We start from the raw sequence: 60989 nt of genomic DNA, 5'->3' as shown, positions 1-60989 counted from the left end.
TTCTCTCCTCCTTGAATCTTTTTATACTCTTCTTCTTCTTCTTTAGTTGGATGTAAAAGTGCTTTGCATTGCTGCATAAAATAAACTTTCAATCTCAGCTTCCAGCCCCAAATGGACCACAAGTCCAGAAAGTCAAAATGTTATTTTCAACTTCTGCATTATGTCGTAGAATCAAAATCCTGTTGTTGTTTTTTTGTTTTTTTTGAGGATTTTCAGGTATTAATTGGCAAAAAAAAACAAAGAAACAAACAAAAAGAAGATATTGTGTAAGTAGTCAAGCTGAAACCCCTAAAGCATAACTGGACATAGACACCCAGAAACCTTCAGATAAAAGGAGTCATTCTAGAGACTAAACATGAAAGGCTTTCATCAGCAAACACTTTTGATTTTGATAAATACTCTGAGTGTCTTGACCTTTTTTTAAAGTCTGCTTATCCACCTGCTTCCAGCTCATAGAGTTTCCATCACAGCCGTTAAACTGACTTTGTGGTGTAAATTGATCAAAATATAATATTGATCAAGTCCTGTCTTAAAAGTATTTTCCATCCTGCAGTTAAACTAAAGTGACAGTAAGCTGTTCCCTCAAAGTAATATACAAGAACCTTATGAATAAATAAGGCTCTGTGACAGTAGGACCGTTGGGTCTTTAATATTAACTATGGATGGAAAACCATTCACAATTAACAGTCATTTTCTATAAACAAACGATGAACAATTCTGGTTCATGTGACATTCTGCTATTCTGATCAAAAACTGTGTGTAACAGAATAGTTTTTACATTCTCACTCGCACATGTCTACCCATCATCAGCTGGTTTCTCATTAGATAAGCAGGCAGACAGACGCAAACATTTGCATCTCTCGTGTTAGTAGGCTGTCGGACTGGTTTTCTTGCCTGCACAAACAATGCCACACCCTCGAAAATGCATTCTGTTACCTCCACAGACCAGGTGCAGGGAGCACATGAGTGGGGGGAGTCGAAGGGGAGAAGGAGGGAGGGCCATTATCCCCGAGAGGGTGGAGCAAAGGGGGAGGTGAAGAAAGCGGATGAAGCATTTGAAGCTCATATTGACATGCTGCTCTGCGGGCTCATATGAGCACAGGTAAGAACTAATGCCTCAGAACTTCATGGCAGACTTTTAAGAAGATCTAGAGGTATCTTTTTCTGTTAAATGACATTTGAATGATCATAAAGATGAAGGAAATGTGTTCAGGTTTGTTCCAGGCTGATTTAACAAAGTCAAAGACAGGTGGATTTGTTTGTGGTCAGAGTTTGCTAAAGATAAACATCTGCGGACGTTACTGAAAAGTTTAGTCATTGCTGCTGTCACTGCTACTGTTAGATGCATCATCATATCTTGCATGTTCCCACAGGCAGACAGCCGAACTTGTTTCTGAGCCTCTACATTTTGAAAAGCTGAAAACATCAAAACTGGTCCAAGGTTCATTAGCAGTGTACATAACAACATATTGATCCAGAACTATGGGGCAGAAACATTCAACAGAATGGGGAATTATAATGACATTCAAATGGCATTCCTGAGCTCCTTTACCCGGAGGCAAGACTGGCAAAACCAGTCTTTTGAAATGTTGGCCAATATGTGTTGTTATGTTGCAGCTATGGATGGTGTGTTGGAAGGAGCGGTGGTGTTGTGTGCATGTAAACTGGTCTGCAGCCTTCTCTTCCTGCCCTCACTGGTAGCGTCACACAGTCCTGTCAGCTTCTGCTGCTGTTGCCTCCTGATCTTCACTGACTTCCTGGTCGCAGGTGAGGACACAACCAGGTGCACTGCTCAACACAGGCCTCGAATCCATGGTCTTTTTAGGTTGTTTATTTATTCAACACTGACACAGCCCTTTCAGAAAAATCTCGATCTAGGATTTCTGATTTTACTACTAACGCTAGATAAATCCACCCTCATATCTTCATACTGTTCAAGAATAACTTAACACTCCCTGATATTTGGGGGTTTGCGGGCCGTCACTGGCATCAGCTCCCCTCTCTGCTGCAGCGATAAACAGGTGTACTCTGGCACCTTGTGGCATCACGGCTAGGTGTGGTTACATGTGAAAACAGAGTGTATTTCTGACAACACCCATACGCGCTGCTGGGTGCAGTCAGCGTTGAAACAGGCTAAAAGATTTCAAACAGCAACAAAACAGCGGGGGCCTTTCATCTAGAATAACCTTTTAAGCAAAAAAAAAAAAAAGAAAGGTATATTACAAATGTTTTCTGCATAAAATCAGATATAAAGATAAGAGGAGCGCTTCAATAAATGTTCTCACTTGCTGCCTCTGAAAAGGGTTTTAAATTGGATCCTGCAGAATGCTTTTAACAGTATTAAAGTGTATAGTGTTGAGAAATATTTGTATAAGTCACCATTGTGAGAGCTGACAACAGAGAATAAATAAATTAAATTGGATTAAGAGTGACAAAATGGCTGCAAACCAGCACAGCAACCACACATTTCCTCTCGCTTCTCATTTGTGAGGTGATGTTATAGTTAACCGATCAAACAATTAAACTGCTGAATGACTGAATCAATTCAAGGATGCCACTTTAAGTATTTTCATAACACTTTTTTGAATTTCCCCCACTGGGGGATGAATAAAGTATTTTTCTATTTCTATTCTATTCTGTTCTTTAGGCTCTCAGATTTAATTTAAGGATATTCCAGGAATTCCTGGAAGTGATAGAAAGTTTAGACTCGGTGTCTTTGTACTTTTTTCAGTTGGCACAGACTGAGCTGCACCTCAAGAAATTTAGGATGCAGTGTTCATGCTGATTGACCTATAATAAAGGGAGACGTTAGTGTTGTGGCAATACTTGTGAGCAGTCTGGAAGCAGGAAGATGAAAGTGAATAGAGGCACTTATTGAAGATAAAAGTGTTAGCAGGTAATAGCTTGATCAAAGGGAATTAAGGGTGCACACACACATTTGCACAGTGATGTCAATTTAATTCTGAAGCTCCTCTGACCCTGAAGTTAAAAATAAACACTCGTCCTGAATGTGCCTCTCTGTCCATATCACTCCCACTGATTAGTTTTTGAGACAGAGAGATGGGCACATCTTATCTTAATGTCCCTGACTGCCCAGGGCCAATGTCGCTGGGGCACGGCCAGCTTGACTCCTCACAGATAATGAACTCACTTACACTCAGTATGCCTTGACAGTTAGAATGACTATACTGATGTAACCCTTTAATTTGCCTCATCTCCCCAGTCAGACTCCTCTAACTGGTTCACTCTGTCTTGTGTTTCCACAGTTTTTCTGAGTTTACTATGGCTCATTGAATGCTGGCTGACTGAATTGAACCCACCAGGTGATGTCATTGCTCTGCGTTTCCTGCTCTTTCTCAGTCACACCTATGCAGCAGTGTTCCTCTTGACCACATTTCTGACTGGTGTGGAGACTCTGATCAGACTCCTGTGGCCTCACGCAGTCGCTGATCACAGGAAATCGAGTCGAGTGGTGGGCTCTGATGGACAGAGTTGTTATGTTGGGGAGGTAAATGTCGAAGAGGACGAGGACGTCAGCGGCTCAGATAACGGCACGAGCTGGCCTCAAGTTGTCGGCTTCCTCTGCTGCCTGTCGGTGTGGGTCTTCGTCGCACTCATCGTCAGGTGGCATTTGAAGATGGAGGAGGTGTGGACGGTTGTCTGTTTGCACACATCCGACTCTCTTGTCAGATGTCTGCCCAATCTGTTCACTCCCGTGCCCAGCGCCATGACTCCCTGGTGGGTCATGGTCTTCCTCTTCTTCCTCCTGCTCCTGCTGACCATCAGCACATGCCTGCAAAGGCAACACCAGGCCCCAGTGCAGACAGAGAGGATACATGAAGGGAAACATGGCAACTGTTGCTGGAAAGACTTTGTTCCGGTGTTGTCTGCACCCTCCAAGCCCATGCATACTGGGATGTCAGTGTCAGATCCACCACAGTGTGTTGACCCAGAGAAAACAGACTGCACCTGCACTGGCAACAGAGCATATTCCTGGAACGGTGTGCAGATGTCGGCCCATCACCATGGAGACATTGTCTTCATCTCCCGCGATTGTTTGTCTGAAAAGAGGGGAGGACAGGAGCGCAAGAGCACAAAGACAGGTATACCTTTGACATTTATCACAGAGGAGCACACGGACTTACAACGCAGGAACTGGTGTGGGTGGCAGTGGTGGGGTTTTCCAAGCCTGGAGGGGAAAGTAATGACAGGGTTATTGGGTGTGCTTCCCATTTTCATGCTGCCTTTCAACCTCAGCGTGAATATTCTTCTGATCAGGACTATAGACACTCTGCTGGAGTGTTGCATCAAATCTTTACTTTCAGCTGCAGCAGACACCAGAGACACATCAACCTCTCAAAGTGTAACAAAAGTTTAAAAAAACTAAACTCGCATGAAGAAAAAGTGGACACTGACTGGTGTCCTTTGCATCAGAATCATCATTAATATTACTTGTGTGCAGACAGCAGGTCTACCTTTTAAAAATATGGAGAGCAAACACACTGTGCAAGGCAGCTATTCACGTGCAAGGAATAATATTTGAAACCTGCTGAAAGGTGCTGAGGAAGCAGGTTGAGGCGTGCATGGAAGAGAGACACTAAACCTGAGAGGAACAGATGGCTGGAAGGCTTTCTTAAACTCTTCAGAGCTTTGGTTTCTTTAGACATTTGTCTTTGCACAATGAGTTACAAAACCTTCCAGATTAGAGACAGCTGATCCTGAGGCAAACAGTATTTTGAAAGTTGTGATATGAAGTCTGCATACCACAAAACTTGAATAAAGCTGTGTAAAGTGACTTGGTTTAGTTTTTTTCTTTGTAGTTACTTTTCTGCTCTTAAATTAATTGAATTCAAATGAGTGAACTGTTCCTATGGGCTGGAACTAACTGAGTACTTAAGATCAAGTATTTAAGATAGATATTTGTCCTGAAAATATTTGGGATTTGATAAATAAAGATACAATTGACCCTTTTAAACTTTTTTTGTACTGAAACTGATTACTGAACATGCTTTTAGGCACAGAGGGACCTTGTTTGTCAAAAGACCTTTATATAGTATTTATCCCAAAGAGACACAAAACAGCTGAATGGAAAAAAAAAAGAGAAGTGACCGAAAGAAACTGAAAGAGGAGAGAGCTGTAAAGAGGAATAAATTACGATGAAAAGATGGAAAACAACCAAGTTTTAATGCAAAACAAGTCAAACTAGAGAATACAAGCACAGACAGAGGCAGAAACGGCTAATTTGAGGCACAAAATACCCATGACATGAAAAATGAGCACAAAGAGACCAGACGCCAACAAGAAAAACAAAACAGGACTGTGTTCATTAAAAATGAAAACTGTGGACCATTTAAAAACAATTTCATCATTTTCTTTTGATCACCTTAAGAGCCTAAAGTAAAAAAAACAATTAGGCATATGCAAACTATGCATATGCAAACTAAAACCAGCACACTGTTGGTACATGTTACTGCAGCCAAGACTCAGCTTTGAAGATTAATCATCTTCCACCTGAAGGGTTCACAGTTTGTTCCCCCGGTGCATCTACATGTCGACATGTCACTGGGCGAGGCCCTGAACCCAAAGAGCTCCAATATATTCACTGATGTGTAATTGTAAGAAAAAACGTCACATATATGTCTTAAGAAGTGCTGTATGAGTGTTTGTAAAGAGCTTTGTGGAACCTAGACAAGGTTAAAAAGGTGCTATGAAGGAGTGGACCATTTAACATGTATTGGGAGATTTTTCAGTGTTGTGTTGATTTATGTCAACTTCATATTTTCTCTGAAGTTCAGCTGTTAACGTCTTAGATTGTCTCTGATTTATTTATTTATTTTTTTTAAGTTTTCAAAACCTGACATGTTTGTGTGTCTATAGTGTTGATGGTGTCCATGTTGGGTGTGTAAGCCCATTTCTGTGTCCCATTTCTTTACGTTGTTATGGCTAAGCTAACCGAGAAGTCTTCATGTGGTATGTTGGTATTTCATAGACAGACACGTCTTCGTCTGCTCCTCGTGACTAGTTGTAATTTGCAATGAATTCTGGGTAAAATCACTAGTCAAAGTACATCAGCTCCCTTCACCTTGACAGAGAACCCGTCTCTAGTTGGCTGTTTCTATTTTTACAGAGGAAAAAATGTAAAAGACACTCTTCTTTGTTATCAGAAACCCTGCAAATGATAAATCACGTTTCCCTACTTTTTGTCAACTGGTGTATCTGAATATTACCATGGTAACAAGTTGTTGTTCAGAGTTAGCATGGGGAATTTTCTCCGAAGGGGGCGGGGGGGGGACACCTTAGGTTAACCCAGGTGCAACACAATGCAGCTTGACGGTTCCACTTTTTGGTCTTGCAGAACTGACAAGTTTGGCAGACAAAACTTAACACCAGAGGGCACTCTGCTACAGCAAAGGTCCTGGGCTCTCAGTGGGTAAGTGGAGCGGTATCAGGGAACAATGGGAAGTGTTTGAAGCTTGAGTCACCTGCGATTCCAGCCACGGGCTTTTCGTCTTTCAAAGTGCAGAGACGTGTGCAGACAAATGCTTAAAAACTCCAGCACACTCTGAGTTTGACAAGATCTTTTTCGAAGGCCAAGTCTATGTGGGATTTTATTGCAGACGGAAGATTAATGAGAGCAGTCTGGTTGAGGATTTGATTTAAAACAAGGGCAAGATGACATCAAGAGGTGTAATTACTTTAAAAGTCAGTCTTGAAGGTGTTCAGATGTAGTCTTCTGTTGCTTTGAATTAATTTGTGGTTTTGTCTCCATCAATCTTTGGAAGCACAATGTATTAAATTATATAAACATCAGTCATGCTGGCACATAAACCTATTATGTTACCAGGATACGTATCAACTTAAAGGGGTTAAATCCATAAGCAATAATAAATGTACAGTTTTAGCTCAGAATCCCATCAGTAGTTTTTGTCACAGATAAAGGCAGTAATACTGGAAGTGGTGCTTCCTACACTGAAAGGGAAATCATTCTTTGATGGACATGGAGATGCAGTTGTGGGTGTGATGCATATGGATGAATGATCCTTGTGCAGTAGACACTGTTTTATATATTTTCATTTAGCTGATTCTGTACAAGTCCAGGCTATGAGTTTTCTCTTTATGTTTTTCCCTGTGACAATCATCTTCTTGACCTCTAGTCCTTAAAAAAAAAACACGTTTTATCTGAGCCCTTATATGTGCACCACTTTTTAACGCCAAGTGACAACCACAGTGCTCTGTAAGATCATGGTACTGAGCTCAGGTGCTCAGATATTTTTCATCTTTGGGTTGGGTACATTTATTTCTTTAAGAAGACACCCACAAGTGATTTAACTGCTCCACACTGGATGACTAATCCTGCATTTCACCTACACAGGACTTTTTTTTTCTGCTTTCAGTTTTTATATGCAACATTTTGCAAGTTGCTCAGTCAAAATTTTATCCCTTTAAGGGGAATCTCAAAGGCAGCGTGTGCTTTAACCAAAGGGAGAAGATCAAAGATGCAGCTCTCTCTGTATTCCCGACAGTTTAACATGTTTTTGAAAGTAGGTGTAATTTGATGTCCACATTATCATAAATATATTGTGCATTCTTGCAGAGATCAGATCTTGTTTTGGTGACTGAGATTTATTCTGCAATTTATTTTAAAGAAAGAAAGAGATAGTTTAGTCTTAAAAATGTCAGTCTACAGTGTTTTCAAGTCCAATGTAATGTTTTAGAATGCTTCTTTTTTTTGTCCCAAATCTTCAATAATTAACTCGCAATATTACCACTATAAAGGAAAGAAACCAGGCAATGTTTGTCATATGCGCTTGATAAATTACCCAAATGATTAATCAGTGAGATGATGTAAAACCCCCTGGTTGTTTTCAGTTTTACAGCATAATCACTAGCCTCTGGTCCTATCGAAACCTATGCAAACAATACATAATCCAAGAACATACAGTAATGTAGACGATGCATCTTTTCGTGCCATCAGGATTTTATAGTTGAAGTTCTTGTTCTCCAGAGTGTTGACAAAAGTGAGCCTTCCTTTCTACTTTATTCACCACTTGGTACAAGATTAGAAACCTCTCACTCCTGCCTCAGGAGGACCACAGCAAACGGGAATCAGATACAAGTGTCTCAAAGGAGAGCTCGGTGACTCTTTAATGGACACTTTCCCTTCAGGTATAGAATGTCTATTACGGGACAGACACCCCCTCCTTTGATAAAATCTCAGGAACGCGCTGAAAAACACTCAAACTCTCAGTATGAGGGGAGTGCCTTGAATAAATGGCACTCTACCTCAAACTGTGCAGTTTGCTGAGGAACAGATGTAATTATGATGCCACAAGACTCTGTTGCTTTGGAGTGTGAAATAATAAAGCAGCAGGCCACAGTTACACACACACACACACACACACACACACAACACTCTGTGGGTTTGTGATGCAGAGCATGACTCAACTTTCTGTCATGATGTTGAAATGTTCATATTTTCCTACATTTCGACAGGCATTCATTCAGATATGTCGCAGATGTCAAATGAACAGAACCTGTTGGGGTATGCGGCTCACCCGCAGCGAGCCTCAGACAAAGTAGGGAAGAGTAATGAAAACGATCGTGCAACTTTCCAAACTCCCAGCTGGATAGCATAGCAGAGCGGGGAGTTTGGCACATATCAACGAAAATATGTGGCGTGAAATGCTCTCTGAGGTGGAGTATTAACAAGTAGAGGCACAGCCTTCGTACATTTCAAATGGGACTCATCTGTGTCTCGTGTTTAATTTTAGTATCTCAGTTCCAGCTTATGTTCTAGTTTTGGCAGTAATGCAAGAGATTAGTTGCACTTTCTGACTAAAGACTTTTTCGATAAACCTGGAACACTACTACAACTGTTCATTTACAGAAGTAGTTTTCAGGTCCAACACAATGAAGGCGAACCCCTCTCAAAGGTTAATTTTTTGTCCTCTAAGACTGTGTTAGATATATATATATATATGATGTATGTTGGCCAGTTGTTCCACACTGAAATATCTCCACCACTACTGGATGAATCACCTAGAAACTGTATATTTCAATGGCATCAAATGGATAATTAATACAGAAAATACTAACTGCAAATCATCATCTTATTAGCTTGTGACCATGTCAGCTCACATTCACAGTATCCTGTCATCACAGAGAGTTAAGTCTTCTTTTTGTATCACCTGTACCACTTAATTCCAGTATTACCTTGGCCTCCAGTACTACTTTGAGGAACCTGGCAGTTCACCTTTCACCTGTATGAAATTGTCAAAATTAGGAACAGTGTGTCTCAGAGTGATACAGTGAAGCTGGGCAATGCATTTGTTATCTATTTGCTTTCTATGCTGGACTTCTGTGGTGAATACATGAAAAAAACAGTCAAACTGGACTTCTTTTCTTTGCTCTTGAGGACATTTCACCCCTCATTCAAAAGGCCTAAACAGCCCTCAGAATGGGCAGGTGGAGCAGTGACCTCAATGACTCTCAAAGTGCAAATGTCCTTTTACAGCTTTTACACCTAGAATTACCCAGCAGTCAAAGCTGAAGAAGCATTGCAGGAGAGAGGAGAAACATCTTGAAGTACGAATAGAAAGGAGTCCACTTGTACTTATATCCAGGCTTTAAAGATGACCGTGACCCGGATGACTGAGACTGTAATTCCTTTAAATTAAGATGTCCATGTTGTTCTATGAAACGCTTCAGGCCAATCCAAAATGTTCTGAAAGGGGACTAGCAGGAGGTATCAGATTCCTTCAGTTTCAGCCTTTGTTCCACTGGTCATCCCCAGAATAAAACAACAAAATGAAATAATTGTTCTGGTGAGCAAGCATTGTGGCATTGCTGTGTCGTAAAGAGCCCATAGAGCTCTGTTTATATGTGGTTTATTACATTTCTAAAAGCAGATTGGAGGCAGAGCCTTCAGTTATCAGGTCCCTCACTTGTAGAACCAGCTCCCAGTTTGGGTTCAGGACACCAACAATCTCTTGACTCTTTTTTAAAATCCTTAAACTTTCCCATTTGTGCTTATAGTTAATGCTGGCTCAAGGGCTCCTGAGCCTTCCCTTCATTATGCTGCTGAAGGCCGGGGCTGGAGAGGGACCTCCAAAGTACCTCCGTTCATCTACAATTCATTTGTATGCCATTATTTCATGTCATTAATCTGGGATGTTTCTCTCCTTATATCTTTCTGGAAGGATCTCCCTGCGAGACTGCAAGTTTCTGCCCAATCAACTGACAACCATTCGAGGCAGACAGCTGCAGTCCGACTCCGGTTTTTCTGCAGTTTCTCCCAGTTTGAAGGGAGGGCTTTTCGCTTTCTCTTCTCCCCAGTGTCACCAAGTGTTTGCTCGAAGAAAATAGTCGAGTTTCTTTCCATTTGAAATGCTCCGATATCACCTCCTGTCGTAAAATGATTAATCAAACTGAATTCAAGCAGGGAGCAATCGCCAAGAAAGAAAGAAAGCAAAAGAAACTTAAAAAAAAAACAAACAAAAGGAACAAAACTATTTCAATAGAGCGGATGTGATTTTAATCAGTTGTGACCCCCACACTAAAAACGAGGCGTTCATCTAACATAACTTACATTAAACTACACTGGTCTTTTTTTAAAAATCACTGTTCAATTCAGTGTTTCCACGATTATTAATTTGCTCTTGGCAGACTGTTGACAGAAATTTTATTGCCTAGTGTTTTGGTTTACATATTTATAGATTCATTATACCCACCCTGAGGCACGCAATCAGAATTCGTATTGTTAGAGGGAAAACATAGATTTAACCGTCTCCACTGAAAACCACTGCCCTACAGCACATGCACAACAGAGGAAAGGACACCGGCAGACTTTTGCAGTCGTTTATTGTACATCGAAACATTTCTCACAAACCTCCAGCAGCAAAATTACACTAGAGTGTTCACACAATGATGGCTGCACAGTGGCCATCATCACAAGACACAATCATCAATACAGTCATTAAAAGTGTCATAGTTATGATCATTATAATCATTTTACCATTAGCTTTACCACCGTCACCAGTAACCCGACACCACCTCACATTAATTCATCTTCTTAGTCTTAATGAAGCAGAACACACTGAGGTCTGCAACACAGCAAACTGGGGTCAAACTTGCCTCAACCCTGCATGAAGCAGCAGCTGCCATGCATCCACTTTGCAAGGATTCAAACGAATTTCAGACGAATCCAAGAGAAAACGGCCGAATACCCGCCCCCCCCAAAAAACTGTCTAAACCTTCTGTTATGACTATCGTCTAAAAATGTTTTTAATAAATCCACAAGCAGCCTCGTCCGGATGCATTTGTGGAATACATTAAGCCGAACCAGGTGTTGCTACATTATTCAGATAACTTGTGAGGAACTCACAGGTCCCTGCAGATCTGTGCAAGTTAAAACAGACATCAAGAATTGCTTGCAGATGTTCGAAATTTGACTCCAGTTTGCATCCTACTGCACATACTAGAATCACTTCCTTTGAAAGCAAGGGCACTGCCCCAGGCTTCTTTTATAAATGGACGACACAGACAGCAACACACACACAAATACAAAGATGTACAGTGGTTAAGAAGGGTTCCTATTATTGTTTGCTCATTTTGTGGCTTTCCCAGAGAGGATGAATCTGTTTAGCTCTACCTGAGCTCAAAGTATTGTGCAATTAACACTTTTTGGCCAATGAACGGGTATGCCTGAAGCACGAGATGGGCTTCATCATCCACAGCCAAAGCTGGATTTAATATTCCAGCTGAGCTAGGCTCCGCAAACAGACCCACCCAACCACATTCACACACACACACACACACACACACACACACACACACACTAACGTACATCTTACAGTACGCTGGACTTGGCTGAGGGATGAGAGGCTCTTACAGCAGATTTTTGCAGAACATGTGTGGGACTAATGATAAACAAGAGCACTTCAGGCATGTGGGGCGGAGACAGAAACACGACCGAGCCTAAGAGGAATTATCAGTGATTTCATCATTATGCAACACAGGCAACTGCACCGAGCATCCATCACTAATCGAGTTAATTACCTATTATCCCCGAAAACATTCAGCTCGATTCTTTTTAGCAGGTGACTAAAGTAACAGCTGAGGTGTGCAGCATTTTTAAGTTTGAGTGTTTTCACGTCACGTTTGCTTTTATAAATCAGATGTCTCACATCTGCTTTGACATCAGGATTTAATGCTCATTTGATGTTCTGAGAAAATTATGGAAAATGAGAAAAAAAAAAAAAAAGGGAACAAATTATACACGTGTAGTGTAAGCCTTTCTTCTTAGAGCAGAAACTTAAACATAAGCCAGCGTGATAAAACACACACTCCTTTTTACCTTTCATCCTTTATAAACCAACACTTGAGTCCTTATTCCGCCGATAGCAGCATTTTTCTGCAAACCTCTCCCTCTAAAACAGACCTAGCACTGAGCTCTGGATAAGGATGGACAGCATACAGTACGCACTACTTATTTCATTCATTTACAGTTTCAGATGAAATGTATTAAGGTACACAGACACAAAAACAACTGGAGCTTTCCTCACGACGATAAAGACGGCACAGAAACGTGTGAATGTGACCAGCGAGAGAAACTAAGATCGTGGTCTCAGAAAAGAGTAAAAAGGTTTATGCTTCTGGGCTCATCAAAGCCAGAATGTAAATATTAAATAATAACAATAATAATAATAATGTAAAGAAACTAAAACAAAAGACGCCAGCAGAATTGACGTTATTAGAGTGCTGACTCATCAAAAACCAAAACGAGTGCCAATCACATTCCACAAAGAAAGCTAAGCCAACTGTACAGCACAGCGAAGACAACCGATTGTTCTCCTCTGTCCACTTGTATGGACAGAAAGACGGGACGTCGAGTGTGGCCTCACCACGGTGTGCAAGGTGAGCCATAAGACGGTTACTTTAAAAGGGAGGTTTTCCTCCCTAAAGTGGTTCCAGTGCTGGTTCAGAGCCAGTGCGTAACCAAAAACCAGTACTTACTGTTCTGACAGCCAAAACTCCGGCTACAGCCTGACAAACGACCTCGTGCCGGTTGAAAGCAAAGAACCGCATACGTCAGGGTCTGCGGACCGGATAATAGAGACCAGCCAGAACAACTGAAACGATGTGAAAGCCATGTTTAAAACTCCAGAGCCAGCGTGGCATTTCAGCAGCTTAATTCAAGAAAGAATTCAAAAGTCATTTTGAGTCATTTGAAAGCAGAGTTTGCAACTACATTTATAACATTTTTGTGGCGTTTTAATCTCCTTAGTTTGGCCTTTATAGATCCCACTCGATACAGTGCGTATTAATCTTGTTTACGGCGCCTTCACAAGCGCTGGTCGGGGTTTGGAAAAGTCAGCGTTGCAAAGAGTGTTCACAAACACAGGACTTGTGATAGTAAGACATCGGGTTGCAGTGAAAGCGAGAAACTGATTGATGAAGATAAACTATACCCTGCATTGTGGTGCTCAACAGAAATTCAGAATACACTAAGAGGAAGGTTCCGAAATATATCGGAGGAGACGTTTTAAAGTGATGAAATAAGGTTGCTCTCTGACAAATTCAAACCAGTCCATAGCTGGTTCTGTATAGGACTGGCTCCAACACCAGCACCGAACCAGCACTGAACGAACCAACACTGAACCAGCACGGGAAGGTTTTGTGTCTTCTTTTTTTAAATCAAAGAGGCAGAATAAGGCTCACGCGCAGGTCATCATTTAGAGAAGGAAAAACGCACACATTTTGAGAGCAACATCAAGCACAAATCTTAACACCAATTTCAAGGAAACAAACATTTCAACCACCCTATTACACATTTTAAATACACATGTTCTGCGAATTCACCCGTGATAGATTCCATCAGGATAACTGTGACCACAGAGCTCTTAAAGACGGACCGTGTTGATACGCAGAGGCTGCACATTCTTGCCATTAGCGTGACTCTGGCCGGGACTGAAGTAGGGGAAGACCTTGGTGGGGAATTTCTCTCGGTAGGTGTAGAGCCAGGACATGTCGTCTGCGTTATAGAAGATCAGGAGGCCTTTAGGGTAGTCCAGGAACACCCCCACCTTCTCTAGCTTGCTCTTGACGTTGAGGCGGGTCCAGGGCTCGGTGCAGGCGCTGTACTGGTTCCCATCGTGCATAACGATGCAGTAAAAGCCGCGGCTGGGCTGGATCTGGATGCTACCTTTGCGACTGACTGTCTCGTGGGCCACGCCAATCATCCACTGCGTCTTCTCCGACACCATCACTTCCCAGTAATGGACGCCCGACGTGAAGCCCTCGGCGCCCAGAACAGACACCTCCACGTCAAAACGCCGAGGGGAGTCCTGCAGAGGTTGCGGATGCAGATTCCCGTAGGCCACAATGGTGCAGTCGTCCGAGAGGATCAGTCTTTGGTGGGCTGTGATGGGGTCGAGGATCAACGCTGCTGGCACTGAGGATAAGGAGGAGACAAAAGGAAGAGACGGTTTTAGCACAGAGAGTCAAGCGTTTACATCAGATTTAAGAGTGCAGAGAGAACAGCTGGTCTGGATGATCAGGTCTGCCATGGATACCATATACTGTAAAGCATGAGGAAAAATAAAAACAAAAACATTGATATGCTATGACTCAGCTAAGTGCAGCAGTGTCAGTCTCAGCACCTCATCGGTCTTTGTCATGCTCTTGCTGTGCGAATAGTTTTATGCTGAGGCAGCGAGTAAATAGATCTGGGCTGCTCAGTCATTTCACAAGAGAGGCGTCGATCTCTGAAACGCTCCCACTGATTTCGTCTGACATCTGATTAAACGGATGTGATCTGATCAGGACACACAAGCTTCAGAATATACTTTTTTTTGTCTTTTTGAGGAAACTTGAAGGAATCCACAAACTATTTATGTTCATAAGTGAAGTCCTGTAGTTTTTTAGTGCCTCTGGAGCTGTACTGCAGAGGGACCAAATTGCCCAGAAACCACTGGAGGTAAATAGAAAAATATAGTTTTATATTTTGGGTGAACCAACCATTTAAGATGAGGACATTACAGTATACTGCATATACACAACACTGCTGCCAGAGTTGGAAGAGGCAGTCAGAGCCATGCGCTGTGGTAAAGAACGACTGAAGGCTGGTTCCTCGATGGCACACCCAAGTGCTGAGCCACTCTTTCCAAAGAAGAATCAATCAACGGGGTGTACATCGCATGCGACTGCATACGCCGTCATGTGTTTTTCATAATCTGTTTTTATCTTCATGCATAAATAAGAGCCTTCACAGTCAAGTGCTCTCCTGAGTCCTACAGGGCAGCTCAGTTTCAGCAACATTAACCTAAACCAGGAGTGCAAACACACAGAGAAGCAGTAGTTACAGAGATATGGGGGAGGAGCAGCTTCAACTCGCAGGTTCCAGGTCTGTAGGAAGCCAGGTCTCTGGGCATTAATGCGCTTTTAGGGAGGATTTGAACCAATGCCTGCGGCAAGCATTCAGTTTTGGGAAAGCAGATCGGCTGGAACAATAGACGCTTGTTCCCTTTGCCCTTTTACACGGAGGAGATTCAATAAAGAGAGGAAAGCATTAATCTGGCTCCTCTATTCATATCAGCTGGGACAGATGGAGGTGAAATGTCTGGCAGTCTGCCCCTCGAAAGGACAACACCTTCTCCTGTCAATGACTCCAGTGTTTGTTACAATCGGGGTCATTAAAATTTCATACCTTGAGTGCCTATGTGTGTCGTAAAGAAAGACCCAGGGATGCACACATCAGAGCAGATCACAACTTTCTCATTTGACATGAGGCAGGTAAAAGTACATAAAAAGCAGCACAGCGTCTGCTAGTTATTCCCATTAAACCGTCAGTGACAGCGATGGTTTAGAGATGATGGGAGGAATGTCTTTGTTTGGGTCTCTGGCAACTGCTGCTGATGGATTGTAACCAATTGTTCCATTTGGCAGACTGTCAAGGGAAGCCAAGGAACTGCCCGCCCTCCTCTCAGCCATCAGCGGACTAAAATAGGATAATTGATTGAGGGAGTAAAAAGAGATGAACGAATAATAAAAAATAAAATAAAAATGTTATTTAAAAAAATGTCTTGTGAATGAATGATGACTACTGGATGTAAAGTTTCTCTGAAGTCCGATAATTATTTATAATCCAAGAGGAGAAAGAACATTCCAGCAATAGTAAGAACACAGGGTTATTTATCTCCACGCTCTTTGTTTGAGAGCCTAACATTAGGTTACCTAAGAAGGTAATTGCCTTTTCCTAATTCAACAATGTGAAAGACATTAACTTTAACTTAAGAAGTTGATGAGGTGCCCGTCCTCAGTGGATATCTACAAAGCCCTTGTTGAAATAACAAGACGAATGATGTCAGGTTTTTCTTCACTCTTTTAAACATCATTTGTGAAAGTACAACCCACACAAAGAAGATGAAACCACACAGAGATGATTGAGGGGTAGGGAATAGGAATCAAAACCTCACAAACATCTGGTTCCACGAGTGTACCAACCTCTAAAGAGTTACTTTGTTGAAGCACATTTTGATTTTAATCAAAGCACTCAGTCTTAAAGGGTAAGAGCTTTACTGACATTACAGTTGTACCCCACTGTTCTGCTCTAAAACTATCCTGATGGAGTCGAACTGAAAGAGCTCTTCTCCATCTCTGCTCAGATAACTCGGCAGCTTTTAAATTGGATTCTGGTCTGGGCTCAGGCCGAGTCACTCCAGGGTGTGCTGATCTTTTGACGAAGCCATTCCAATTCGTGGTTCGGATGCATTTGGATGATTGTTGTGCAGAGGCGCAAAAATCCCCTTTTTTTCTTTTTTCTTTCTTTTTCATCTCCAACTTCTAAGCAGACTGTTTTGCTCTCAACACTGACTCCCACTTTTTCTCCACCTTCACTAAATCCCTGATTTCAGGTGCAGCACTAATGGAAAGCTGCCCCAGAAACTGATGCTATCATTCCAGTGTTTAACAACGGGTATAACGTGGGATGCCTTTCGTGCCAAAAAGGTTTCTGAGAGACTGAAAGTGCCTTTCAGAAAAAGTTTGACGTGCTTTAATGTCCGTCCTTGTATTTCTGTGCTATGAGGAATTTTCATACAGAGAAAACAGGAGATTATTGTCTAATGTTGAAAGTAACTTGCACAGTACAAAGTCCTGCAGCTCCTTTCATTTTACCACAAGCCTTTTGGTACCTACATCACCAAAAGGATAACCAATACATTGTGGTTTTATCATCTTGGAAGACACAAGGCAGCTTGCTTAAAGCCGCTTTTGTTTTAGGTTAATTGAACAAATGTGGTGTGAGGCGTTAATCTGAGCTGCAGACATTTTGCTGCTATTATTCCTGATGAGCTGAGCCAACTAACTTCTACTTCTGGCCTCATATTTAAAAGGGAGGGCGCGTAAATGCTTTTGATCCATCATCTCACTCTGAGGAAGAAATAACTATTTACTCTAGATATGTCCCTCGATGCTTCTCGTTTGATTTCACCCAGAATTTTACCAGCATGCGAGTGTTGGAGTCATTGTCACACGTGTGCTCACATACCTGGTGAAATGTCCTGGAAGAGAGATTTCCATATAGTGTACTGTAAGGGCCCCATGTACTTGGAGGTCGGGAAGTCCTCGTATGTCAGATTAGTCTCATGTATCTTCCCTTTAATCCTGGGTGAGAAAAACAGGTCAATAACAGTCCAAAGCGAGCAGTTTTTTTTTTTTTTTTTTAACTGAATAACGATGCATCTTGTTCAGACAAGAATGTCGATTTCCTGAAATTAATCTGGTCTGTGCATTTGAAATGTGCCATTATTGACACCAAACAGATGACGGACTGCCGTTTAAATCTTACACCACACGGTGGCGAGGCGGCCGAGGGTCCAACGCCATTACAATATTCAATGTGAATCTTGACATAAATCAATCAGTGCATGTGGTCCCACGTTCAGGCAGGACAGTGGGCCGGTCGCTGCGATGAACGGCGTGTGCAGGACAGTGGGCCGGTCGCTGCGATGAACGGCGCGTGCAGGACAGCGGGCCGGTCGCTGCGATGAACGGCGTGTGCAGGACAGTGGGCCGGTCGCTGCGATGAACGGCGCGTGCAGGACAGTGGGCCGGTCGCTGCGATGAACGGCGCGTGCAGGACAGTGGGCCGGTCGCTGCGATGAACGGCGCGTGCAGCATTACAGAGATAGTATTTGACAAAGAAGAGAAGAATTTGTGCAGGCACTTGAAGAATATTTATCTTTTTTAACTGAGTATTGATCAGACGTGTGTGGCTGCATCCAAGTGAAAAAGAAGCTTTACTGCAATTCATTTTGTCCTTTTCAACTCCAGACAAAGTGAGAAAGATGTTGCTGGAGGCCATCGGCCTTCAGCTGTTACTTCGAGCTAATGACCACTTTGTAGAAACTCAGTCCAAAGAATTTAATTGAAAATTGCTCTTGTTGGTTATTTCTACTTTTGTCATGCTGATTTAACGCTCTGAATGGCCGTTTCAACATGAGTTTAATGGATTTTCTTTCAAAAATGAGTCAGAATGATGGCGGTGGAGAGAGCACCCGGTCGTCTCGTCCACATTTAGCCTAAAAATAAGTAAAACAGCCGATTGCTCATAAGATCAGCCGAAAGTGTTTTATTGTGACAGCTTCAGAAATGATTTAAGTAATTCCAACTGCCCATTATAGTGCGCTTTGACCTTCGAAAGTATTACATTTTTCACATTTTGTACCCAATTGTTAAACTTTGACAGAAAACCGTAGGAGGCTTACCTCAGAGAACATAATATTAATCTGCTTGCCTACCAAACTTTTCCCTTCACGTAAGAACAAGGATCACTGAAGCCTGAAGTATTTAATAAATAATCCCATTTAAGTTGATTCTTGAGCAGGTTTAGTCACTTCTCGTAGAAACGCCACATTTAGATTAAATATTCTTTACCAAACCTTTGTGACACAATAACATAACCCAATGCCTCCAAAAAAACAACAAAAAAAAACCAAAACAAATCTTATTCGTAGCCACACCTCATTTTGATTAAATCATTTTGGCAAACAATTTAGAGACAGATTTAATTACCTAATACCAAAACCCAACCTCATCAATCTGCTTCAGGATATTAAATAAAGGTGTTCAATTAAATCTTCCTCTGGGCCCCTCCCTGATTAAACATTACAGCTGGTTTATTTCAGGCCCAAAGCTCCATCTGTTCAGGGATTAGCTGATGTTGTTGCTCAAATCTGTACTTTCTCCCAAATGTCAGAAGCCTTTGCTCATTCTGAACACTGATTTAGCAGATTCTGAAGTACTATTAAACTCAACCCTTTCCTTTTTTTTTTTTTTTTTTTAAAGGACACTTATTCACATTTTGAGCCAACGCTCGGGGCAGACAACGCACCTCTCAGATGTGACTGCTACACCCTCCAGGAAGTCGTGACGGCCTGTCTCGTTGAGGCGCTCCTGCAGGATCTGGATCCCCTCCTTCACGTCGCGCAGCTGCTGGCTGTAACGCTGGATCTTGTGCTCGATGTCGGTCAGCTTGCGGGCCGTGTCCATCTCCAGCTCTTCCAGCATGCTCTTCTGACGCTCTCGCAGGAAGCGATGAAGACGCTCAAACGCATCCCCGATGGTTGCACGCAGGCTCTTGGCTGAGGACTGGAAAAAAAAAAAAGGACGCAAAAGACGACCTGCTTAAGAACAACGCGAACCTCTCCCATTCAAACCGCTTATAAGTGCCATTACAGGATTGTGATGTGGACTTATTGATTGTAGTTAAATGGGTTCGTTGAGTGTTTCAGTCACATTAGCTTAATTCCAATTAAACAAGGGTCAATAATTCAAGAGGTTTATCAGTACTCTAAACTGTTGTTATATTACATTAACAGCCATCTATTGATTCAGTGAGTACATATACTGATTTAAAGGCCCCATAGGAAAAATAACAGAATATTTTACACTAATGTGTTAATAAGAAAGAAAACACAAATAGAAATGCCTCCCACTATATCACATAAAACAGAAGGACCAGTAAACAAGCAGAAAAGCTGAAACCAATGAAAAGGGAACTGAGCAGTTGAAAAGGAGATGTAATGTAGCTAAAGAAGAAAACAGTAAAGCCGGACATCAAAGAGAATCAATCATCCGAGTGTTAGCAGTCGGAGAGAAGGAACAAAGAGGTGGGATGTGAAAAGTGCGTAATAACAGTGCAGAGAGGAGCAGAAGACTTTCGGTTTGAAGCTTCCGAGTGTGTCATTTGGATATTTCATTTATGCGGAAAACATAAAATGACAGAAAAAAGGAAAAAAAAAAAAGTTTTTGCATTTGTTCACAGGTTCAAAAGACATCCAAACGCCATCAAAGAGCAACTCGGAACGAGACAACATGAATGACGTCAGAATCACAGCGACGCAAAAGAGGATTCGAGATGAAACTGGTTTTATATGCAAGTTCAGTGAATATTTTGTCGCTTGGGAATTTCAAACACTCCTCTGAACTTTATAAAAAAAAGGAGCTGAATTTAGGAGCTGTGATCCTCGCTTTCATTCGTCTTGCCAAAAAATTCGATCAATCCCCTCCAAACGGCAGGCCTGTTCCTGCTGTTCATCACAGGCGAGACGGCTGTTCTCAATCTGCCTGTGGGAACCGGTTATGACGACCATTTCTCAGCAAGCATGAACACTCCGACGTTAAGGTGGGCTGCAACACAGCCCTCCTGTCTAGTTAAGAGTTGAAAACTGATGGTGTGGAATGGGAGGAGGAGGAGGAGGACTGCAGCAGACCAGCCATCAGTCACACTGACATGTTTGCCGTTTTGGCCCAGCAGGCTGTGAAGGCGCTGAGCGGGTGTCTGCAGCCCCTGGAGACAGCAGGCTGGCCACCTTTCATGGGAGCATGTCATTATCAAACCAATCCCTGGTGGGCATATGAAGACAGGACATCCCTCCTCCAGACACGTGGGCTAAAAACTCAGACTGGAGACGGCATTCGGTCCCAAAAGGAACCGAGCTCATCCTTAGTACAACAAGGACCGTTTTAACTCGGAACTCGGCTGATTTTACACATCAAAGTTTGTTAACAGATTTCTGAAAGAATTACCTCACATGTGCAAATCTGTGTATCTGATCGGGGGAATTTAACAAAGCAGAGAGAAAAAGCAGTTCGACATTTCATTGTCGGGTACCTAAATGCATCAAAGATCAATGCAGTCACAGCGTGGCCTTCTTCCAGGAAGAGCACTCTGTGCAAATGGATGGAAAACTAATGAGATCAGCTCATTTCCAATGAGCCGAGAGGCGTATATCTTGCAGTTAGAGTGAGTCAATGAAATGGACGGGCCCGTCTCTCTCTGCCAGAGCAGAGGTCGGACGTGAAGGTGAGTGATGCAGCAACATCAGGAAATGGGTCCAAAACCAATACACAGGTGTCACCGAAGAGAAAGATAAAGAGGGCTGCAATATCTTCAGCCAGTCGCACCAGGCTTCTGTGGATCTACAAGGGAAAGTAAAGATGCGAGTGTCTGTGCTTGAGTGTGGGTGAGAGGAGTTGAAAGACTGACATAATGAGCAGATGCTCACGGTTCACCGATTAAAACAAGGTGTCAAGATTAAAGAGGCGCTCGATAAACCAATTGCATGTGTTAGAACTGAACTGATGATCCAAAACGGTTTGGAAGGATGATAGAAAAATCAGAGACAGTAAACAGACCTGCCCTTTCTTTCTGCTCATTGATGAATTTCTCTATGTAAAGCTTGTTCAGAGTGTTTTACTGACCTCATTTGGGTGCTTATAATGCAGGAGAGTATTTCTAGCTTCATAAATATCAGCATAGTCGGCACTGGTATTTGCTGTCTTATAATGAATAATTAGCTAAAGCAAAATGGATCTTATCCCCGTTAATGTCTTCCTTCTGATTAACCTTTTAGTCTATAAAGTGCCAGGAAATAAAGACTAATGATAGACAAATTTTCCTCAAGCTTAAATGTCTAAAATGCGTTATTTCTAAACAAATGAACCTAACAGATAACGATATTTTTATTTGATCAATTGTTCAAATCATCTTTTCCTAAGACAAAGTAGTTTTGGTTTTCAAAGCTTTAGGTCAATAGAAACTCAAGTGAATGATTTGCTTCTAAACCTCGGATGTGCTGGAAAATAGTTGTTGAAATCCGGTATTAGACTGCTGAATTATAGAGTTAAACGGTCATCATTTCTCAGGCTGACCGGGCATCATGGCTCAATGACAAAGTAAAGCTCTGCAAAGAAAAAAAAACAAACACCCCAACTTGTTCAGGTCATAAATACTGAGGTGCATAAACATCATCTGCATGTTCATCCAACTAGTTCACTGCAGCGCCGTCTTCGCTCCAATTCTTGTTCCAAGTAAGCCAGAATATGCAGAATAATTGTCAGTGGAAATTGTCTTGCATGCTTATTTATCATTGCCAGTAACTTAGTTCATAGCTGTGAAGTGACAAGAATATTTTTCCATTTAATTGGTTTCATCTGTTTGCCCGGTGTGGGCGCTGTTGATGGCTACCTTCTGTGGACACACCCGCTACCATATCAGAGCAGAGCACAATGCTCGTTTTCCCACAATTCACAGCCCGTTCAAATTCGGCCAGAAGGTCTACAACAGATACCAAAAGTACAAACCCAGAACACATGCACAGATTTACACAGACTTGAGATATTTGCCGATTTTCTCACACCAATGGATCACCTTGGGCCTCTGTCTGGTCTTTTTTATGACTTCTGATGCTGTCTTTTGCACCAAAAGTTACAATTAAAGGGGAAGAAAAAAAAAAGCTGCTTAAATCCTTTCTTATTGCTGTTCGTCGTGTTTACTCTAATTGATCTCAGGGGTATAGAGCACATCTACGCACAGAAATGGAGTTGCATTCTGAAACTACTTCCATAGTACTTCTGCAGTAACTAAGTCTATCAGCTACAATAACACAAAGTGATATCAATTTTGACAGAAAGCAGAAGGTGGAGCTGCCAGCTGTCTTGCACAAAAGGTAAATTTGATCCATTTTCTTTCTTAGTTTGCAATTTGTTGCCGTCAGTTTCAGAGCCTCCGTGTGATGCGTTTCTGTGAAGAAAATGTGGGAAGTGCTCACTGTCGTAGCTCAGAGGCAGCACCCTCATTGAAAATCAGTGCGTCGGTGTTGTGTTACCATCAAAGCTGATCTGAGCCGATAAAAGCCGGCGACTGCAGCACTGTCATTTGACGTGGGGCTGAACGTTCAATAGACGCTGAAGGGGGGGCACTTAAAGCGGGATGTCTTTGTGAGGTTTATATGAAGGGAATAGGACTCAAATCATGAAGCTCTATAGAAAACACTTAGAATACAATTTAAAAAAAAACATCTTTAAAATAACAGCAGTTCTTTTGGATGTCTTCCCCGACTCTCTCTGCCCCCTTTCCCGTCTACCAACTGTTTAAAGGCCACTGGTAACCAAAAGAAAAAAAACAACAAAAACATTGAAAATAAATTTGAAAAAAACTATTTCAAACATTTCAACTGTAGAGCAGATTGTTATGTTGTGGCTTAACAATTGTTTCTCATGAACAAAAGAGCACTTCAGACTATATATTTTGACTGTTGACAGACTATATGGATAATTGCAGCGATCTGTGGCTGCAGCTCCGGGGAAAATGGCTGCTGCTGCTCCAGCTCTGTGTGAGAGCTGACGTTTTACAGGAGAAGTGTTACAGTACCTTGGTCTCAGTGAGCTGTCTCTGCAGGAGCTGCAGTGCCTCGGTGTGTCCCCTCTCACTGTCCTGCAGGGTGGCCAGCTGCTCCTTCATCTCCCTCTGCAGCACAAGCAAGAAACCACACATCAGTGACTGGTGATTGGACTCAAATATGACACCGTAGAGGAGCCGAATTCAGTTCTAAAAATTTATCTGGAGCTCTTTTGTTCCATTTAAAAAAAGACTCAGATTTTGCTTTGCACTGGTAATCTCTCAAAACTGAAATGAAGCTAACACGGTGGGCAGAAAAGCATTTCGTCCCCAACTCTAGCTCCTACTTTGTTTATCTAAAATTGTATTATGTATGTAACAGCTCCGTTTGATCGGGTATGAGGCAGCAAAGATTTAGGCCTTGGCTACAAAACAAACACGCCAGACGGAGAGAGAAAGATATCAAAGAGATAAAAATGAAATCTCTGGAGATTTGGGGCTCTGTCAGAGAAAAGTGGGTCTCATCCCCAGTCAGAAACATGGCGGCAGAACTTGCACTGATCACCACCCTCCAGGCCCCCCTGAGGCAGGAGGGGAGGGAGGACGTGAAATCACTGGGATGGCTGCTGTCACAGATGGTGCAGAGTCTTAAACAAGTCCCATGTGACGGACACCGGTGTTTTTATTTTTTATCTTTATGCTTTTAAGATGTTCAGCAGATACATTCTGCATCTGTAAAAAAAAAATCACTTAAAAACTCTGACCTACGAGTCGAGGTGGAAGGCAGTCCAAAAACACTCCCAAAATTCCTTATGCTTCATAAGAGTAGAACTCGAGTCACATTCCTGCTCTTCACAGAAAATAAGCAATCACTCCCATCTGTGTTGGGTAAGTATTAAGCTCTGTTACCAAAATAATAATAAAAAAAACAATAAAATAAGATTCCCATCCTTGGAAAAAAAACAAAATCTGACCCCACCTTTCTCAAACTGATGTGATTTCCATTTTAAAGCCAATCCAAGCCTGTATTAGTACTGTAAAAGTGTCAAAAACATTTATTTTCCACCATAAACCTTATTTATTATGATATAAAACCTATAACACTATATGTGGGCAAATAAAGGCTTATCTAAGGAAATAATTGGATGCAGGTCGCATACTTTAAACCTCTTGTTAAGCCTTTCTGCTGTCTAATGTATTTGCTCAAGAAGCGTTAGTTGTGTCACATCAAGCGTCACCTGAAAAAACAAAACAAAAACCAAACATTAATTTGCCATGCAATCTTCAAGGGGAGCGCAGTTAAGGTACCGGTGGAATGAGATGCAGAGGAAAAACCTGTCGCTGATCATTTAGCTGCAAAATGTGGAGTAAATGAGGGCTTTTGGGACTGAAGCAGAGTTCTTCTCAAGGACAGAAAAAGAAAACAAATGTTGGTGCAGAGGGGGAGCGTGACTCTCCATGTTAATGACAGGAGTGCGGCAAGCTCGGTGGGCTCGCCGCCTCATCGCTGTGCATTTGTCTGCAGTATGTCAAAGGTCGCTCCCACACAATGAGATAGACCGAGACCGACAGAGAAAACATGCTCCTTCCCTCCTCGGCTCCTCACAGACCGAATGACCAGGGAAGGGCAGCGGTAACCGGTGCTGCCGTCACACCATTAGATGCCCGGACCCACAATCGCTCACACAAACCTCGCAGCATCTGCAGAAGGATCCTGGGGGTTGAGCATCATTCTGAACAGCGGTTGCCACTAAAATCATATTCACCATGGAAGACGTGTACCTAAAACTGGATTTAAGCAGGTATATATCCAACAGTGGTGGAATCGCCGTCACACACAGCCCTAAAACGCCTCCATAATTACATAAGCCTCTAAAATCTTCCTGGAAGCATCCTTCACAAAGGGATTTTCTGTGGTGACATTTCTAACAAACAGCTAGATAGCCACAGCTTTAGTGTCCATTACAACACACGGATAACAACCCGGACCTTAAAATACATAATGTGGTACCAACAGAAAAAGTGATGACAAGAAAACCTTTATCATCTGACAACATGAAAACGCAGAAGAAATACAGGTGAGCGGATGCTGGTATAAGCAGAACCTCTGACAGCCAAGTCTGCGGCGGTGGTGGTGTTTTTATGTTGTGTGTAGATGCCTCTCCCTCCTGTCATTCCAATTTGACCAACACAACTCTGACATGACATTTCCCGAGGACGTCAAACTGCGGGAAATGGGGGTCACGGCTGAAGGATTATAAATCTAAAACTCATTTCATCTTGCTGTCAATTCCTTCGTCCTCTTGCTCTCCTGCCATGTGAGCTTCTCTTAGGTAGATGAACAAGTTAATAGAGAAAAATATAAAAATATTCTGGTACACGTTACATAAAAACTACAGGCAACTTAGAAAATCCTCAGTCGTTACAGCTGTGAGTGTGATTGCATTCAGCAGTTTGTTCAGAATTGAAGGTTTTATTGACAGTCTCATTAAAGAGGCAAATAAAGCTAAATGCAGTGTCCCAGCATGAATAATAAAAGCTCTCAGGATGGAGAACATCCTCTCACTCTCACGCACATATGATTTCTTCATTCACATGCACTAATGGGGAAAAAAAAGAAGAAAATCTTACAATTCATCTTCAAAATGTGGAGCTACCCAGGCTTCTAATTACAGAGGGATCTTTTTCATCTCCTTAGGTAATGAGTGCAAGCCAAGGCAGAGGTCACAATAACGTCTCCAACCTTCACCGAGATGAAGGTGTAATTCTGCCAGGTCGGGGGCAGGGTGGGTAAAAAGGACATCAGCCAATAGCTTAGCACTGAACACACAGCAGCCAGTAACCTTTATGGACTGTTGCAATTCATCACGAGCCCAGTTTAAAGTGATTCGACCCGAGATGGGATAGAAATTCACAGTGACAACAATATGGTTGTGTTCAAGGCAATTGATACTGAAAATTCTCGTGTATTATGTTGCAGTGTAGATAGACTTGATGGTTATAAGATATAAGAATATAATAGGAGGTGCAGACAATAATACTTCATGTTTGCTGCATGAGACAAAAAGAAGAAATTAGCCAAATATAAGAGGAAAAGCCGCAGACTCCTGGCATAAAATTCAGCTGAAAGTACCCATTGGCCAATGAATCAGAAAGAGAAAGACACAAAATGGCAAAGACAGGAAAACAGACTAATTCCCTTCGACTACATAAAGTGTTGCCCACGACCGTGGTTTTTAATTGGGACACGACAGCCAGTGAAAACACAGACAGCACTCAGTGTCGCTTGTCTTATCAACAGGGTGCCTTGATGACATAATAACAAGTGACTTGTTCATGCATGTTCCTGTCAGCACAGTTCAAGGATCTTTCAACGCCAAGCTGAGTGCAGCCCGAAGACACAGGCTGCAGTCAAGGATGGAACGGCAGACGGCTCCAGATAAACAGCTACTTGTGATGTCACAACCACAGAAGCACTCACTGCGACATAAGCTGTGTGTTCTGATGCAGGATTTTTTAAAAAACAACAGTTTTGTCACTGCTGACGCACCGCGAGCTGGCCTGTGGAGCAGACCAGCGACCTATGGGAATACGCACCGTCACTATGATTAACTGTGGGCCGAGGCATTCAAAGGCAGACAGAGAGAGGTTTCGTTCGTGTGGTGAGGTAGCTTCTCTGCATTTTAAAAAAAAAAAACCCACAACAACTTGCGACAAAAAGCAGGACAGCTAAAATGCTGTGTCAGGCTGCAAACTCTGCGTTCTCAAAGTGAGCTCAAGTCGTGCCTTATATTCCACAGCCTCCAGTCTCTCTGGGGGGACTATTGTGTCCCTTCAGCCTCAGCCTCAGCCAGCAGAGCAGGCAGAGAGGCCGGAACAAGCCTGGCTCAGAGGACTGGAAGACAGAGACGCACTAATCAGCTCAAACATCTGTCCCGTACAGTGCGCCGTTCCATTTAACTTTGAATTCTGTACCGAGAGAACTGCAGTGAGTGGACATTTGGTGGATTCTGGAGAGAGAAGCGCTTAAAAAAAAAAAAAAAGAGGCTTGTTAGAGAGATGTGGGCGTATTGGTGACTGTGCAAGAGCACCTGAAGTTTTGGACACAATAGCACAATTTCATTTGCCAGCCCTGTGTGCACTGACACCATCTGCAGTGGAAAGCCAAGCAGAGACGGGTCGACCAATTCCGAGGAAAAATGGCTATAGTTAAGTTAAGCATCCCTATTGGGTTCTTCTATCACAGCTTTTGTGTGAGAGTGGCGCCCCTGCAGCCTCTGAGAAAGACCGATCCAAAACATTTCAGAAGAGGAACAAGCAATGAGGAAACCCCAACACTGGGCTGGATGGCCAGTCCTGTCATTTAGTCACAGTTGTTTGAAGAGCAGCGTCCTGTAGCCATCCAGCTAAAAATACACCATGTTTTCAGATACAAAATGTTCTAAAAATCCACCGTAAACTATTTTTGAACAAACCAAGTCTCCATTTAACTGCACAGTTTATTGAATAGTAGATTTCTGGTTTGTCTTGTTTAAGATGGTCAAATTATCTCCATATTTATTACATTCCACCATTTCGGGGGATGAACATTTGCTAACAGACAAGACATTATCCCAGCTGATTACTGACATTTAGACAAGTTTTTATAGGTGTCTGATGTGTTATTAATAAATATGCAAAACAGCCATTAACTAAACAAATATACACCGATTGGCATAAGTATGCAGCTGATGGTTGTGAAATAAACTCTTAAATGTATTTTCCCAGAAGGAAAGAATCAAATTATGTACAAAAAGGTCAAGATTAGAGGACCTGTTGACATCTGCTGGGATCTTGAGCCGGATCACAAATGACCCTCTCATCTACAACTTTAACATCGTCTGTAGCATTTGGGAAAAGCAGCGGGTTTAGTGGAAGTGCTAATGCCGGCGGCCTTCACCAGTCCTCCGAATATAGGGCACGTCATGTAAATGATGAATGCTCAGAGGCTACTGTTCCACTTCCTGCAGCGAGAAAGAGCACACGGCGTGCAAATGTATCCCCCGCAAACATGAGCAGCTAAGGAGAAACAACAAATCAGTCCTACTATATTTATCCTTCAAGTGAAAAAGATTCATGATATCTGAAATGCCGGCAAAGGCCCACAGAGTCTGCACACAGTAAGCTGAGGCAGGTGTGCGGCTGCAGCAAAGTAGGTGCATGTCTGAGGGGTTTAACAAAGAAAAAGATCTTAGAGCCATCAATGTTAAGTTTGATTATCTACACAGAGCATGACATGCCATTTAAGAGCAGCAACAAGAGGACTGCCGTTGGCACTAGAGTGGAAACCTGAGAGGCGTTGACCGATAAGAGGGAGTCTGTTGTTTGTATGAAGTCACTCAGTCAAAGCCTCCTCCTTTCAGCCTCCTATAACTCGTCTCATCCTGCCCGCCGAGCAGGAATACCTTCCACCCAGGCATTCAAATAAGAAGTCCAAGATGTTCCCATTTTTCACCTAAAGTAGAAAAATTTGACAGGCAAGCAGCTAGTTTAAATTCTTATAAGCTTTAATATGAAAATTTCGGAATCATTTTCACAGCAGTAACCGGTTTTAACCCCTCTGCTAAGAGCCATCAATCCACCCTGTCGAGAGTGAGATGCCCATCGTGGAGGAGAAGGCGATACATCATCTCTACGGGGAATTGAAGAAATAAAAAAAAATTAATCAATAAATAAACCGTTTCCTTTAGGCTACAGCGGCTCCAAATTAAACCAAGCTTCTCACAACAGTTGCCGAGTTCTACAATCATTTGAGAACGAGATAAAGAACTCTTATTTGATTGTGAGGAGTTTCTCAGTTTTTCCTATTTACACATTTTCTGAGAGAAGTAAATCAAAAAGGAAACTGAAATTCCACGTCCTGCTTAAGAGAAAAGATCACATTCACATTTAAACTGGTATTTGTAATTTAAACTAACCCAGATATCTAAAAATAGAGGAAAGAGTTGGAGACTTATGGACATGAACAGAACCATACGCTGAAAACTGGAAGCAACACTTTGGATGATCTCTAGAAGGGCCGGTCTCTTCCAAAGATGAGCAGGTTTGGACCGAATGCTGCCCTTAAATTGTCCAAGGACCTGGATGCGAGTATTCATGATCTGGTGCCTCCATGCATCTGAATGGCCGCTCGTCCCAGGGTGAGCGATCACAAGACCACAAACAACACGTCTGAGAAATGTCGTTTCCACTATCATTATTATCTCTGCCCCACTGCGGAGCCACTTCAGACTTATTTAGCTGCCTTTGAGGGCGGTCTAATGAATATGTGGAACAATCTAAATTGTGGAACGCTCTTAGTTGTGTTGGTGTCGTTGTTGGTCAAAGCTTCTTAGGATTAGTCCAACCTCAAATAGTCAGAGAGTAGTCCATATAAAACCATGTAGTGCTTGTCGAGGCCACAAATCACCGTGTGTAAAACCACGATGTGGTTGCATGACAGTGCGTGCCAAATGGCAGGATAACAGATCCGTTTGCCTCCACTTCATCTTAGCGGCAGCTGGAAGCTGCTCTGCTGTATCTGCTGTGTACGCCCTGAGCAGGCAACAACAGCTCTATCTGACCAAATAAAGTGTGCGTCCCTTTCCATTTCGCTCCGTTCCCTGACATCAGATAAATATTTGGGATGTGTGCCTCTTTTGTCAAGTCAAAGCTGCAGTAGTGCAGTCGTATGAATTACAACTACAGCCTCAGAGTCGTGTCTGAAAGTTAGTACGGTTAATCCACTGATGATTTCTAACCAACTCTCTACATACCGGAGCATGGATCATCTTATTAAAATACCAACTTTAAGCATGTCGTGAATACTTGCCTTATTTGCACCATAAATTATTAGTTTTAACCCTTTTCCTTAAAAGTGAGTGCTGCACGAGTGAATGTGTGGATGGGTAATTGTATTGTAAAGTGTTTTAAAGAACGCACATATGGCTATAATGCACCAGTTATTGACCAGCACATCAGCGAATGACATTTTTCATTAAAATAAGGCCAGACTGGGCAAAAAATTCCAACCTTTTTTGTTTAATCTTTGAAAAAGCCCTAGAATAAAGACTCGGACTGATTAAAACCTTTTAAAAAGGCTTACTTTAAGTAGGTAAAGTGGAAAGCTGCCAACATTCACTATGATGCTTCCAAGCCAAGCTGGTTTATTTTGAAAAAAATGCTGCCCGTGTGAAAAACTTTTGCCCACACTTGCAGTTTCATGCGACGTTCACAGAAAATCCCCGTCTGCATGTTAACAGTTAGGAAGCAGCAAAGCAGCTGAATAATTTCTTCCTCTTCCCGTTTCAGGCAGCAGACAAGAGGTGGAACACACAGAGCCAAGTTATTCACCGTTTAGACTCTTCCAGCTCTCAGCAATCGTCTGCACCATTTCTCTGGGGTTGTGGTTTGACAGCAAGGCAGAGATTTGGAGCAAATCCTTAAGAGTCCTTCATGACAGCAACCACATGACGGAATGGTCTAGCTTGACATTCAAAACTCAGCCGTCTCCAGTTTCTGTGCAACGTGACCTTCCATCTGATCAGTTTTACAAGTGATTTACTCAAATCTTAGTGTTTGAGCTCTGGATTTTGGATGCAATTGTGAATAAAGAACAAAATAAAAAGGGAAAGGGTTTATTGGATTAGGATATTCTTACTCGACTTTTCCCGATTTAACCCTTTCCACAGCCCTCTGAACTCAACTCGGCTCATTTCTTTCCCCACGATAGTTACCGCACGTCACTGTGGACAGCAGCGTGCGGTAAATACCTAAAGTGCAAACAGCTGCTGGAGCAGGAAACTGCTGTTAATGTGCAGACTATGAATGGGGAACCAGGGTGAGGACAGAAAACACAGCTGGCTGCTTCTAAAGATGAGAAGACTGAACCCAACTGCACGCATTAGCGCAAATATATGCACAATTTAAGCATTCACAACTGTAGCCCCACTTTGAATAGACTATTTATCTGATGACGAGTTAAAGTCGCTGAATGTGGTTTAAATAATCGCAGTATACAAGCCAACCCAGGGTAGCTGGTTAGAAATTTCACTGAATGCTTTTTTAAAATCAATAAAAAAAATAAAAATAAAAAACTGTTTTGTCATAATCCTGATAATCACAGAAATGTATAGTCATCCTACAACTAGACTGATCACGTAAGAGCTGCAGATCAGCCCTGCTCCTCCCCACCAAGACGGTGACGATAGCCGCGGGTTTGTGGGTAAACAGAAGTACTGCTCGACTATCTCATTATGACAGTACAGGTAAACATTTACAGGATCTGTTACTCTTCTCCCCAGCGACCAGCGAGTTCAGGGAGGGGTTCGGATCTGCGGCTCAGTGACTGGGAGCTTCAACCGAGGACTATCAACAGCGAGTCTAATTAAATCATCTTCAGAAAATCACGGACACAGGGCATTACAAGAGATTACAGCCCCATCCTGCCCAGCCCAGACCCCCTGAGAACAATGGGCCCGTAATCGCTCTTAATTCCCCAGCTAATCAACCCAGGGCTCAGAGTCTCATGGCTGCATCGAGAGGCAAAAGCAGCTCACATCCACAAAAATATCAAAGTTGAGAGACAAAAATTCAAAGCAGGTGTATAAACAATTACTCTTCCACAATCATTGACCACTCATAGATTTTCTCTGCCAAAGCCATCCTTTTCAAACTATCATTTCATTATATTCGCCACCATTCAGAGCCCATTATACCTCCTAATGGTATATGCATCTTTCAGCTCTAATGTATTCTTTCATAGGAGGGTCGCTGGTGTGGCGCCTGCTCTCCCTCCTGATCTGCCTCACACCAAGGAGACCTTAGGGCTCAGCATAAGCCTCACTTAAAGCCACAAAACTTAAAAGACAGCACTTCTTTCATTCACCAAGATGATCAGTAAATCTCCTCCCTTCACTGATCCCTCCTCTCACTTCTGGCCTGCTCGGCCAGCTCCGCCACAAACAGCCCTGCTGGGATGTGAAAGGTTTAAGGTTTAACTCGCTGAAGGGCACATGTACGACTATTGCTACCATACAACGGGCATAATGCACCGAATTACCATCCCTCTTCAGCAGTTGACTTTACATTATGTCAAATGCACAGCTTTGTCAAGCACAGCAGCATCTGTAAGGAAGATGCGAGCTGTCCGTTGGCATTTGTGCCATGACAGCAGACACGGTCCTGATCATTTTTGTTTTATCACCGCTGTTCCTCCCCCCTCACAAACAACGACATGCGGCAAAATTGACATCACAATCGCCCCCAGCTTCAGCATCTGCTCGGATGGACCCAAAGCTGTTCGATGACTAAAAGGTGGGGATGGTGCTCCCGTATTTTCATTTCACTAGAAAACACACGATAATCTACTTTTGCGTGCAGAATGGGCACATGAACTTTTCTAATGCGCAACAGATGCACGGACATCTGCTTCACTTAAGTAATCATCTAAACTAGACTAAATGCTCTGCGTGATGGACGCCGCATCAGCTTACTTTTCCCCTCTCGGTGTATCTGTTTATCGGCTAATCTACCAACAGCATGGGCTGAAGTAAACATGCAGCCTGGCTCTGTCCTGCCTCGAGCATCCATGTTATCACTAATAGAAGGAGCCATCGTCTCTTACTGGAAGAGAATTTTTTTTGCCAGGATTCCTCTAATGGAACGTGACAGATCCGTCTTCCCCAACGGTTCCCACTTCTGCATAAAAGGAGCCTCTCTGCCACACCACCATGACAAACAGCCCAGCTGGAAAAACTCATTTGTTTGGGGTGGGTGGATATTAACAGGGTGGGGGTGGGGGGCTGGGAACGAGCTTAATCAAAAGAGCTGGTCTCCAAAACAAATTTGTGGCACTAAATAAACCACTTTGTATTTTAGAAAGATGAAGCTTACCAAGAGAGAGAGAGAGAGAGAGAGAGAGACAGACTGCACAGGAAAGAACAAAAAATAAATAAATAATAAAAAGGAATGGATGGAGCTGCAAGAAAGAAAGAAAGAAAAGCAGACTGAGGAGAGCCACAGGGGAGATGGCAGCCGTGGGTGCCCTTGAAACTGCCTGACTCATTACTGCAGCAGCACGGCCATGCGTGGTGATGGCAGGCTGAAAGAGAGCTCTCGGTCAGGCGCTGACAGCCGGAGAGTGAAAGACGGCGTGTTTTGAAACCACCAGAGGAACACCTCAAAGACTGGCATACTCAGTCTCATATTTCAACAAACCGCCACCCGCCTGCATTAACAGCGAGACAGACGAAGAAAATGCTAATACGTCTTTATGGTAAACCTCCTGTTTGCAGCCCGATAAAAGAAGAATAAGGAGACTCCAGACTTGTGTTAATGGCGAACAGCACACAGGTGCATCTGGACACTGAGTGACAGGTATGTGTGAGTGACTCAATACCACTGAAATCAATCATTTCCTCTGTGGCGAGGACTAAAAAAAACAAAAAAAAAAACAGCCAGCATTGCTGCACAACTGTCTGCCCTCATTGTCTGAGCACCTTTAATAACTGTAGTCTCTGGGAAAAAAAAAAAAAAAAAAGTTAAGTCCCCAAACACGCATGGACAACCAGGGTCTGCAGCCCATTTCTCCTCTTATCTGGTCTTACGCCACTGAGAAGTGGAGCGGAAACACATCCCTCGGGCGAGTTGGCAGCAGGAAGAATCTGTCTAGCCCCGCAACACGGTGGTTGCACACAGCCCACTGACTGTGCCCATCATCACAATTAAAGCACAGTGGCTGCTGTGGCTTCCATTTTGTCCTCCGCAGGAATTCGCTGCCAACTTAAGGCCACAACGGCGTGGTAATAAGTGCACAGCTTCCTCCAACCCCAATTAGTGAAACAGCAATCCAGCAAACCTCCATTTAACTTGGCGCCAGAGGTCCCACTGTGGCATGACTTGGGAAGGGAACGGTTTTGTCACCTTTAACCCTGTTGCCTAAAATAAAAAAGGCATTTTCCACAGAATTTAAAGCTTGCACTTTACAGGGTGAAGGCATGGGGCTACGTATGACGCATGTTGGGTAGTATAACCCTGATGAGAAGAATGCAAGTGTGACCAGAAGGTCAAAGTTAGAAGTTTAGTTTGTATACAAACTGATTGTGATTCAGTTCAGGAAGATTGAAAAACTTAGTGTTGAGAGTGCTTTCTGCTTTTCTCCAATAAATTTACATTCTGTTCCATGCCATCCAATATGATTGCCAGAATAAAGCCCATCCTAATCAGAATACATTAGCTCTCTGCGAATTATCTGCTCCCTGAAGCAAACAAGAGTCGCAGACAAATCCTCATTGTAATGTCCTTCATGTCCAAGCGAGCAATTACGTGCAGGGGGGCCGTTTGCCAGATGTGTGCGCATCAGGTGTTGGACGCGTTTGTGTGCAACTGCCTTGGCCGCAGAAGGGCTTATGGGGGCAAAAGGATGCAAATCAGCAAGAGGTAAAGCTCTCAACATGGCGGCAAGACTCAGGGCCTGAGGTCAACAGAGTGAGATGCCAGGCTAAGGGGATTACATCCCGACACACACCAACCAAAGGCATGTGTGACACCAGACAGCCAAAACAATGTCGGAGTTGATTGCATAACGTAAAAGAAGGCTGACTTATATGAAACCTTTGGGAAGCACAATATATAATGTATACAAATCCTTATTCAAGTGGTGTGCAGATCCATTTTGTGCAGAAGTCTACAAAGGCAACGTTTTTATGTTTCCATCATCGTAGGGTTGCTCCAGCTGTTTGAGTGTCTACTGTGGAAAGTCTAATTCAGTTTAGTAAACCTTGCAGCAGTGAAACATTACTTTGTTTATGAAGTTAACTTTGACAACGATGCCTTGGGAACTGGGAAGCTGCTTCGACGTTACAGACAAAAAGACTTCACGACTACAGCATTTCCCTCCGCTGGCTAATCGTCGTTCACACCTTAAAGAACTATTCCTGAAATCCAAATAACTCGGCACAAAGAGGCCAAGCTTTGGCTCTTAGTCACAGGAAACTTTCCAACCCTGCAAAAACTCCTTTTAGTTCATTTTAAATAGACAACCATGCTGACACGGCAATCAGCTCCATGTGCCCCTCTGGCCACACTGTTGCTGCACTTTCACACATCCTTGCCATATCGTTTTGGCATTTTCTTTAAGCACCGTCGAGCCTCATGCTAAGTGACGTTTGAGCCTGCAAGGCACGGCTCTCGCACATTTGCTTCCTTCTGACACACAGCTCGAGTCTGCTCACTGGCAAATAAATGAAAGGAAAGTCTTAAGTTGCCTAATATCACTCAGTATGGTTTTTTTTTTTAACAATGAATGCAGAGAATAAAGTTGAGCCGCTGTGCGCATATTTATCATAAAGTTTACTTTATGTTCTGTAACAAACATGTCAGGAAAATTATTTCAATACCGCCGATGCTCGTTTGTCTGGTCTCTGGACGGAGACATTATGCAATGAGGCGTCTCAAAGGGCGGGCATGCCAAGCTCATCAAGGGTCACGGTTGTTTCCGATGGGGCCTCGGCGCTCATACTTTCTCTCTCCCAGTATTGTGAATCTGGCCGGGGCTCCTGCCAGAATACAAAATGCCAGATCGACGCATTGAAAAGAAATCCAAGCAGAGGGACAAACTGGTGGCCAAGAAGAGAGAGACATCTTGTGCTGGGCCTAATTACTTCTGCTCCCAAGATTACACAGTTTTGACCTTTCTCAAGCTTCCCCTACAGAGCCTGATTGGACACTGAAGAGGAATGCATTGATGTTCGCAGCCCTGTCAATTATATCTAATGCAGACTGCAGCTCCCTCCTACCCATTAACCATCCAACTATGTTTACATGTCATCATGTAATTGAATTAACTATGCTTGTTACTTGCCAATAGCATATTTATATTCTTTTTGTCACTCCTTACAGACACCTCACTGGTGCACATAAGTTATAATCCAATTAAAACAATGACATGTGTTCTGTTTATAAGGAAGTCTGATTACAGGGCATACAGGGATAAAAGGAGTATGAATGAAAGCATCTGTAGCACCAGAGGGAGCAAAACAGTGAACTTAGCAGACCTCTGCAGCTCGGCAACTTTAAGTCGACATTAGCTACTTTAAACAAACAATACAAGTCTTTAATTAAAGGGTTAGAGTTTGGACAGTAGGGAAATAAATCATCTTTCTCTTCTCCAAATGACCAAATAGCAGCTAGACTCCTTCATGCCTTCCGTAAATTTCAGAAGCTCCTCTTGGGGAATGCTTGGTAGACCGCTAAATGACATGTCTGGAATTCAGCACCCCCGTCTCTCCATCAGATAGTTTAGAATTCAGTCTCGGCCTGCTCGCCAATTCGGTGCAGCAGCGCAGAATGAGCTCCTCTGAGTCAAAGATACATTTTCAGACGGGTCAAGGAGGCCAGCGCCACGAACAGTCAAAGGTTGCAGCGATCTCACAAATCCTCTCCTGTGCAAAGTCTGCCCTTGTTGCGCAGACTGAAACTCTCGTGGCTGTAATCAATTGACACGGCAGAGATTCAGGTATGTCGATTTGTGTCACATTGGTGCGCCATAAACCCTTTGAACCCCATCAGAAGCTTTCCTGTGAGCTGATATCTACATTGGTAACAGCGGGCACCAAAACAGGGATAGACTCTATAACATTAGGCTAGAATGTGTTGCTATGCCTACTGGAGCAATGAAGGAACAGGATTAGGAGCTTTGTTTCACAGTTATTGGATTTTGGCTCTGTGGGAATGGAATTATTCAAACAGTGAGCGAAAAGCTAACGCTCAGCAAACATGACTCCGTGTACACACACGTATGACACATTTCAGCTTTGTGGAGAAGTTAATATCGTCACAGCCTCCAATTACTGTCAAGAATCCCTCATCTCAAATTAAATTATTCATTGAAGGATTGAGTCCCCCCCCTTGGTTTCAACACACACTTTGAATCAGCTGGTACATTCAGACTGAACACAGAATCAACATCTTTGAACTAAAACAAACCAGATTTCCAGTCATTTTAAGTAGTTTGGAGCCAAGTTGAAAGCAGGGATGACAGAAAATGTGAGACCTGAACCGAGGACGCTGCTTCCCCTCTATCTCAGTACATCGTCGCCATCACAAGCCGAACTTTTGGTTTTTTAAATAACTGAGATTTCAGATTTAGTTTTAGAGGGAAACCTGGGAAAAACCAGTAAAATGATGTAAGCATAGGCATGGAACAAGTCCAAAAATTAAAACATAATATAGCAAACACACACACAGATATACCTGAGGTTAAGTTTCTAAAATTGAAAATGATTTCACCTCAGAAAACCTTTTCCTTCCGTTTTCTTTTGCAGGTAAATTTAAGCAACGTGAGCTGCATAATGAATCATCTCTTTACTCGGCTCAGGTTTCCCCACAGACTCCAGTTCACTGACCTCGGATCAAAACAAGAGTTTCAAACTGGAATCTAATTATGATCCAAGTTTAGTTGACTCATAAAGGCAGCTCGGAAGAGCAAATTCGGTACGTCTCATTTCTCAGAATCCACTATACTTCTGAGCTTTCATGAGCAAAGCACAAAATCCCCAAACTGCTACAGAAGGAGCTGCACACTGGTAGCAAAAGTCTTAATGCTGAACAGCCTGGGCAGATCCCCTGGGGTGACTGGGTGCAACTACTTGAATGCAATGAAAAGTGCTGATGATTTCTGACTAAATGTCAGCCTCATCTTCCCTAATGAGCCATCAAGAGTGCGTGCGCTAAAACTGACCTGAATCTCCTCATATGCCTCGTCAATAGTCGTCACTTGGTGCTGCTCGTGCAGCGCCGGCTCGTCGCAGAAGAAGCACACCAGGTTTTTGTCGGTGAGGCAGAAGAGCTTGACCTTCTCGTGGTCCTTGCAGGGATAGGAGCTCCTCTGAGCGTTTAGGATGGCGTCAAGCGGGAAGGCCGAGTAGCGCTCCACAATGTTGGACAACTTGAGACTCGGCGAAAGGAGAGGATCTGCGAAGGTCCTCCGGCACTCGGGGCAGTCCCGGGCTCCGTGAGGCTCCTGTCTGCTCCAGTGCTCCGTGATGCACTTTCTGCAGAAGTAGTGCTCGCAGCCAAAGCTCACAGGGTCCTGGTAAATGCTGAGGCAGATGGAACAGAGGAGCTCGTCCTTCAGACAACAAGCCATTTGCAAAAGCAGAGACTGAGAGGCATCTAAGAGGACGACGTTCTGGAGCCGAGTACAATTGGTTTAATCTGCAAGAGCGTGGTTCAATGCCACGTGGGGGGGGGGGCGCCTTGGGGTGGATGTTGTCGTCGCTGTTGGAGAAACAGAAAATAAGTTCCAATAAGATGCATTTCAACTGAGACTAACACTAGCTTTTCAGCTAAAGAAATCAGTGAGAGCAGCAGATTCTTTCAGTGACACATTAACTAAATAGACTTTAATGAGGACCCATTTAATATTTAATCTTCCTCATAAAAGCTTCCCGTAGGCCGTCTCACTTCTCACTGCCAACAGCGCTTGAGAATGGGCTGGAAAGTAGAGCTACAGCAATTATTGGATCAGGAAAGATTTAGTAACAATACTGATAATGACTCTTTACATTTTCTGCAGGAATCCTCAAAAAAAAAAAAAATGTTCCAGCTTCTCAAGTCTGAATTTGTGTGTATGTGACACACACCAAAGCAAATTGATTAATAATCAATCAACAGTCCAAACAGTCAGAATCTTGATATATGGTAAACTTGGGCAGTAATCTGACTCGTAAAGGTATTCTATTGAGAAATCAACAAGCAGTCAAAAACTGAATCTTAAACTCACGTTCAAACATTAACCTTGAACGATCTAGCAAACTAAATATAGTTACAATTTACTTTCACTTTGTTAACTTCCTCTTTACCAAGGGCAACACCTGAACATTATGAAGCTCTGATGGAAATGCTTCTCCTCTCCTCCAAATCCTCTTCTTAACTTAGTGTCGAGGATTTAGTTTAAATATCTAAAGCCAAATGTCTGCCCCAACCAGAGAGCCAACAGGCAAACACCTGCGGCAGTATTCTCCGCGGTTGTCGACCTCCCTGCCCGGTGTGAAAAAGCTTCCTTTTAAACTCCCTTATCGAAGGGGTTTTAACAGCCCGGACCGAGCTTTTTAACTCTCATCATCGACCACTAAACACCGAGTCAACACATCGAGCTTTGATTAGCATTTATTCTAATTAACTGGCTTGATCTACCTTGCTTGCTAGCCGGATTTGTAAACAGAACCAACAAGCCCAACGACAACTATAGCAGGAGGATGAATGGGGGGGTAGAGACACAAAAGATGAATAACAATAATTAAATTAACTGCCTTTCAAAAACTTACATATTCCTGTTTTGCATGTTTGCTGTAAACGATTCTGAGCGTGACCTTTCTTAAAACCAGAGGTGGAAAAAAAATGGACAAAAAAAAGCCTCAACTTACCAGTTTCACCTCAGCGACATCAGCGGCTCCGACGCAAGTGTCCTTTCAGGAAGAAGAGCAACATACAGCGGCAACAGACGCAACCAACTCAGCTGAAAGATGGGGGTGTAGAGGGGAGGGAGACAGGTCAAACATAGATAAACAACTTTAATCGTTGAGTTAAATACAAGCAGAAATAGGAAATAAAATGTATCTAATTAGAAAAATGTACATTATCTGCTGAGTCGATGAGATCCGTTAAAAGTGTAAGTTTAAATATAAAATGTCTCACCCCTCCAATAATGGAGTGTTTCAAACTTCCTCCCTCCTTGTTCTCCCGCTGTTTAGCAGTTTATCTTGATTAGATCAGGAAAATACTCCGATAGACACTAAACTCGTGTTGTAAGTAGATGGACTTGTAAGTGTGTTTGGGAGCCACCACCAAAAAGTGACTGTCACTTCTCACTGAATACGTTTTCAGTTGGCGAAAGAGCGTGCTTTTGTTTGTTTGTTTGTTTTTTGTCAACGGTTGCAGTTCCTGTAGTCAACCAGCAGGTGGCAGAAAGTCCTCACAATACAGAGTCTAGCAAGCACAGGCGATGTGGTGGAGAAAATTCACCACTCACCTAAGATCATAGATGTTGGTTGGAACACACTTTATAATGCACATTCTTCGTAGAATTTTAAAAAAAAACTAATAAGTGATAGAAGAAATTTGCTTTCAACGATCAAAGCTCTGCTTTCATCTATTCCAGAGCATGGGTGATATGACATAAGCATTTTACATATGTACTATGGCAGGGGATTTCAGTGTCAAGTGGGTCTTCCCAGGACACTCCTGAAACATTTTCAGGTTAGGACCAGTAAACGGAGGTGAGAAAACAGTACATTGTTTATATTCAAAAGAATAATGAAGTGGTTGAAGAGCTCAGATACGTAAATTCCAGGGGATTTTGATAGATTTCCCCAAAGTCAGAAACAAATAAATACCTTAGTTCAGACCCTTTATGTGTTAAGTGTAATCTGAATATGTCAAACAGTCAATATGTGATTATATTTGATCCCTTGCTTGTATGAGATGAAATAATTGAAATGATGATCCTTTGAAAACTCTAGCTCTATGAGATTTAGGTCTATGGAATAAGACTTTTCTTTTTTGAGACCACTACACAGCTCACACATGATGCTTTGAGAAGTCTTAACAAAGAAACACAGCCATAATAGCTTCACACAAAATGTTTTAAATGTTTTATCATTTTTCATTGTTCATATTATTGTTCACATTTTTATAAATTCTATTACTCTTATCACCCGACATCAGTGAGGGAAATGATATTCACATATTTATGTACAGCTTACCGTATATACATATAAACACAAAAATAACGGCTAATGTCTTTGAATGGAAACAGAACAAAGGATCTAGCCTGTTTTAATTTGTTTAAACTTACCATACCTACAGTACAAGTGCAGTTTTTTTTCCAGATGGTAAAAGTTCATTCACTGTTGTATCATCATAAAAAAGAATACTTATAAGTCCTTTCATCAGAGTCTTAATGTGCTATCACTAACACTCTCCTGCACTGACATCTGGGACTGTTTGCCCGCCTCTTGCTGTGGGGTGCTGAAGGACTCCTCTTCTGCTCCAAAGGGATATTCTGGTTGTCTAAAGTCTGTGGGCGTGAAAGACGGGGTTCCACAAGACCCATTTCCTATGTGCAAAGTGATATTGACGTTGACGTGGGGGCTATTAGTCACAGGGCTGATGATCTGTGGGCTGGTGGGCTGAGAGGAGGACTGTGCTGGGATGCTGGAAGGTACAGAGACAGGCTCTACGTTGGACAGTAAAGTCCTGGGCTCTGACAGAACAGAGGTCTGACGGTCAAGACCTGAAGTGGATTGTAAAGAGCTGCTGGACATGTCGCTGCTGTAACCATCTCCTCTGGTTAAAGTTTCAGACTGGCTACTGCACTGACTCTGGTCACTGTTCACCTCCACTTTCTCAAGCAGACAGACTTGCTCTGGTGTGGTAGCAGTGGATGAAGTCATCTGAGAGTCCTTTGAATAGTTTTTGTCAATCTGCAGATGGAAGCAATTAAGCTTAATATTAACTGTTTCATATCATTAAATGCAGTCCAATACAACTGTTATGAGATTAGGTAAAACACAAGAAAATATTAGGTAAAAATGACACAATAAAGTCTACCTTTCCTGTATGGTACCTGTGATGTTTAGCTTATGATGATAGTGCCGTGTGTCATGCAAACTTAGTTATTAGCTTTAGCACCGAGGTTGTTATATTCAGTTGTTTATGAAACTTACAGTACTAAAAGAAAGTTAGAACTTTAGAACTTTCTGTACTTTTTTTTGTTTGTACCCCCCAAACAAACAACTGTAAATGTATCAAAGAGAAAAAATTGAATCAACACATTTACATATGTATTTGGACTCTTTTCTTAGTTCTTTACTTTACTGGCAGCAGCAGCAACCTTAGGTCATCTTGTGAATTAGCATAAGTGCTCAAATAAAAGGCAAAGTGACTTATTTTCTTGGTTCCTGGAGGTGTTTCACCTGCCATCTTTAGTTCTCGTTGAATGGTTCCAGTTCCAGATTTTAACCTTTAACCTTCTAATCTTTATTGGAAAATTATCCTAAAAAATTGGTACAACCTTTCTTTGGAAGTTCATTTCATTCCTTGTCAAAGCCCCTTTCCATGGAGATCATCAACAGCAATCTCCAGGTCTTTCCAGATATGCTCTACTGTTTTCTTGTGGGTATTCTTAAACACATTATATTGTCGACACATGAAGCTTCCCCCCAGCTTAAGATCCTGAATGCTCTGGAAAAGCTTTTCACTCAGGATTGCTCTATATTTTCCTTCTGTTTCTTTGGCTACGCTACTGTGAATACTGACTGCTGGAGTGATGCACTCATGGTTCCTTTTCTATAGGGTTCTGGTCAATTACATGTCTAACAGAAACTGATTTCTGAGTTGGGGAGCCAGAGCTATGATATTTCCATATATCTAACATTTGAGAATAATAGGGCCTATTGTAAATGTAACTGCAGTTTGGGGATTTTGTGCTTTGCTCATGAAAGCTTGGAAGTATTGTGGATTCTGAGAAATGAGACATTCTGAATTTGCTCTTCCTAGCTGCCTTTATGAGTTAAATGTAACTCTTCTTGTATTTGTGCCCTGATCTGTGTCTTTACCTCATGGCTTGGTTTATACACTTAGATGCATGATCAGTTTTTAAAATGTATATAGACAGGCGTGTGCCTTCTTAATAATGTACAATGATCTTAATCATGCACAGGTGGACTCCTGTCAAATGGTAGAGCCATCTTAAGAACTTCTGACAGATGCAAGATACACGCAGCTCAACTGTAAAGTGTCTGAATATTTATGTAAATTAGATATTTTGGTCTTTTATCTTTTATACATTTACAAAACACCTGTTTTTCTTTGTAATAGGGGAGAACTGTATGTAGGTTGATGAGAAAAAACTGATGACTTTAATGATTCTGACGAACAACAAAACGTGTAAATGACTGGTATATTTTCTGTTTTGATCAGTAACATAGCTGGATATGAAAAATTCTGACAACCTCCCTGGAAACTGAGCACTTTACAGTTAGTAAAGATTGACTTTTTGGTAGAGAGCTTGTTTTGAATGGCAATAGATTGCAATCAGGTGTCACAAAGATGAAAAGACAATACTTACTGTGTCACCACTCTCACAGTTTCCATTTGCATCTACTTTAGTATGTATGATTAAGGAATCTAGGAAAACAGGAAAAAGTGAAAATCAGTAAATAATAAAGTAAATAATAAAAGTAATGGCAAGTGACGTAAGGAAATTGTGGAAGTAAGAGTATGTGATAAGGAGGCTGACAAAAATGGTCATTCAATTCTGTTTTTAAATTTGAAGTATAATGTAGATAGAAGCATAGTTTTTAACTCGTTACCTTTCTTCAAGACTCGCTTATAAAGGAAAACCAGGAAAACAATGATGAAAAGGAAAAGGAGTCCAATGACACCAGCAATGACTGCAACTAACAGAGAGGTAAACACAGACACAACTCAGATAAGACATGGAAAACATACTGTTCAAAATACCGGTTATACTTAACTGTTTGATTGTGCAAATCTTACCCAGTACAGTGTCTTGTTGAGAGGTTGTTGTTGACCTTGTTGTTGAGAGGGTGGCTACTTCCCCTGAAACAGATCTGAAAGACGGGGTGGAGTCTTTCACTTCATTTGGTGTTGTCGAGTCTGTGCTTGCTCCAACTGTAGTAACAGTGGTGCTCGCAGTTGACGTTATAATAAGCATGGGGCCCACAGTTGGAGTTGTAAACGCAGGCTCAGTTTGCTCTTCACATATGGTGTCTTTGAAAGCATCACCTTCTGTGATAACAGCTCTCCCGTTACAGCTGGAGAGAGAAAATAAGAAAAGAAAGAAGTCAAATATCTGCGTGCCGAACAGTAGCATACGAACGTGACTCTCCTTCACTCACTTTGTATGAGGTTTACACCGATCCTTGTGGGAGTTGATGCTGGAAAATGCCCCATTTGGGCACTTTTCACACTTAACATTTGATGATCGTGTGCCTGATGACAGTAAGACAATGCATTACAAACATGATTAAAACAATATAAAGTGTTCAAAAGCACTGTGAGACTGACAGTCTATTTTTCTTTCTTTTTTTTAAAAACTCACATATCTTTAAAATGATCATTTGATTCTATTCTATTTGCAATAATTGTACAGGACCCTCCAGGAAACAAATATTATTTTCTATTTCTTCATTTTAAAGCAAAATGTATAATAATCACATATAAGATAAATATTCAAACTGTTCTTCAGTTTCAGAATTAAAGTATTTACCTGGCGCAGATACTCCAAAACCAGCTTTGCACACTGTGTACGAAGTACAGTCTGTGCAGTACGGGTCATCAAATCCCATCTGACAGTACATCCCAGGCTGGCAAACACACTTGGAATTTTTGGTAGTCGTGCAATTCTGGCCAAACTGAAGGCCTTTTTCTGGTTAAGTACAAAAAAGTCTGTTTTACTCACACATACACTCATTTGTTGCAAAGCAAAACAAACCAATGAATGGATAGATCTGAAATAAGAACATTGATTTAGTGTATATACTGACTTTGTTTGCATTTGGAGCAGGAGAAACAGTTTTTAGCGTAGTTCCAGTTTTCCATGTACATGTCAAGTCCGCAGTTTTCACACACACTGTCCGTGTTTTTAGAGCACTCTGTTATCAATCGAGACCCTGTATTAACAAAGACAATGCAGTAAAATGAATGAAATCACACAGAAACTTAAAAAAAAATGTAACAACTTTAACTTTTTACAGAAGCACGTGGTCATTGTAACACCATATACAAGCGATTATTCATTCTTTATTCATTGTGATGCAAAGTGGTCCTAAATTGATATGGTTTTTCTATAGAAATCGATGATACATATAATTTATTTGTCTTTTTTTAAAAACCTTTGCTTGGGCGCAGTGAGAGGAAGATTCAGTACAAATATTCTGTAGCTAAAAGGCAGTTCAGGAAGCGCTGGCTTGCTGCGCTAACATAATCAGTAGAGAGGTAGGATGTAAAACAGTGATGTGCACAATGACAGGGAGAGATAAGGTCAGCAAGAACAAGAGCCTGCCGGAAAAGTGGCGCTGCAAAACTGCATTCCTGCTCTTTACTGCCCAAATGACTTGGCGCAGGAGGTGTTTTTCAAAGCTTCAGTTTTTCCTTTCCTCTCTAATGTCTAATTGAAGAATAACTAGATAAAAAAGAAATCCTTTCAGTGAAACACCTGAGGATTGTAGGGGGGCTATTTTCTGTGGTTGATATACAGTATACAGATATACAATGCTGCAGCAGTTCTGCTCAAAGCTGCAAGTGTAAACTTGCCCAGCTAATCAACTTATCTACAGTTGAAATCAATGCATTCCTTCCAAGATCAAAGAGCGCACACATGTTAGAAAAACGTTTAACTTCTGGGTTACAGGATATGTCATATTGAACAGAAAGCCCCGGAACATGAACATATCCATATCCTCTGCTTGATATTTCTGCACCGTGTACAGCTGAACTTGGACGCTCTTATATCTTTTTCCACAATAATGGACTGGCGACCTGTCCAGGGTGTACCCCGCCTTTCGCCCAATGACTGCTGGGATAGGCTCCAGCCGGATTGGCGGTATAGAAAATGGATGGATACATTTCCTGCATCTACATCTTAAACAAAATCGGTTCAGAACCCTAGGAGTTTCTTTCCTTGCGGGAGCAGTGAAAACATAAAATCAAACAAGTTTTACTTGACCAGAAGTGGAAGCGTTACGGCATCAGTGTGTTTGTTATATTTCAACGCTCCCTGCGGATGGAGCCTCCTTTATTACAGTGGCTATGCTCTAAACCGGTGGAACCTCCAGTTGGTTCTCTAAGCGATACAAAGTTTTAAAGAACCCTGAACACAACCAACTTAAGAACCAGAGCAATTTTGTTGGAAAAGAGAACCAGCATCCAAAGTAACTTTAACTAATATAGTGTTACACTTGCCAAACATAAACAGGTTTTATCCCAAAAGGCTTTTCCATTTAAAGTAAATTGACAACATGCTACAAAACAGGGGTGCTTCCTCTTCCAAATCTCTTACATGCCTCTTCAGGGTGCTGACTTTGTATACGATATAGACTCTTTTATATTAATATGTCGTCAACTCATACATATTAGCATTTAAATTCTTTAATTCCCCTTTTACAGGATTCTTGTTACCAGGAATCAAAAAGGGAGTCAGGAGCAGAGCTTTCAACCGGATCAGGGAAAAACTAAACGAATGAACGAGCTAGTTAAATAGCCGATATAATTAGCCTGTGTTAGTAAATCACATGAGCATAACATATAGTATATAGTACCTTACTATGGGTTTTATTTTATTACCAGTTACAACACTTAGTCATGAACTACAATGACTCATGGGTGGCAAAACAAATTCATGATGAAAATAATGTCGCTTCTGCAGATATAAGATTCTTAACTTCAGCAGCAAAACCGAGAAAAAGCTAAATAAAAATCCAACATGGCTAAATTTTCAGACTTTTCAGAATACATTTTAAACTTGTCATTAGTGAATAGTGGAGACAACTCATCTGTTTGCTTCGCTTTGTTTGTGGTCTTGAACAAAGGAAACAACTTATGGATTTCTCTAGCTACTGTAGGTGCTTTTTTATATTCTCTCACACCCCCATGTTCAAACTTTCACCCCTGTGTTTCAGGCCCGTGTCATCAAGCAGCTTTTTATGCTGATGCCACCTTCAGTGTTACATGTGTCAAAGCATTGTTATGGAAGCTCGGTGTTATAATGCAAAACTTGAAAATAACAGTAATTATTTACAGGATTGCACTTACCAGGGGGGCACTTACTACAGCACAGGTTGGAACCATCTGGAACGTACTCTGTCGTTGTGTTATGACATTTCCCTTCTGAGTTAGCCACATAAGGTAAAGAGTAAACCTGAGAAGGGAAAGAGGATGAGCAAAAAGATCAGTAAAGGTAGTAATATGAAAATCATCATTTTAGTCATTAGATAATGAGGGGAACACACAAGGTGGACAGTAGGAAGTTTTGTTATTCTAAGTAAAAGCTTAAAGTAATACCAAACAGCAAGCACCTGCACCCACCTTTTCCGTTCCACATAAATTGTCTGCCTTAGCTGCTGACTGTGTCAAACCAGCAGCTCATTGTTCAGAATTAATAGCTACATTCACCTCCACAGTGCACCTCTGTGGACCTCCCCAAATTCTTAGAACATCGGGTGTTGCACACATGCACAATTGCTTCAAGTCAAACTTAAACTCAGCACTGCTGTGGTTAACAGAATCGTGACAGAGTAACCGTTCACGCACCTGACTTAAAGCTACCTCACCATTTCACTCTCCAATGACAAGCAAAAGCCAGAAAATGCTGACTGCAGCAGTGCATTTCTCGTCTTACAGGAAACAGAGGCGGCACTTAAAATCCCTCTGTTCCAGAGTAACAGACTCTACCCGGGTCTGTGAATGCGCACTGTATTGAGCAATGATTAAAAAAAAAAGATTTGTGATGCTCCAAGTCATTAATTACAGATGTTTTTTTCTCTCTTCGCTGCTCTCCAAAATTAACTCAAGATTCAGTGAGACTTAAGAAAGTATACATATTTGGTGCTTCTTTTAAACTGGGAGTCACTGTGAAACTCAGTGAGATGCCAAGTAACCGAAACTCATGTAGACAGCCAGACTGTAAATTTCCAAAGAAAAGTATGTAACACTGAGGACTACACTTAGACTGATATAGAGGGGCTTTTGTGAGACATGAAAGCAAGATGTTCAAAAGATAAATGTGACTGCATTTTTAACTACGACATAACAACTTTTGATTTTGACAGCAGCCTACACCATGTCTGTGTAACTGTTCAGACTCTCGAATGAGTTCAAATGACAGCTTCTTAAACAAACACTTGGTTGCTCATGCGTTGAATCCAGACTGGCTGATATCCTATCTGTCCACAGCCCCAGATAGACAAACACACACACACGAAACAACAAACAGGACAAAGCCTACCTTTGTAGTTTGAACAATCACCAGAACGAGTAGTATAAGTATGTCCTCCATGCTTATTTTGAGCAAATTGTAGAGCAGAGGATACAGCAACCAGCATGTGTGCTGTATTGCTCACTCTGTGAAGGCGGGTCAGCTCTCGAAGCAGGAAGGAAGCGAGAAGGCAAACAGTAACCCACATTCACAGATCTGATGTGAATAACATTGGTGAGGGAAAGCAGAGTTTAGAAACTGATGCTCTTCTTCTACACATTTTTGTCTGTTATCATGTATGTACAGCGTGAACATACTGTGAATTCATCTTTCTTTGATCCACAACTGATAACAGGAAAACTGCAGTGTGTGGGAAAAGTATTATCTAGTTTGTCTGTTTCACAGTGATAAATCAAGTGATTGATAATAATTTGACTGCGATGAACAAGAAAAACTGTTGTTGGAGTAAAAACAGACCTCTGAAAAGGTGAAAATCTAAATCTGCGTGCATGAGACTCTAAAGAAAAACTAAAGGCAAGAAATCATTTCAAACCAAAGTACAGCGACATCAAGTCACCCATAATCAATTAACATCAAAAGATCTGAGGCCGTAAGAAAAACACAACACATGGAAACGACTGGAGTCTTTGTGCTGCTATTGCAGTCTCTTTTCATGGATGAGCTGGTGGGAAATATGCAGTGCAAACTTTGAAGAAAAACAGTACTAAAACAGGAAGTGGACTTGTTTAGAATTTCTCTTCTTGTTAATTCTCAGCAGTGGAGACACACTTGTGATAAAGCCGGAGTTGCTGTGCAGAATCAACTGTCGTCTATCAGTATCGACTGTTTCATAGTCAAGATATCCTCCTGAAGAACTGACGTTTGCTGATTGACTTCTATGCTGTGGAAGACTTTTTCTCCAAGTGTGGTTACAACATACAACATTAAAACCCGAAACACAGGTTGAACTGTCTGCGATTGTCAAAGTAGCATTTGGCTCAAAGTCAATACGCTAAATGCTACAAAATCACCTCCATTCTTACCCTAACTGTGGAGACAAGGAAATGGTCAAAGACAAAGGCGTTTGCTTTTTTACGCCACTCTTACCATCTATTTAATCGTAACGTGTCTTCAGTTACACTACTGTACTAAGTTCATGCCATGCCCACTTTAATGCCCCTATGACTCAAAGCCTGTTCCCATGCGAGAAGCTGACATTTCATGATAAAGTTTCCCCTCCCACGTTCCTCCGTATTGTTCTCTTGCTTAAGTACCGCAGTGGCAGCCTTGTTGTCCATTACAGACTTGCTTTCTCTACAATGAATCAGTTTTTATCATGCATGTCAGAGACGTTATAAAACACCACCGCCCCACTTTTTACCTGAGTTTGATACAGCCTGAACAAACAAAGCGTAAAAACACGACCAGAAAGCTGTTTTTAAAAATAAAAAAAAAAGATATTAATGCACTGATTTAGTTTACTGTACTGATGACTAATTTCCTCATGTGTTGCATGATAGTTTTTAAATGACACACTTGAAACTTATTCAAGTCAGGAATGAAAATGCTGTATATGCTTTTATCTTTAATGTAGATATAACAATCTATCTATGCCGGAGCCACTGTGCAGACACAATGGGGATGATGTTTGCAGTAAGATTTTTTTTTTCAAATCCCGTTTATCTCCATGGCAACCCAGAGCTCCCTGAAGGTAGAAAAACACCTTTTCATTCAGAAGCAGTACAGCAATGCTCTGAAAAATGCCTGGTGGTATTTTGGGGACCTAAACGACTTTCACCTTCTGTAAAAACCACCTTTTTCCAGAAAGTTCTGCTGGAACTTTAACTCATCAAGTTGGATTACGGTGTATTGAGTGTCGTCAGTTGAAGCCAGTTTGCTGATTAGACAAAAATGAGATGAAAAACCTTGTACATGAAAACCTTGTACATCTTGTAAGGATTTGAAGATTCAACAGTAGCAGCTTTATATCCCTCAGCAGTTCTTTAAACTAGAATCAAATGCAGTGTCACAAAGCCACATCTAAAACAATGCTGCATTGTGGTGTCACATCATCCTCTAAGATAACTATCAGGAATCGGTCTGCTAGATAACATCCGATACTTTGCTTTGAGTCAAACGTTTCTCATAAGAAAAGAAAAAAAAAAAAAAGTTCAAAGTGCTGCTGCTCTTTCGCAGCAGAACAGCTTGAAGTGGAACTGCGCTGATATTTTTGTGCTGAACATATAAAGCGGATTTCCTTTGCTTTGTGCATTTCTAATTCACCTAACACACACTGACACATTTTATATGATCCAAGACATTCAAATATGTTGACCAGCATAAAGTAGTAGGTGGAATTACAAAAAGTACATGACACCTGTAAGTAAGTATAGGTGGTTGTGGTTTCCTGTGAGTTGCAGCTTCTGTAAAGTACACTGGGCTCTGTCTTTGCTAACTACAATGTTCTCCTTCCCACTCTAAGGAAGTTAAAAACAGAAGTATGTGTAGACCATGGTGGCAAAGCAAACAGCTAGAAAGGATAAAGGACTGCTGCCTGAGAGGCACTGGTGATTCAATGTGACTTCCTTTATGTTGCAAGTTAGAATGCGAATACATTTTTAACCTTTTATTTGTGGGTTTAAAACCATTGGCTTTTAAAAAGCTTCCCTTTTCACTGTGGCGCAACCATGACCTCTTGCTTCAGTTCCACGAGGCAACAGGCAGTCACATGTTGAGTCTAAATCTGCTTTCAGAGTTTCAATCGAATACAACAGTCAACTTTAGAACGGTGTAAATGATTTGATCCTATTAATCTAGCATGATTTTTGTCTCATTAACAAATATGCAATGTAAAAATATAGATGTAGCTCCTGTTTCAAGTAGTCACGTCCAACTTTTGAGGCACTTTACATGCTGTTGGTTTCCTGTTACAAAAATGTAATCAAATAAAACAGACTGAGCAGAGAAAGCTACTTAAAATGTGAACATGAAGATAAAAAAGATGTTTTGCAATGCGTTAAACTGGAGCAGAGTGGTCCATTAAATATAGGCTGACATCCTGTCAGCATAAAGGGTAAGACGTGCTTCCCATTTTTCTATTTGGGGAGAAGTGTTGAAAGTTGTAACGAGGCAGGCAAGACACATCTGAGCTCTGGTCAGAGCGTTGGCCTCCGAACACCTTCGCTGCAGACAGATCCTGAAAAATATTAGAACTGATTTTTATTTGGGCCATGTTCCACAACAAGGTAAAATTAAATGTTTGATACTTAAGATATCTGCATTTGAGATCAGAACACAAGAATAAGACAAAATTAGAGACTGAAGTGCTGTACAAACACAACTATGTTCAAAAAGCACTTCATTAGAAGATATGCAGACCTTCTTGGTCACACAATAATTCAGCAGCCAATCACGTGGAAGCAGTGAATGTTTACTGAAGCAGGAGATTCAGCTCATTTTCACATCGAACATCAGAATGGGTACGATTGATAGCGTTACCATCATTTTGCTAAAACAACAAACCATTTTGAAGGTTCTAAATATTTAAACTGTGCAACAACAAATACAAAAAAAAAGTCTACATAAAAAGATTGCGGTTCACTGGTGAACCGCAATCTTCAGATTCTTAGATTCTTCATCCGATTGAGGTCTCGAATGTGACGAAATGGTTCCAGTGCATTGAAATGCTTCCTCATTTACCCCATAAGTGGTGCTTAAGCATCATGCTCTGGGTCTTTGTGGTATTGAAAAGCGAACCTCAGTCCCGATCGCAATTCTGAGGAAGACCCAGTGAAGTTTTCCTCAAGAATTTACTTGCATTTCAATTCGTCCATCATTTCTTAATTTCTAACTAACTACCAGAATCAATAAAAAACGACATCACAGCGTGATGTTGGTGCCACCAGGTTTCACTCTGGAGGGAGATGTTTATTTACTTTTTTTTAGGCTAATGGGTTTGTGCCATTTGGCGCATTTTCCATTATGGCCACCATGCTCAGTTTTAGTCTCCTCTGACCAGAGTACCATGTTCCACAAGCTAGAAGAATTTCCGTTGCTTTTTTGTTTAAACAATGGCCGCTCTTTTCATAAAGACCATTCTTAAGTATATGGTTTGGTCCGATGGAGACACACACAGCTCGCACATGATTACCTTTGGTCAGTTTCTTTCCTCTGTGATGAATGCTGGTTTTGTCTTGTCTGTGGGTTTGTTGGTCTGCCCATGACAACGTTGCCATATTGTTTCCATTTCCATGGTACTCTGAGGGATATTCTGCTCTGAGGGATTAGTTTCTGATGGTTTTTTTTAAACCTGACCTTAATCTGTACTTCTCCAGAACGTTTTCCCTGACCTGTCTGGAGAGCTCCTTGGTGTTTATTTTGTCACGTACCCAGTATTGTTACAGACTCTCAAGGCTCTCACAACAGGTGTATATATACTGAGATCATGTGTCCCGTCCATTGCAGACAAGTGGACTTAATTGACCTAATTAAGTGAATTATGAAGGTAATAAGCAGCATTAGATCCTAATCTATAAAATAGGAATACGCTACGAGGGTGCGAGTTATCTAAATAGCTTCCGAAGGACGCCGACTTTCGCCAAACTGTTCTCGGTAAACGTATTTCATGCCAGAAATAAGGTCTAGGTTTAAAAATACCAGAGTAGTACCGTATGCATTCAAAGATCACAGTGTCTCACCTCCACTTCTTTTTTCAGGGACTCATCAGAGTTCTTCATTTTAAGGCTGCTCCGCAGATCGAGGCTGCTGGGTGGTGACAGGTAGGTCTGACCTTTGTTTAACCAGCCTGAGAGACAGTGCTGATCAAGGACAATGAGATGCATGAAGATTAAAGTACGTCTGCAGTAACTAAATAATGAATTAAATCCACAGGTATGGTTGCAGTCAAAGGGTCTTTTTTTTCTAAGGAAAGTTCCTTAGCAGCCAAAAAAAGAGCTGTTAGAATTCCATAAACACTACGGAAAGTTGCCTTAATGCTTCCTTTCTTATCTCCTGTACAACAGAACACACTTACACAGGAGCAGAATTGAGTTATAACTGTAGGATGTGAGAACGTTCAAGACATTCTGTCACTTCTAACTTTCTCTGTGGAGATCATCTTACATGTTAGCATAGATGAATTCACTGCACAGAGGTTGTCTTTAAGTTACTTAAAGTTACTTAAATGCATTTTGAAAGTCTTGTTCTGGTCAGACTAACACAATCAATAGTTTTTTTTTTTTTGTCTTGTATCATGTAAACATGCTTAGTGGGTGAAAACTGTGGTATTTTGAGAATACTGATGCAAAATCTACATGCAGAAGGGCAACAGCTGGGGGGGTTGGTTCCAAACCCAGAACCTTATCGTCATGAGAAATAGTTAAAGGGTGAAATCATACAGTAGGCATGATTATGTTATGTCATTCATAACTCACCGATGGCAACCCCAAACTTTCAGATGTGTCAAAGCTGCATCGCCGATGAGCTTTGTACTTGTAAGGTGGCAGGAGATTGACGCAAGGAATACTGACCCTAGAAATAAAACGGCAACAAGAGGAGTTGAATTAGAGGAAATACACTGTGAGGTGTTGGACCTGCTGTCATATATTTTGCTTGACTGTGAATACAAAGCAATGTTTTTGATGGCATGCAAACACTCAGACATTAGTTCACATTAACTTTTGCATCGGTGTTGTTCATGCATAGTTGGCAGTTGGACATCATCTCTACAGTGTATTCGCCTCAAAGTAGGAAGTAAAGGCGAAATATATTTTTCAACAAACTACCTGCATTGAATATTGATTCATTCTACTTTTAGAAACTCTGGGAACCACAAGTAAGCCTGCAGTCTGAGAGCAAAGTGCTCTGTTGGGAAAATATCCAACTATGAGACGTTTCGCCCTCTACAGCACAGCATTGGCCTTTTTAAGCCCCATGCGCCGTACATATGAACTTAGATGATGACAACCAATCAGGGTGTTTTAAAAAGTATCAAAATTCAGTCCAATAAGATTTGGGAGACACTCGCAAGCATGATTTGATGGCAGGACATCCTTTTCTGACATCTCTGTAGTATGCTACGTGCCTCTCATCTGAAGTCCTATCAAACTGCACACACTGATATTTTAACATTTTCTGCTCAAGCTTTTAAACACGCAAATCACTTCACTCAGAAGGAACTCACAAAAAATGCTGGTCATGGACAGAGATGATCAAAAAAAGTCTAACTTAATAGTAAGGAGACCAGATTTTGTCTGACTGTGAAACTAGATTTCATCAACGTGGGAATCAATAAACCTGTACAACTGCTACTTTCACTGGAAACATATTAAAGTGGTTGTGCTCATCACAAGCTGAATTGGAACATGGCCCTGTGGTAATCTTTTATTGTAAAATGAATAGTCAGTATTTTTATAGCGTACTATGGGACATTGAACCACAAATAAAGCCTGGAACAACACAAGACCACAAAAAGAAACACAGAGTTTAGGTCACAGCTGCACCCAGATCTGCTACCTTTTGTATTTATTTGGGAGCGGCAGTAGATCCAGTTAAAACAACAAAGACTGTCTTTCAGCTGGTGCCAATTAAATGTTGTGTTGCTTGTAAGTGGCTTCAAAAGGCAGTTAAACTCCACATCATCAGTACCTGATTAGGGCTGGTTCAGCAGCGGTGTGAGGGTGGGAGGATTTGTGCTTCTTGCACACCGGGCAGCACTCCTGAGAGCGAAGTGGGACGGGAAACAGTCTGCTGTTGATCCTGTAAGAGAATATACCTGGATAAAAAGTGAGCAAACAGAGACACGTGTTGGTTAATCGAAAAGGGTTTTTTAAAAAGAGGGTAACTGCCAAATAAATGATCCCTCTTACACTGATGAGCGTCTGGTTCTGGGTCATCCCTAGCTGTTAGGAGTGACGGGACTGGAAGGCTCTCCTCAGGAAATCTTCAAGAGTATAATAAGACTGTCATAAGTTACATATGCCTTGCTATCATTGACAAGGTGATGTCGTAAGAATACTCACTCTGCTTGTGTGTCACGGACACACTCGTTTTTATTAAGGGATCGAAACACACGCAGATCATCGAAGAACTCGTCAGAGCGTTCTACCAATGAGTCCTCAGTGTCCAGAACCCCTGACAGGGTAAAAACAAACATCGGCTGTCCGTCACCTGTTTGAGGATTTTGCATGACAGACAAACAAATGAGACCTACCTGCTATCCAGTCATATCCGAGTAAAGGCCGCAGACGATGCCTGTCTGGGCCAGGTGCGTCTTCACATTCGTCAGACTGAAATGTGACTCGACTCTGAACCACCGTCTACAAAAGGGAAACATGTGACACGGTGACATTCATTGTCATTTTAAGATACTGTCTGCATTTTCAGTGGAAGACACAGCATGGTGATCCCCTGGGAGAGGCTGGTAAGAAGAATATAATTGAATCTCCAAAAATATTTAAAATCATTTTGCAATATTTGCTGAATGTTTTTATTCTTTTTTTCTGGTATGAATTGTAAGAGAAAAAAAAAGAATATAACATAAATATTGGGACAAATGCTTTCTGTTCGACATAACTGTATTATGTCGAAAATATTCAGAGACAGTCGATGACCACAACACATTTCTTACAAAGAGTAAATCGTGTTGGAGTGAACTTTGAAGACCACCTTGCAATGATTTCCTAAATGTCTCCGGCGGCATTAATCATTTCTGATGTTATGTAACGCAGTGACCAATTACAGGGAATGAGTTCATAGTCGTGCTGTTCCTTGGCATACCTGCTCATCGCTGGGCCTAACTGGACTGGAGTTGGTGTTGAGTGGCGGCACGTCCTGCAGTCTGGGGTGGACTTGAATCCTTTCGTGGCTGTCTTCCAAAAGTTCTGACAGTGTTGTAATTTCAGCATTTCCTCTGTGTTTGGAGGTTCCAGATGGTGCGGAAACAGGGTGCTGGATGCCTCTTTGCATCTCACCTCTTTGTGTCACACAAGTATCTGATAAAGAGAAGGTAGAAGAAAATTCTACATCTGATAGGAGGGATTATTTCATTCTTAACTTGGACAAAATAGTCAATACAAGGACTTTTTGTTTGGGCTTAATCAAAAGTAGTTATTAAACGCTAAAGTTAGCCCTACCATAGTTCTTACTATAAATCTTGAATGATGGGATTATGCATTGACATGCAAGCTGTGTTTAAATATTGGAGCTGACAGAGGTGGGGTCTATTTTCCTCGTTTTGTATAATGTCGGTGTTTTAAATGGATATGTGCAAGTACCTCACAATACTGAATACAGTGTAATTACAAATATAATATACGGTAATCGTATTTATTCCATGTAGTTTAGTTCAGATGTATGAAGACGATAGACATAGTAATGGAGAACAAAAACATCTATTTTGTAGCTAGCTCTATTCATATGTGCAGAGATTACTGGTGTAATTAGTCACAAGTAAACGAACTATTTAATTACCGGCAAATCTAACGGAGGGTTTGGCGAGAGCTGCCCTGGCAGGACGGCATTCTCCATCGGTCAGAGTCACCATCACATTGGACTTCCTCCTCTCCTCATGCCCGTCCTCTCTCCCCCTCTTGCGGCTCTGACCGCAGCTGCTCAGTCGCTCCAGTTTCTCCCTCTGCTGCATCAGCTGCGTCAGCAAGTGTTTGTTACGCTCACGCAGAGCGTGTAATTGATCTGTGAACATCTTCAAAATATCCGCTTTACAAGTTAAAGTCGCCAAGTTAAAGTGTGAGGTTCTTTGGTGATTCAAACCAGCAAAACTCCATAACAACGCGACGACAACAGCAACTTGATTGGCTGTGAATACTCTACCCACAATGCCTTTCGGGGGCGCTTCTTAAAGTAACAAACGTGAGTTCAAAGTAGAAGGTGCACTAAAATATGTGGAACAACAGGGGGCGCTGTGTACTATGTGATGCATTGATGTCACAACAATGAGGAGAATTTATGAGCTAAGTACAGAGGGCACTGATTACTTATTAATGATAATGAATGTATGAGTGTATCTTCACGGCAACATGAGCGATACAGTTTCAATTTCCACACAAGGACAATACAATGTGCACATTCTATTTCTCAAAGTCAGAATCCAATGATTGTCCAAAGCCACCCATCTCTCATTTATACATTACTGAGCCATGAAAAGACCATTGCACAGAATAACATGGCGCTTTTCTTCAGTATGAACATAGGGATTGTAGTTTATTTTGAGTCAATCCACACAACTTGCTAGCTCAAGTCCAAAATGAACTTTTAAGATCATCTGCCAATGGCAGCCAAAATGAAGTTTTACTAGCAGTAACATGGCATTGTGCTTTATCTAAATTAACTGCATCCAACTGCTAGTATGTAAATATCTATAGCATCCAATTACAAAAGAAAAATAGAAAAAAAGACATCATCAAATTCACAACTGTATTCTGTACTCTGTATAAAAACACCATGAGTCAATTACATGCTTTATTTTTTCTAATATAATCAGTTCTTTATACTCAATTAATCGAAAATATTTCTTAAAAACTCTACTCATTACGCAGCATGGCCCATTTATTGATGTTAAAGTTTTAATCCGTTTTTCTATTACGACGATTATATCATAAGTGTGAATTGTGGAGGATCAAAATGAAGATCAAAAGGCTGGAGGCAGACAGGTGAGAAAAATACATTTTATTACCAAAATCCATACTTTTACAGATGTACTGGCATGATGTCTATAACAGGTTGATAAGGCCATATTCTTTAAATAATACTGATACAAAAAAGTCTTGCCAGGTCAAATTAATTCATGAAGCTCTTAAAAAAAGAAAAAAATTAGGAAAAGAAATATAAGAAGATAACACTGCAGCATTTTTACATAATAAGCCTTAAAGCTTAGTTCCACTGGAGCCTCAAAGTGAACAGGCAGAAAATACTTCCCAAAAAAAACGTATAAAGTAGAAAAGAGACCAGACAGTTTGGAGCAATGTCCTACATGGACCACTACAAGAGGTACCAAAATAGAAAATAATATTAAAAAACAGGGGAAACGGGAAAGTCTGATACTTCCAGTCAAACTAATACTTTTCATGAGCAATTCAGGTTAAGATGTGCCGAGGCTCATAATAAAAATCATAGTTGCTCAAAAGATTTACTGCACAGAAAGACAGACTCTTTTATAACTCTGCAACCCATCAGGGAAGAAATACAGTTGTGCCTTTACATTGCCAGAAAACTGCAAATAACCCACTTTATAGTGTGATATTCATCTTGCCAGGAGCGAGGACATGAGTCACTTGAGTAAAAGCTGCACGTCTTCATCTTCAGTCTTTATCAGCTTTACCAACACTGGCAGAGAGCTTTTCATTTCACTTTATGTTGCATTGTTATGAGGTACAACAGCTATTACTAAAAAATATAAATACATACAGAAGATAGTGGGAGAAGAATCACGTTTCTGTACAAAGCAGCACGACTGTTCCCTCGACTCAGCAACAAACATATTTTGTTGATATCTTTCTGAAGTTCTTAAGCACTGGCATTTATAGGCTTATATTTAAGCTCATTATGTGTCTCATTTCTTTAGTTCGATTAACATCATCTATTTTTAGGGATTGTGTGAAAGTCTGATGTGGTTTAAGGTTGTATTATTGCAGAAATACAGAGAAACTCAAAAACTTTTAAGCAGCAAATGTAAGTACATGGTTTTTCTGTCCATGCTGGGGAGGAACTATTGTGAATTTATCAGCACTTCTTAGCTTTAAACAGCTGCTTTCTGGAGTTAATGTGTTTGATCAGATATAAGCAGGCAGAGATAATGATAATCTTTTGCAAACTTTCTGTGTACTGTTGACAGGTCAACATGCTAACGTTCTCCTCACTCTTAAAGGACAGACAGCGCTTGTAAAAATGTCGACTGTAGTTTCAACTGCATTCATCTTCGGGTTTGCGTTAGGTTATTTACAATAAACCTGTCCATCCGCGGTGGGAATAATGACAGCGTTGCAGATGTCGCTAGGTCACAGCCATAATCATATGCCTGATCCCCTGCAGAGTGAATGGTGTGGAACTGCGAGGGCGAGCTGCTGCTCAGTATTCCAGTCACGGCTCGGTAGCACTGAGAGCTGTCCCGGCCAGTCCAGTATGATTAGCTGACCACAGCAGTGTGAAGTTGCACCCCATTATCATTAAACAGGGCCAGTCGTGAAGTCATATACTCCTCCCTGTCTCTCCAATCACACCCCCACTGTGGGCTCTAAGCAATTACTGCTCACCGCCAGAACGCTTCATCGTTCATTAGGCACAGATATCTGACATGTCAATAACAAAAACAAAAGAAAACGTGGAAATGTCTCCTACTTGTGATGAAGAAACACCAAGTTTTCATTCAGAAGTGTATTTCGTAGAAATTTTGTGGTGTTATTGGGAAATTAGTCTCTTATATTCATATTGATTTGTCTTCTTGTCCCTTTCCTTTTGTGTTATGTAGGTCTTATATATCTATGGACTTTGATGCCTCATTTGTAGCGCCATGGTTTTCCAAACCATATAACAGCAGGCAGAACTGTATTACATTTCACATTATGCACCTGTTACATTCTTAAACTTGAGACTCAAATAAAAAGGTAGACTCAGATATTAGACAAGCCTAAAAGATATTTAGCCAAACTAATTGTAAAGAAGGAATCTTAACTGTGTTGAAGTGCGAGATGCACAAAGCTCTCCAAATCTGCTTGCTGATTAGAGGTCTGAAGAAGCAGGACAGTCAGAACACCAGATGACCGAACCTGAACTGTTGTTAAGTGAAAAAATGTGGAAAATGTGAGTTGAAATGGTACGTGTCAGTTTAGCACACTAAGCCTGAGGACCTGAAGTATATGCTTACACTTAAGAGGCACTTAATGGGCTCGCTCCTTTGTGTCTCCCTTACCTCTCCCGGTATCATGTGGTTTCCAGGTCACTTTGATCTACTGATCATTTGCCTTTAGTCATCCTGAGGTGAAAGCTGGTGCATCGAGGAGACCAGGGCCTTTGCAGCTGTTGTCCCGAAATAATGAAAACTACGGCCCCTGCATGTCAGGCAGGTTTCAGAATTGCCTATTTTTTTTATCTCGTCTTTGAATACATTCATTCATTCCTTAGTTTTTGATTCTATATGGGTTAATTTTTGCCATTGTTACATTTTTTGTGCCTTTGCATATTTTTCATTGTTTAAAAGCTTATTTCTTTTGATCTTTGCGCTGCCTTGAGTTTCTTTTCTATTTCCAATGTACAGCACTATGATCAACAACAGCA

General features: G+C 41.6%; 4 protein-coding genes across 4 annotated transcripts; 1 reads left to right on the top strand and 3 right to left on the bottom strand.

Moving 5' to 3' along the window:
• Positions 1-1018: 1018 nt before the first annotated feature.
• LOC140303248 (uncharacterized) lies at positions 1019-4791 on the top strand. The gene is made up of 3 exons (XM_072381934.1): positions 1019-1102; positions 1618-1767; positions 3267-4791. The coding sequence occupies exons 1-3, from the start codon at positions 1093-1095 to the stop codon at positions 4376-4378; spliced, it is 1272 nt and encodes a 423-aa protein (XP_072238035.1). The 5' UTR covers positions 1019-1092; the 3' UTR covers positions 4379-4791.
• A 6052-nt stretch (positions 4792-10843) lies between these two features.
• trim62.1 (tripartite motif containing 62, tandem duplicate 1) lies at positions 10844-38980 on the bottom strand. Its single transcript, XM_072381933.1, has 5 exons — positions 38442-38980; positions 23717-23812; positions 19394-19650; positions 17549-17664; positions 10844-14452 (listed from the first exon to the last, which is right to left on the bottom strand). Exons 1-5 carry the CDS (start codon positions 38847-38849, stop codon positions 13902-13904), a joined length of 1428 nt encoding a protein of 475 aa, XP_072238034.1. The 5' UTR covers positions 38850-38980; the 3' UTR covers positions 10844-13901.
• Positions 38981-41403: 2423 nt separating this feature from the next.
• Positions 41404-48854, bottom strand: tnfrsf1b (tumor necrosis factor receptor superfamily, member 1B). The gene is made up of 9 exons (XM_072381932.1): positions 48732-48854; positions 47540-47645; positions 45274-45399; positions 44997-45155; positions 44626-44719; positions 44264-44541; positions 44077-44163; positions 43833-43891; positions 41404-42186 (listed from the first exon to the last, which is right to left on the bottom strand). The coding sequence occupies exons 1-9, from the start codon at positions 48780-48782 to the stop codon at positions 41653-41655; spliced, it is 1494 nt and encodes a 497-aa protein (XP_072238033.1). The 5' UTR covers positions 48783-48854; the 3' UTR covers positions 41404-41652.
• Positions 48855-51054: 2200 nt separating this feature from the next.
• On the bottom strand, positions 51055-57519 carry miip (migration and invasion inhibitory protein). The gene is made up of 9 exons (XM_072383123.1): positions 57171-57519; positions 56478-56692; positions 55912-56017; positions 55721-55832; positions 55568-55641; positions 55347-55473; positions 54134-54230; positions 53399-53518; positions 51055-51897 (listed from the first exon to the last, which is right to left on the bottom strand). The coding sequence occupies exons 1-9, from the start codon at positions 57400-57402 to the stop codon at positions 51763-51765; spliced, it is 1218 nt and encodes a 405-aa protein (XP_072239224.1). The 5' UTR covers positions 57403-57519; the 3' UTR covers positions 51055-51762.
• Between the last annotated feature and the right edge of the window lie 3470 nt (positions 57520-60989).

This window comes from Leuresthes tenuis, unplaced genomic scaffold (genome assembly GCF_036924035.1).
Source record: "Leuresthes tenuis unplaced genomic scaffold, fLeuTen1.0.hap1 SCAF_3, whole genome shotgun sequence".
Lineage (NCBI taxonomy): Eukaryota > Metazoa > Chordata > Actinopteri > Atheriniformes > Atherinopsidae > Leuresthes > Leuresthes tenuis.
Note: the sequence above shows the minus strand (reverse complement) of the source record. Positions and strands in the feature narration are given on the sequence as shown.

Bases quoted from the DNA above. Each gene is read 5' to 3' on its own strand.
- trim62.1 (XM_072381933.1), bottom strand. From the start codon at position 38,849: ATGGCTTGTTGTCTGAAGGACGAGCTCCTCTGTTCCATCTGCCTCAGC. The intron at 19,651-23,716 runs GTACTGTAACAC...TTTTTTTTCCAG, and splicing joins GACAGCTCACTGAGACCAAG to TCCTCAGCCAAGAGCCTGCG. The intron at 17,665-19,393 runs GTGCGTTGTCTG...TTTCTCACCCAG, and splicing joins GTAGCAGTCACATCTGAGAG to GATTAAAGGGAAGATACATG.
- miip (XM_072383123.1), bottom strand. From the start codon at position 57,402: ATGTTCACAGATCAATTACACGCTCTGCGTGAGCGTAACAAACACTTG. The intron at 55,642-55,720 runs GTGAGTATTCTT...ATACTCTTGAAG, and splicing joins GTCCGTGACACACAAGCAGA to ATTTCCTGAGGAGAGCCTTC. The intron at 53,519-54,133 runs GTGAGTTATGAA...GTCCTTGATCAG, and splicing joins AAAGTTTGGGGTTGCCATCG to CACTGTCTCTCAGGCTGGTT.
- tnfrsf1b (XM_072381932.1), bottom strand. From the start codon at position 48,782: ATGGAGGACATACTTATACTACTCGTTCTGGTGATTGTTCAAACTACA. The intron at 45,400-47,539 runs GTAAGTGCAATC...TTGTTAATACAG, and splicing joins CTGTAGTAAGTGCCCCCCTG to GGTCTCGATTGATAACAGAG. The intron at 44,542-44,625 runs GTGAGTGAAGGA...TTCTCTCTCCAG, and splicing joins CGGTGTAAACCTCATACAAA to CTGTAACGGGAGAGCTGTTA.
- LOC140303248 (XM_072381934.1), top strand. The intron at 1,768-3,266 runs GTGAGGACACAA...GTGTTTCCACAG, and splicing joins CACTGACTTCCTGGTCGCAG to TTTTTCTGAGTTTACTATGG.